We start from the raw sequence: 70,749 nt of genomic DNA on the forward strand, positions 1-70,749 counted from the left end.
TAACAAAATCTTGCTGTGTGATTTACTTTTGTTTTCCGCAATTATATTTGTTTATATACTTAAAGTAAATTACACAAACTTAACTCCACATATACTTGATAGTGATCCTATAGAGTTTGGTTAAGTCCGAACCTATTATCAAGTATCATACTTCGTTGTTGTATTTTCTCGATCTTGTATCCATAGTCAATCACACAAGTTATCTTGTTGTTGTATTGTCTCGATCTCGTATCCATAGACGATCACACAAAGTGTGAACCGTTTGTTGTATTATCTCGACCCAGTCTATAGACAATCACTTTCGGTATAGGACTTATAGGTGGATAAATAAAAGATTGTGGTGTATTTCGGTACCCCCGTCTTTTCAGACATATTTACATAGAAATGAATTAAGTTTTCAACGGATTAACAAATTACAAAGCAGACAAGAGTCAGCATGAGACACACAACAACAATTTGAAAATTTTATAAACCTAATTGTGTTATATGACTCATAAATATACATTGTTCTTACATTATTCAAGCATTTTCGATCTAGCTGCATCACAACCAACCATTTCCCACATGGTTGGAAATGATAACATTTACAAAAATATTTGACAAGTAAAAAAATTGTCCAAATTATTGATTGAATGTGGTTAATATTTCCAAATGGCTGGATGTGATGCTGCTGTATTCTGTATTCTCGAGTTTAAATTCTTTTTTTGATCGGTAAAGAGTTTGATGCCGACGAGTTTTGAACTCAGACCACTGTACTACGGTGACACCCGCAATATCCAGTTTAAGTTTCTTTGGCTTAAAAATAACAAAACTAGTCATAAAAACCCAAGGTGACCAAACTTGTGGTACAAAAACCCCACTCAAATGTTGGGATCCATTAAAACTCCATCATAAACAAAATTGATACAAAAACCCCAAATTTTTTGATGAAACCAACATTTAAATTTGGGGTTTTTGTGTTAATTTTGTTTTGATGGGATTTTTGTGTTACTTTTATTTTGATGGGTTTTTTGTGGAAGGATGGTGATACCTCTAGGATTATAACTCGCGGACGGTAAAAATAAAATACTAATAGTAATCAGAACCTCCGCTGGTGTGTGATAGGCTTATTGGTTAAAATTAAGGCATTAAAACGCCGACACAGCTTACCCCCGTTCGAGCGTTAAACTTAAATTGGGTTCTAATTAAATAAACCACCTAAGAGAAGTTTCGATTAAAATCCCACAATCTCACAGTCCCCCCTGCTCTACTTCCTTTATCTCGCTGTTCTTGTGGAGTTAGATTTTTGGATTTCAGATTAGAAATGTGAATGATTTTGATTTGATACATTGGGGCACAATATATAATCAGAATGGGGTTATCATCCGCGTTTGATTCAAAGTCAGGACAACTGATCTTAGTTGCGCTTCTTCTCATGATTGCATCCTTCTACACTGGTACCCTATTCAGTTCTAAATCATCCATTTTAGCCACTGATTACTCCATATCTTCCTCCAACTCATCTTCTACTCCTGGTAAGCTCTCTCTTCCTCCCTCCCTCTATTTTTAGTATATGTATAATCTTAAGATGGAATGTTTCTTCAAGAGATCCACTTCATCTATTTAGATCCTAAAGTTAGAGTGTTTCTCTTATATTTTTGGATTGTTGGATATTTTTTATGTGAATTTTGATGTCCTGATCTATCAATGTTAACTGCGAAAAAAGGAATTTACATTGTGGTTCAGATTTCGTTAGTTTTTCTCTTGAGTCAATAAAAGAGAATTAGAGTTATTGCTATTGATAACTATCACATTGTTGGGGGTCTTCATTTCACGGATACAGCTTTTATTTCAGAAACAAAAATTGAAACCTTTGATGCTTAATGTTCACTAGTAATGTAGAATCATAGTAAGGTCCTAAGAAGAATTGTAGTTAGTGTTGCTCAAATATAACCGTCGTAGCTGTCAGAAAAAAAACGCCAAAAAACTGATAAAGAGGTGGAACCATCCAGGGCTTTACAGTTAGGCTTGCAGTTATGTTGCTTCAATGTGAAGATGGATATAGGATATAACAGTCCAGATACTTAGAAACCATTTTTCGGAGGAGAGAAGGAATGTCTTTGAGAAATAGAACTATCACATGTGTGGAGAATGTTCAGTAAACTTTAAGCTATCGAAATATGCTCGAAGCTAGCAGAGAGGCATGGCGATGGATCAAACAAAGTAGAAATGGTTAACACTCAACAGAGTTACTGCTTAAGTTTTAGCAGTTAACATAAGCGCCATCATCAAATCTGTCATTATTAATAAGGTAAATGCATTTGCCTGATGAAATTTTCAATTGCATCAGGCTAATTTAGTGCATTGTCTTATTCAACTTTCAAGTCTTAATCTTAAACTCATCTCTGGCCTATTCACTCGGTGAACCATGAAAAGATGCTGACAGCATATCCATTATGCTAGTCCAGTGTTGGAGAGAAAGATGCCAAAGTAAATAAAGTGTTGAGGTCCTTCAAAGTTTCATCTGTGGCTTGTTTTAGAAATATTGTTCCACTTTATTCAAGTATTTTCTTATTTTTATTTGTAGAAAAGCTGCGGGAATGTTAAATTGCCGATGATTAATGACACATTCGTTGTATTGACACATCTTGCTTAGTTGATAGAAACTCATCTAGTATTAAGTTATTTATTAAAGTGTTACTAAAAAAAGAAAGAAGTCTTATTTATATGACTTTCTTGTGAGCCTACACCATGACTTTCATGCACATTCATACAAGATTATTGTGTGGGCAATGGGCATGCTGCATTCAGCTGAGTACTTTCTGGTCCTTGCAGTCGTTCATAGTAGCAGTATTATGTTACTACTTCCACTTTAACATGTTCTGTTTATGATCTAAGTAGAAACTGATAGTTCTCACTCATTCTTGCAGGTGATTCAGGTTTCTCAAACAAAGTTATTCTAAGTTATAGGGCTGCAAAACTTTCGATACCTGAAACAGGGATGAACATATGCCCATTGATCTACAATGAATATATCCCTTGCCACGACCCCTCTTATATAAAGGGCTTGCTACCCAATTTAGACACTTCGAGAAGAGAAGAATACGAAAGGCATTGTCCTCCATCTGAAAAGCGATTGTTTTGCTTGGTGCCTCCTCCTGTAGATTACAAAATACCAATAAGGTGGCCAACTAGTAGGGACTATGTATGGCGAAGCAATGTGAATCATTCCCATCTGTCTGAAGTTAAAGGAGGACAGAATTGGGTACATGAGAAAGACAAACTCTGGTGGTTCCCAGGTGGTGGCACTCATTTTAAGCACGGGGCTCCTGAATATATACAGAGGTAACTCTCATGACTCATTTGACAGTTCTGCGAAATTTTCCTCTCTAAAATCTTGCATTTTTTTTTGAAGATACCTCCTTTTTTATTGTGTCATTGAACCTTTGACTTGCGCCCATGGTCTTCTCACTTGATCGATTATGGAAGCTCTTCAAGATTTATGCGAACCAGTTCCTTTTAATGAGTTTGTGTGGAGTAGATATGTTTCATGTGTAGGCTTGACCCTTGGGCATACATTAAAATTTGATTATTATTATTTGAATTCCACATTTCAGGCTTATTATGTGAAGAATATATGTGTATGTTACTGGGTGAATATGCTTTTATTAATTCCTAACATGAGTTTGTTTTCTGTCAAATCTGACTTTTATTTTTATTCTTCTTTGGTATGTGGCGAAACAGATTAGGAAACATGACGACTAATGAGACTGGTGATCTTCGTTCGGCAGGAGTCTTTCAAGTCCTCGATGTTGGTTGTGGGGTTGCCAGCTTCTCCGCGTATTTACTTCCATTAGATATCCAAACTATGTCTTTTGCTCCAAAAGATGGGCACGAAAATCAGATCCAATTTGCTCTAGAGCGAGGAATTGGAGCAATGATTTCTTCAATGTCTTTGAATCAGCTACCTTTTCCATCGAACTCCTTTGATATGGTTCATTGTTCAAGGTGTCGCGTTGATTGGCATGAGAACGGTAAGCTTCCTACTCTATTGTTTTCTTAAGAATTACAAGTATTTTGTTTGACATTTGACTCTTAGTATACACCACCCATAAAATTTCCCAGAGATGATGATATCTATGATGGGATTTGGTGGTTATACATGGTATTTGTCTAACATAAAGAAGAAACAGTTTATTATTATTATCATAGAGTAAGCACAAAATAACATTTAATGTTAAGTTAGAACTTAGAAAACTGTTCAATGCCATTTTCTTATGCGCAAGGTTAATATCTATGCTCAAGAGCCTGGAGGAAGGCCCCAAAATGATAGATTTATATAAAAGGCTCCCAGTTGACAAGTATATAACTATAAGCATTCTTGAAGGCTTCATTCTCAGAATACCACAGTAAAGTAGAGAGTTTGATGTCAACAATATGATTCTCTAAAGACTTGCATTAGTCCGAAGTCCCTATCTTTCCTTTCTCTCTTCCAGAAGATTCCGCAGTATACACATGGCATTGCTAGTGTCAGCTTTTCTTCTTGCATCTGGATAAATTCTTGAGAGCTTCGTCCCTACCCTTTTCGATGATGTTTTGATAAGCTATATAGGGTCTTTCTTACACTAAAAGGTATCTTTGCAAACACCAAATTTTACTAGAACTTGTCTGATATTATCAAATTGTAAAATCATTTAAATTTAAAAAGAGTCTTTAGTACCAAGTATATATATGGGCTAGTACCAAACATAGTAAAAGAGTGGTTTTGAACACAACCGTGCAATGATCTTGCATTCTACTCATTTTCTTAAAGGTTTTAGTCTCTAATACTTGTAATTCCGTGCTGGTGCTCAGTAAATCTCATTTATCCTATGTCAGTAAGTCAATTTTCATATTTTAGCTTTCTGGGAATGAAGGAAATGCTAAATTTGTGAAACGTTTGAGTCCCATGAGAGTGATCTGGCGGTTGAACTGAAGACATCGAAGAGATCATAGCTTGGTAAAACTAGCATTACTTAATTAGTTAATTTTGTGTTTTGGGTACAAACCATGGTTATTACTGGCAGTGGCACAGACGCCTTTACGTAGATGTGGTTCCATCTTTTTGCTGTGGCATGCTATGTTCATTTATCTTGAATGTGATATGCTAAGGCTTTTTTCTTTTCTTTTCTTTTTTGTTTATGGTATCACTTTGAGGTAATCGAGTTCTAAATAACGCAATAACAATTTTCTTTTTTTTTTTATCTGTCTATTTTAGATGGTATCTTGATCAAGGAGGCAGATCGTCTCCTGCGATCTAATGGATACTTTGTCTATTCAGCTCCACCTGCGTACAGAAAAGATAAAGATTTTCCAATCATTTGGGATAAATTATCGAATTTGACTTCAGCAATGTGCTGGAAACTCATTGCTCGACAGGTTCAGACAGCAATCTGGGTTAAACAAGAAAGCAACTCGTGCCGACTGCAGAATGCAGAGAGTAAGATTGTAGATGTATGTGATGCAGTTGACGATTCTGGAATTTCTTGGAAAACACCAATGAAAGATTGTATATCATTAACTAGCGAGAAAGCTAATACTCGGTCACTCCCCCCTAGACCACAGCGTCTTTCAGTGTATTCAGAAAGTCTGGGTGATATAGGTTAGTCGATACCTCATGTCTCTTAAACCTGGCTATTCTTTTTACCTATTTTTCTGTTTATTTAGCTATGCTTTATTTTTGTCAAGGTTTCTTTTAGCATTTGCTTTGAGATCCACTGAGTTCCTGTTCTAACAATATCAGATACTAGATAATGAAACTATCAGCAACTTGATATATATATTTATATATATATAGTTGTTTCAGTTTGAAAAGGTATCATTTAATGCGCGTCACACGAGAGAAACTGTGCCACATTATTTTGATGATCTACGGGGAAGAGCTTATATTCTTAAAAGATCTTCGTGTGGGAACATTATATGCGTTTAAACATATTGCAGTGAGCCTGTTTTGTGTTACAGAACATTATTTGGGACCTCTAGATAAGGTTAGGTAAATAAGGGTGGTTTTTTGGTATATAATGAAATTTTGGGTATTTATCATTTTCTCATCCATAGCTCTTAGAGATCATTAGTTGAATGTCTTTGAGTCTATGACACGGTTACTTAAGCATAATCAACAAACATTTTGGAGTTATCTTTTAAATCCATGATGAATAGAATTGCTGAAGGAGACCATCATGTTTTTATTGATTTCGTTAAGTGCTTTTCAATTTTACTCTTCAAGTGCTTAAATTGGATTTCTTCTGTTTAGAGATTGATTTTTGTCTAGTGATCTTTTTCTAATAATTCATTTCAATGTTTCGAAATGTTCGCAACAGGCATTAACCAAGAGAAATTCAATTCAGATTCCGTATTTTGGCAAGAACAAACTGACCATTATTGGCGACTGATGAATGTTGACATTAAAGAGATCCGCAATGTCATGGATATGAATGCTTATTATGGTGGATTTGCTGCGTCACTGAGTAGGCTACCGGTGTGGGTGATGAATGTTGTGCCCAAAAGCTCGAACAATACCTTGGTTGCTATCTATAATCGAGGTTTACTTGGTGCTTTTCATGATTGGTAATGTTTGGGACAGTTTTATGTTACTACAAATACAAGTATAGACTCTCCTGTTTAATATCTTAACTTTCAAATTTTTGATACTTCAAGGTGTGAGTCCTTCTCCACATACCCACGAACATACGATTTACTGCATGCTGCTCATCTTTTTTCTCATTACAAAGACCATGGAGAAGGTTGCTTATTGGAAGATATCATGCTGGAGATGGACCGCATTATTCGCCCTCAGGTAATAACTTCGGACTTATACTAGATACTGAAGGTCAAATGCAGAAAGCTTTTGAAATTTTTTATCAAAATAGAACACCATTGAACAAGAAATAGCCATGAACATAGCACATAGGGATCCTCCTACCCCTTTTTTTTTTGTTTCTTGTTGTAGGTGGTATGCCTATGTATGACATTCTCGTGATCCTTGATTTGAAGATTCAAAATTATTGAGAGATGATGTGACTTAACCCCTTGGCATATTAGGTTCTTTAGACGGATAATAGTTGAATCAATATTTCCTCTGTGCTGATTATGGTGAAACAAGTTCTCACCTTGCAAAAATATCCCCAAGGCAGGATTTAGAGGTGTTTGTGCTGAATGCTAAGTAAAGCTTGATAAGGGATTTAGTTTTCGCAGACTTCTTTTGATCGAGACGTGGTTTAAGCTAGTCTCTTGTGCATGGACTTTGTAGTGGAGGAACACCGAGGGAGATTGAAGTCGCGATCATCTTTGGTTTAGGAGTTCATTTGCCTTAAAATTATGAATCAACGGATACTGAAAATTCTAGAGTGACGTTCATTATTTTTATTAGCGTGCATGTAATACCAATCTTTATTACTTTCTAGGATAACAAATGCATGTGATGAGTGTAATGTTAGTATCAAACATAACAAATGCATGTGATGAGTGTAATGTTAGTATCAAGTGTGAATTGTAACAAGAACAGACCCTTAGAATTAATCAAAAACCTTGAGTGATTGTTATGGAGATGGGGAAGGCAGTTGCCTTTAGTGCCCTAATAGTAAAGATATCATGTCCAAATTAAGAACACAAGATTAATATCATAGAATCGTTTTTATGTCGTCCTATCGTAAGTGAAAATGTCCGACAAGTTAAGAAATAACTAGAAAAAGCTATTTATGTCCATTGTATTGAGTGATTTAAATGTTCATATAATATCTAAAAACAAGCTTGTGAATGAATGTGATAGTTTCAACGGACGCTTCACATTTTGGAAATTGAATAGTTGCATAAGCTAGAAGTGTTTCTGATTCATGAGAATATTACTGCAGGGTTTCATTATCATACGAGATGAGGAATCAATTATTTCAAGGATAAAAGGCCTCGCCTCTAAATTTCTGTGGGACGCCGAATCACACATACTGGAAACTGAAGAAAAGAAGCCTGAGCATGTTCTAATTTGCAGAAACAGATTTTGGGCGATTGTCTGAGGCACTCTTCTATGACATATCAAGGAGATCACCCATTACAGTGATGATGTATCATAACAACCGAAGCTTGCCAGTAACAACAGAACAAAACTAAAATCCCATCTACTTGTAACAGGATTGAGTTGTACAACAACCATTATTCTTTTAGGTTCAGTTTCGTTAGTTTCTCAATTTTCATCAAGTTTTGCAATTAGATAAAAATTAAATTAATGAATTTTGTTGTATACTTGGTGAATTCTGGGACAAAGTTTTTGTGGGAAGAAAAACTGGCCGTAAAATAAACTTCTACGGTTGGAAATAATCTAAATCTAGACGTAAAATCACTTCTACGGTTGGAAATAATCCAAACCTAGACGTAAAATCACTTCTACGGTTGGAATTAAAAGAAAACTAGACATAAAATCAGATTTTATGGTTGGAATTAAAAGGAACCTGAACGTAAAACTACATGCAAATAAAATTCTACGGTTGGAATTAATTCAAACCTGGACGTAAAATCACTTCTACGGTTGGGAATAATCCAAACCTGGACGTAAAATCACTTATACGGTTAGAATTAAAAGAAAACTGGACGTAAAATCTGATTCTACGGTTGGAATTAACAGAAACCTGGACGTAAAATTACATGCAAATAAAATTCTACGGTTGGAATTAATTCAAACCTGGACTTAAAATCACTTCTAGTTAAAGGATAATCTAGACATTTTGTATATGTGTTAGGATATCCCACAACCACTTTTTTGGACATTAAGAATCCAAGTGAAGCCCCTCTATTGGAATGTGACCCCACAATAATAGCCTTCTTGTATTATTCATTCAGTTCAAGTACTACAATACATGTCATGTCCTTACAGAGACAAGGACATTACAAGAGATGAAAATAACAAACGGGTCAACAAAACCAGGTGGTTGCTCCATATAAACCTTTTCATTTAGAGTACCATGCAGGAAAGCATTACTAACATCTAATTGTCCAATTCTCCAGTTATGAGAAAGAGCAAGACTAAAAACACATCTGATGCCTTAACAACATGACTAAAAATTTCTTCAAAATCAATCCCATCGACCTGATGATAACCCTTAGCTACCATCCTAGCTTTATGTCTTTCAACAGTACCATCTGCTCTTAATTTAGTCTTAAACACACACTTACATCCAAGAACATTCATAGAGTGATCATTAGGAACATGTCTCCAAATATCATTTTTATGTAAAACTCCATATTCATTATGCATTGCCTTAATCCAGATATGATGTTTAATAGCTTCTTTAAAAGTTTTTGGCTCAGAAATTGGTTCAGTGACACTAAGAAGAGCAGTTGGAACTTGATGTTTGAGATGACTATTTGCTACAAAATCTTTAGAAAGAGATTTAGGAACATGAATACCTGATTTTAATCTTGTATGCATCCCAGAAGGAGGTGACACATCAGATTGAACAAAAGAAACAGTTGGTGTAGTAGCAGCGGTAGACTTAGAGACTGGTTGAGATACTGAAGTAGCAGCAACAGATTCACAAGAAGAGAAATCAGATGGGTCTGGTGATGAAGGTACTTGAAGAGAAATATCTTGGGTAGAGGTAACATTTGGAAAAGCTAGAGAATGAGCTACAGCGGGAGCAGAATGTGGCACAACAAAAGGAAAAATTTTCTCATTAAAACTACATTTGTAGTAACATATACTCTAAGAGATTTTAAGTCCATGCAACTGTAGCCTTTGTGATGAATACTATAACCCAGAAATATACAAGTTGTAGATTTTGGGCTAAGTTTATCTTTCCTATAAGGAATCAAGTTAGGATAACATAGACAACCATATACCAATAATCTGGTTTAGATTTGTACATCACTTCATAGGGAGACTTATAGTTCAAAACTTTGCTTGAAAGTCTGTTGATAAGACAAGTGACTGCTAAGAAAGAATCAAACGAAAATTTCTTAGACAAAGAAGCATTGAAGGATAATGTATCGCCCATTTCAGTAATATGTTTATGTTTTCTTTATGTTGACCCATTAATTTGCTGATGTAGGCATGGACAAGAAATTCTTAACTTAATACCAGAAGAATCAAGTAAATCTCTAAAAGGAACTTTTGTCAGTTCTAAAGCACCATCACATTGAAAGTATTTTATTCTTATATCAAACAGATTTTCAACAAGAGACTTGAATAATCTTAAACAACTGAGACTATTTGTTCTAGTCTTCATAGGATATATCCGACTGAACTCGGTACAATCATCAACAAATAAGAAGTAATTTCTGAAACCAATATGAGATTGTACTGGTGCAGGACCCTAAATTTCACAGTGAACTAATAAAAAAGAAGAGCTAGAAGTAGAACCAGTAGTCTTAAATGGTAAACATTTATTTTTTCCTAACTGACAAGAACCCAAAACTGAATTAACTATTTTACTAGATAGTTTGATGTCAGCATCATCAACAAGTTTCTGTATAATCTTCTGAGCAGGATGTCCCAACCTTGAATGCCATATACTTGAAGATGCCACAACAACAGAGAAAAAAGCATTTGTAAGAGTAGTACAGGGAATTATAGGATATAGACCATTTTGAACTTTTCCCTTAGCCAAAATAAGGTTGTTCTTCAGAGACTTTATTTCATATCCTCATGGATAAAAAATGAAGGCACAATGATTATCCAAAGTGAATTGAGTCACATAAAGTAAATTATGTTGAAGGTGAGGAACATATAAGACTTTATGTATATCAAAAGTATTTGCAGAAGTAGATAAAGTAGAATAACCTGTGAGGAAAATAGGCAGAAGCTTACAATCTCCAACCATGAATTTTTCTGAACCAGTGTAAGCAAAAGAAATAGCCAACAATAAAGAATCATTTGTCATATGGCTGGATGCACCAGAATTAGGTATCCATATAGGACCAGAAGAACTATGTTCCCAATAACCACCAACTTCAAAAGCAGGAGAAACAACTTGATAATTGTAATCAAACTCATTTGAGAACCAAGAAGTGTTGTCATTACTGCTGCATGCATTCAAATCAAGACCTAAAAAGTCTTTCTGCAAAGGAGGTCCACTATTCTTTGGAGCAGTCTATCTGAATCTGCATCTATTAGCAAGGTGACCAACTTTATGACATGGAATTCCATCTACCACTTACTTTTGAGCAGGATTGAAATCAATTTTCTTGAAACCAGCTTGTGGTAAGGGAAATTTTGGTGCTGAATTGTAAGATAACGATGAACCATAAGGATAAACATACTGAGGATTTGGTTTTCTAAAAGAGGAATTGTAAGAAGAAGTTTGTTTCTTGACATAAAATGCTGAGTTTGTTGGGTCAGTGACAAGTGAAGCATAAGACTCAGATTCGTGCTCTTTCAAAAACTGCTCATGATTAATTAAACTAGATCTCAACTCTGAGAAAGGAAGAGGAGGTTTTCTATTTTGCACATTTACCACAAAATGAATGTAATCTTGGCTTAAGCCTTTGAGTGCATACATTACCAAATCTGCATCTGGAACAGGTTCTCCAATCTCAGCTAGAGAATCTGCAATTGTCTTGAGTTGATGTAGAAACTCACTGATTGTAGAAGAACCTTTCTTGATTGAGTGAAGCTGAGATCTGATCATTGATTTTCTAGGAAAATATTGTTCACTGGGTATTTTTGCTAGGTGCAACCATTTTTCCCTTGCTGAAATCTTGCAAAGTCATTCAGAAGATAAAGATTTATCAACAGTAGCATTGATGCAGGAACCAACAAATTTATCTGTGTGTAACCATTCAAGATAGTGTGGATTTAGTAAGTGAGTGTTGTTGATCAAGATCGTTGGTAATTCTGGAGAAATGAATCCATCAAAAAAGCCAAAGAGATTCGTACAGATCAAAATAGATGACATATGATCTTTCCATATAAGAAAGTTTGAAGCATCAAGTTTCGCAGAAACAATATTGGAAATATTTTGAAAAGGAATTGTAAATATACTTTGAATACCATATGGATTATAAAAATGTGAAGGATATTATGAGGATGGAGGAAAAAGGAACGGTGGAATATTTTGAGGAAGATGTTGTTGATGGTGTTGTTGTTGTTGTGTTTGATTTCGTAACGGTGGTGCTGATGTATGATGTGGAAAAAAAAGGTGTATGTTGTAGATGATGATGAGGAGAATATGAAGGTGGTGGTTGTGGTGGTGGCGTTTGATGAGTTAATTGCGGTGGAGGTGGTTGAGAATAAGAAGATGGTTGATGTTGTTGAGAAGAAAATAATTGTGGAAATAGTTGTGAATTGTTGATCTATAGATTGTTGTTAACATCGGAAGTAGAAGAAGAAACAACTTGATTTTTAATTGTTCTTACCATTTTTTGGAGAAAGAAGTTGAAGGTTTAATAGTGTTTTGAAGTTAGGTTAAAAAATTACAGGATCGAAGGAAGTCAAGATTCCCCTTTGGTATCTGACACCATGTAAGAAATGAGTTTGTATTATTCATTCAATTCAAGTACAATACAAGTCATGTCCTTATATAGATATGACATTACAAGAAATGAAAATAACAGAACGGAAAGAGAGAAAGTTACATGAGGTGACTAAACAAGCTATAACTAAACTATTCTGTGATACAGCTGTAGTAGCTGACGCAATGAATGACGTGTAAAGAGATGTTACTGAAAAGTAACAGACTTGGGATAGCAAGAAGTAGGTCGCACGATCAAGGTTCACTGTACGAATCAAAGAAAGAGATTGGGAAGAAGAGAGCAGTCGCACGATGAATGAGTTGGTAATGCAGAGTGAGGAGTCGCACGACCAAAGAGTTGGTCATGCGGAAGTGAGGAGTCACACGACCAAGGAGTTGGACATGCGAAAAAATAATCGGTGATGATGTGTGCATGATGGAGTGAATAGTTGGTGATTATCACTATGATGATCGCATGATGGAGTGAATAGTTGGTGATGATCATTATGATAATGGCATGATGGAGTGAAAGGTTGGTGATGATCATTGTGATGTCCACATGATGGAGTGAATAGTTGGTGATAATCACGATGATCATCAAGAGCCAATATATGAAAACGAAAGGATAATGAAAAGGATAATGGAAGTGACGTCATAGTGGGAGCATGTTTGTGTATTAAGAGTGTTTGAGAAGTGGGACAAAAAGTATTGTCGCATGATTAAGCTTGAGCATGCAACATGATTACAAGGTTAAAGGACACGAAAGTGTGGTAGCATGACTAAAGGGGAGTGTGTGACATGATGAGAAGGGAGTGGATCAAGTGGGAGAAGAGCATGGTCGCATGACCGAGGTGGAGCATGCGACTAAGAGAGAGAAAGTGATTCGAAGGGAGTGAGGCAAACATGGTCACAAGATTGGGGTGAGGGGCATGCGACTAAGAGAGATATGATGATAAGAAGGGAGTAAATTGAAAGGTGAAGAGCATGCGAATAGAAGATAGAGTGAAGAGTATGGGACATCATGAAGACATAATGCGTATGATTAAGAATAATGGGAAGAGAGATTGCTTTCTATGGTCAGTGGTCAAGAAGGACATAATTATTGTCTTATGGAGAATACACGTCATCAGTGGTGGGTCCTAGATAAGGCTTCCCAGTATCCATTAAGCGAGTGCCAGAAAAGGGAGCTGTAACCAAGGACACGTATACAGGCTTGATGTACAAAAGTGATGAAAAATCCAAGATCATTGTACGGCGTCATTGAGTCTAAGAAAATTTAAGGATGCTATAAATACCCTTTTCTAGAGACCGAGAGTTTAGCAGTGTACTACTTTCTGGATCAAAGTTATTCTCTTTCTACTTTTGTATGACCTGGGGGCTGACCCTATTGAATTTACACTATTTTACAGAAAGCATGACTTGTCAAACGTCAAATTAATAGGCGATTCATAAATAAAGGTAAGGAGAGTAGTAAATATTTGTAAATTTTGGGACATATGAAAATTGATCGGGAGATATTGACCTTTTAAAGTCAAATGAAAAACTCATAATCCACATACTTTTTTGTGGGTGGGGACCGACAAATCTTATCAATTGTAGGATCCTGCATATCGGACGGTTTGTGTGTTTGTTGACATGGCACCCGATTTCTTTTTAGACGGTTCTTGGTAGTAAACAAATTAAGTTTATAATATTCCGTCTTCTCATATTAATCCCTCTATCTTCGGTTTACCATTTTTAGATGAAGTTTAAAATCTCTAGCCCTAATGATCATCTGTCAGCCATCAGATTCATCATCTTCTCCTAGATCTAACAATAGTATAAAAAATTATGTGATTTATATTTGATTTATTTTTTGATGGTAATAATTCATATGTTTCTTAGTTTGATCAGTTGTGTGGAAAAACACCTAATTAAAAATAAAATATGTTTAATCTCCATTAGAGATCTCTAAATCCTGAATGATCAAAGGGAAAATTAAACTTTGATTTGTATTTGAAGCTTTTTGGTATGGACATGATCATTCCAAGATTAAAATATCTTTTTTCTAGACGTATTCACCATCCGAGAACATATATATATATAATGATATGATATTAATCTAAGTTCTGGATTTAGCAAGAGTTAAGCCAAAACCATCATTATCGTCTCATCTCACTAATCATGTATTTGCATCTAATACCAAAATTTTCGTTGATACCTGAAATTTCTCTGTCGACAACTTCTCATACGTTCAAGCTAGCTCTTACTGTTTTCCAAACACTTCCTAAAGCTAATTTGTGTGACATGTCATCAAAGTGGTGAACCATTAGATATATCAGATCCTACGATAATTGTGTTTTGTCAAAACCTTTTGTTAGCCAATCCCGACCCTTTTTGTTTATAGTGGCTAAAACATCCTTGTATTTTAAACTTTAATTTTTAAAAATATTTTTTTAATTTTAACTTTCTTTTAATTTTAAACTTCTTTTAAAAAGAAATTAAAATTAAAATAAATGACTAGAACAAAATAAATTATATAATATTTGAAAAGGGTAATTTGGACCTTTCTATATTTTTAGACACCCCTTAGTATGATAGTTATGATGAGAAAGGTACATGGGATTAGCCAAATGAGATTTTAAATGACTTTCAGAGAGTTCTCAATCCACTGTTAATCCATAGAGATTTTTGGCGAGTCTCCTAATGTCTCTTGTTATTGGTTAGAGACTTTTTTTTTTAAATCATTTAAATTCTTTCAAACTCCTTGTTATTGAATTCAGATTTCATAAGAGTCACTCCGACATCCCTGTTATTTGAATGGGAATTGAAAGTCATTGATTTATTGTTTTTAGATATTTGGAGAGATTTTTTTTAGGGAAATAGGGATGGTAGAAATCTCTCCTCAAGAGGTGATATTTCTGAAGACTTGGAAACTTGGAGAATATTTGTTTTTGAGAGTAGGTCCATTTTTTTTTGAGCTCATGACCAAGTAAAGGGCCATTTGTGCAGTAAACCAGTGGCTAGATAGCATAGAAAATAAATGAATGTGGGATGAATGAAATAAAGAGAATGAAAACATAGGCATAAGGCAACACCTAGATTTATTTTGATAATGAACACGTATTTACCAGGTATTCATGGTACTTTTATTAAGATTTTTTTTTTTTTTTTTTTTTGATGCTAATAAAGTAACATGTAAATGTTTTGAATTTTTGACTAGATATTATACATTTTTTTTTGTTTCTACAAATCACAAAAACTCTTTACGAATATCATTTTTTTTGTCTCTACAAGTCACAGAGACTCTCTAATATACTCTCAGAGAATCACTAGAAATCTCTATATTTTTAGAAAATCTCGGGAGTCACTCAAATAAAAAATCTGTGAAAGTTTATAGAAATCTCAATTAACTACCCCTAGTAATTTGTATATCCTCCAATTAGATTGAGGTTTGATCTAGAAAACAACAGTTCAAGATACGACATCAACATATTTGCTATTGCATGTTGGTACATGAGAAATTGGGTCAAATGGACGAGTATCCAACAAACCTGGTCGTGATGGACGAGTAAAATGTTGGTATGGGTGAAATGGACGGGTGCCAGCTATTTTTGTAACAGACAATTATATCCCGGAAAACACATTTGAAAGACAGGTAGATCTTTCTCTACATACCTCACAAGACTCGTAGAAAAAAGTTTCTCTTTCTCCGCCATGGGAACTGTCTTCTTCATCCACCATCTCCATTTTCAACACCAACAAAAACATCCATGCCACCGACATCATCTTTCTCTAATATCTTTTTCCATCACCAAAAACACAAACACCAACATCATCGACACTAACATCACCATCTCCACCACCAAAATATACCACCGCAACCACCAAATCAACATCGCCACCAAAAACCTCCACTAAGAAAAGAATCGAAGAAGAAATAAAAGAAGAACACACACACAAAAAAAAAACAATTTCATGTAAGTTTAAACTGGATGCACCTTGTTGCATCTTGTGTTATTCTTGGATGAATTTGAATTTATAAAAGATTAAACTAAATGAAACTGGTTGCATCTCGTGTTACTCTTGGGTGAATCCAAATGTGGCCAACTTCAAACTGAATGAAACTAGTTGCATCATGTGTTACTCTTGGGTGAATCCAGATTTATCCAACTTCAAAACTGAATGAAACTAGGTTGCATCGTGTGTTATTCTTGGGTGAATCCTGATTTATCTAACTTCAATACTGATGAAACTTGGTTGCATCGTGTGCTACACTTGAGTGAATCCATATTTATCCAACTTCAAACTGAATGAAACTGGATTGCATCGTGTCTTGGGTGAATCCGGATGTTGATGATGGGTCTCAAAAACCCCGTTTTTCAATCAGCTGATCAGATACGATTAGAAGAGGACAAAGAAAATCTATCGATGATGATGGTTGTATACTGGCGGTAGATAACAGTGGTGGTGATTAAAACTAATCTTTATTTACCATCAACTGATTCAGATAAAATTAGAAGAGGATAAAGGAAATCCGTTGCTGATGAAGAAACTGGTTTCGATGGAAGGTCTCTGCACCTTACGAATTTTAATAAAACAAATAACGAAAACAAGGGTATATTGGTATGTTCTCGGTATTTTAGTACATGAATTTTGGGCAGAATGCCCAAATTGGATAGTTAAAAAATGACTTTTTAATTCTTGTCCATTTAAACAGTATCAAACTTTACATATCTTTTTCATCCAGGAATTGTTGTTTTAGGGCTAATTGACCAATTTTATGGTGGTACATCTGGAAGGCTAGATGTGACTTCATATTTAATCACACCTAGCTAAATCCACGGAATACTTTTGACAGAATAAAACAACATATGTGTTCTCATCACATAGTTCATTATATGAAAGATCAAATTCTCAATACCTCCCTCTTTAATTTTAAGGAGAGAATGCAACAAATAATTTTGACATTAAACTCAACTACCCTCCTGCCTCTGACCATCCGTAGTTGTACATTGCAGGACCCTGCATCCCCTTTACTATATAACACTAATTATGTTGGATTTCGTAGGAACACCATTTAGACTAAAGGATATCTAGGATATTATGGAGAGACAACAAGAGAAGCAGATCTAGTTTTCATCTGGACCAACGAGATACAATAAAAATGTTAAAGTACATGTTAAATTTATGGCAACCCAAATTAGATTTAAGATGCTATACCACAATGCAGTTCAAGGAAGGTTCAATCTCAGCTACCATAAGGGAAATAGAAGAGATTCGAGGAGGAGGAAGGAACAAATATAAATGTTATAGTATTTCTTTTGTTTTAACTGGTGTAAAATTATCCAAAGACTATCTAGCCTTGGCTGCTCTTTATCTGCTAGCTCTAGCTTGTTTATGAAGGTTGTTATTGGGGCGTCACACTTCTTTAGAGGGACGTCACCTAATAAGATAAAAACGGGTCACCCATAAGTAATATCAAACACCCCTTATGTTATATAATTTAGCGATGATCAAACAACCCTTGTTTGGCTAATTTTAATTTAGTTTAATTAATTACGCCTAGGTTGGACATATAGCAAACCTAGGCGTAAAATTGGAATTACGCTTGGAAATCAACTAAACCTAGGCGTAAAATTGGAATTACGCCTGGAAATCAACTAAACCCAGGCGTAAAATTGGAATTACGCCTGGAAATCAACTAAACCTAGGCGTAAAATTGGAATTACGCCTGGAAATCAACTAAACCTAGGCGTAAATTGGAATTACGCCTGGAAATCAACTAAACCTAGACGTGAACGACATGCAAATCAAAGTTCACGCTTGAATTGAACTAAACCTAGGCGTAAGTTCTTCAAAAACTAAATTACGATTGAAAAATCTAGTACCTTATCCAGGCGTAACACTAGCAGAAAGTAAATAAAATCCTAATTTTACTTTGATTTCATTCGATTTAAGCACAAAAACGAGTACAAAAAGATGGGTTTGTTCGATTATTACCTTACATACACCATGGGTTGTTGTTGAGGAGTTTGAAAAATTCATTCTTCAATTGATTGAATCGGTGGAATGAGTTGAGGATGAAGTTGAGGTTGATTGAGATGTGAATTACCATCACTAGGATCAGTTTGCTTCTTCCTCATCTGTTTTTATTAGTTTTAATTGAAGGGTCATTTTGGACAAATTGCTATTGAATCAAAAGTATCCCTTAACCAGATTTTTGGTCACCAGATATCCAAGTGACGCCCTTCTAAAGAAGTGTGACGCCCCAATAACAGCCTTCTCGAGAAGGAGGAAGGAACAAATATAAATGTTATAGTATTTCTTTTGTTTTAACTGGTGTAAAATTATCCAAAGACTATCTAGCCTTGGCTTCTCTTTATCTGCTAGCTCTAGCTTGTTTATCGATTCTATTTGCCCCCACTCCCTCATATTTCCACCCTGGATGAAAAGAAAATCCAACTAAATTTTAGCGAACTGCTAGGGCGCACTCTACTTTCCGTTCTCTGTCTTGAATTTTCTGTGTGTGTGTTTCCTTGAGAATCAAAATACTACTAATTAATGCGTAGTTCTATTCAGAAAAGAAGTTTTTTGGCTCAAAGAAGTGCAAATCTTTCTGGTTCTTCAGGTTATCTCTCCCAGGTAAGTTCTATCCGAATTTCAAAAAGAAATTCTTCTACAGTTTCAGATAAGTTGTTCTGTTGTTGTAAAATTGGGTTTCTTTTCAATCCCAAAGAGGTCAATTCCTTAATTCATTTTTTTTCTCCTTTCATGTCTGTTAGGATTTAGGAACCATAGCTTAGGTTATGCTTTTAGATGAATGCATGTTTCTTTGATTTTTTCAAATGAGAAATCGATATATAGGATATCTGGATAAAGTTCAGAGCTAACAAGATAACTTCTTGGGGATTAGCCACGGAAACCATTGATCTCTTCTTGCTGCATTGCTACTTCACTAGGGAGCTTTGGCAATAATTCCTAACAATGCTAACTGGTTTGTTAAGTTGGATTTTGTGCATGCCACAACAAGTTCAGGAGGATATAGAGATTATTTATTTTCCCCGAATTTTCTGTCACTCTAGTTATGAATTAGTGAGATTGAATTCAATTCGTCTACAATTTAAGGTTCTATGCTTTACCAACATAGTTTCTCAGATATTTCGCTTCCTGTCCTTTTAAGTATACAAGATTTATTTCCAAGCAACAATCAGACCTCAAATAGCAAAGAGCCAAAGAGCATTATCAAATCTAAAAAGTTAGCATAGAGATTGAAATTTTACACTTAAGTCTATTCTTAGTATTAAGCTAGATTACGTCCAATAGAGTTTTTTTTCAGCTAAACTATACTTAGTGTAATATTTTCTGGTCAAACATATTAACTCTCTAAAGTCTAAACTGCTTCTTGGTTCAATTCCCTCTATCTTTCTAGCTGTGCACAATTCTTTTCAGTGTAAAGATGTGCTGTCTTCATTATATAGAAAACAAAACCAAAATGAGCTCTGTCATATGAATTTTTGGTTACTTGGGAACAAGTGAAGCTCGGCTAAATAACAGGAAAGTGAAAAACTAGTCTAAATTTTTGAAGATTTTTTAATGCATATGATATCCCAGAATGTTTAAAGTTTTATCTTGTCTCTAAGTTGTAGAAAATTTAACCTGAGCGTAGTCAGTAGCAGCAATTTACACATTTACTCGTGTTGCATGGTTCTAATTACTTAATTATTGTAGCAATTTATCCTTCATTTTAATCTCTGGTTTGAACTTTGAAGTCATTGAGTTTTGCTGGAAAGTGACACCACATGACTGAGATGCTGATTTTAAAAATTATAAAGCAGCTGTATCAGTTATAATCTTGTTGTAAATATTAGTTGGTACAAGTATGTTAGATTTTCATCCTCTTGAAAATCAAGTTGCATCAAGTTTCTCCTTAAATAATGGGTGAATCATCATATAGCAGAACTTAAATATCTCCGAAACTAACTGTAAAAGTAGGGTGCAAATGGCGGCGATCTTTGTTGCTTCTGTGATTTTAATCTTTTAATGAATTTCAGATATATTAGGGATTGAAGCTCCTAATTTTTTGTTTGTTCTCTACAAATGCAGTGTTCAAATTTGCAGATATAGGCTGACTAGAGTGTAAGTTCGTAATGGCTTCTCTATGTTTCAGAGGACTTCGTACTCATTCATCTCTCCTTTGTCCATCTTCTCTCTTCTCCACAAGCAATGGTGTATTCTTTTGCACAGTGCAAACCACAAAAACTGAAAAAACCAACACAAGAACTGATAACGCTAAAAGAACACAGATTAAAGCATCTACGAGTACTAGTAGTAAGCTGGTCAAAGAAAACGAGCAAAGGTTAAATGATTATGAAGCCGTTATAGGTATAGAGACACATGTCCAACTTTCAACTCTAACTAAAGCCTTTTGTAGCTGCCCTTACAACTACGGGTCTCAGCCAAACACTACTGTTTGTCCAATTTGTATGGGTCTACCTGGTGCATTGCCGATATTCAATTCGAAGGTTATTGAGTGTGCAGTAAAACTAGGACTTGCGCTTAACTGCAAACTGGCAATGACTTCAAAGTTCGATAGGAAACAATATTTTTATCCTGATCTTCCTAAAGGTTATCAGATTTCACAATTTGATGTTCCGATTGCAAGTGGTGGTTACGTCGATTTGGATCTTCCTCTTGAGTTTGGTGGTGGGCATAGAAAGTTTGGAATAACCAGGGTTCACATGGAAGAAGATGCTGGGAAGTTGATGCACTCTGAAACTGGGATGTACTCGCAGGTAATCCGCTTTGCTTTGCTTTGTCATGTATATATATATATTTCTTGACTCCTAGTTTATAAAGTAGTTTCATGTAGTTTTTTATGCTTGTTAATATCATTTTGGTTCTTTATTCAGGTGGACTTGAATAGAGCAGGGGTACCGTTGCTTGAGATTGTTTCAGAGCCTGATATGAGAACTGGGATCGAGGCTGCTGAGTATGCGGCTGAGATACAAAGGTTGGTTCGCTATTTGGGAGTGGGTAATGGCAATATGCAGGAAGGTTCGCTGCGGTGTGATGTGAATGTATCGGTCCGGCCTATAGGGCAGGCAGAGTTTGGAACAAAGGTAACTAAACTTTATCTGCTTAACATACATGGTTACTGAAGCAAAATTCTTGATTCGAATATGGATGTAACAACCAATTCCAGTTTCTGAATATCTTCTTTACTCTTTTTGTATTGCTAGGTCGAAATAAAGAACATGAACTCATTTTCAGCCATGCACAGGGCAATCGATTTCGAGATTTCCAGGCAGGTTCTTCTCCACAATCAAGGCCTGGCTGATCAAATTGTGCAGGAAACTCGACTTTGGGAAGAGGGTGCTCAGGTTCTGACCCTCAACTATCATCATTTAACTGAATTGTATAAATGCTTACAACTTTCTCTGAATGACCTTGTATCAACTGTTCAGAAAACGGCAACAATGAGGAAAAAAGAGGGACTTGCAGACTATCGATATTTCCCTGAACCAGACCTTCCAGAAGTGGTTCTCACGGAGGACTATGTCGAAAGTATTCGTGCATCTTTGCCTGAACTTCCAGAAATGAAGCGCCGGAGATTTGAGAATATGGGCCTCAGCATGCAGGATGTTTTGTTCCTTGCTAACGACACGAATGTTAGTCCTAATATCCAACTCTTTTTGGATTTTTTTCGTCATTAGTCTTTGACAAAAACCACTTCCATATAATGACAAGTTTCAAAATTTCACTTAATGAATGTCGCAGGTCTGCAAGTTTTTCGAGTCTGCTGTTGACAAAGGTGCTGATGTGAAAATGGCGGCCAATTGGATTATGGGTGATATTGCTGCTTATTTGAAGAATGAAAAACTCTCTATAACAGAGATTAAACTTACACCACAGGAGCTGGCTGAACTAATATCCTTCATCAAAGGTGGAATTATCAGCGGAAAAATTGGGAAAGATGTGATTCTTCTTCTCTCTCTCTCTCTCTCTATATATATATATATATATATATATATATATGAATTAACTTTAATCATCTAATATGAATCTGCAGATATTATTTGAGATTATAGCAAAAGGTGGAACTGTCAAAGCTGTCATTGAAGAAAAGGATTTGGTTCAGGCAAGTTAACCACCAACTCTATTGTAATAAATTTGCCACAATATTGATGCAGAACTACTATGGTTTTATTAGTTTATGCTGTAGGTTGGTTTCATTTGTTGGTCCCTCATTTTTTTTTATGCAACTCTAGAGGTTTCTTTGGTCTTATCTATTTATATTCTGTGCTTTCCTCTATTATGTTTCTGATCATGTTATGCTAAACTAGTTTCTATAAGTTAAAGAAAGGAAACAAATAATGTGCCTGTCAAGACTGATAAACTTTCACTAATGAGTAAAGTTTGTTTTGCTGCCACTTGATAACAGATAACAGATCCTAGTGAGATTGAAAAAATGATTGTGAAGGTGACTGAAGAAAACCCACAGCAGGTGGAGAAATATCGTAGTGGCAAAACCAAGTTGCAAGGCTTTTTTGCTGGGCAGGTACTTTCTTACATCAGAAACAAGTCTATTTAAATTCTTGAAACTCTCGACGTTTAAACTCCACACTCATATACAGCTTTTGCCTTGTCTTGGAAATGGAGCTTTATCAGAATGCTTTGCCTACTGTTCACTGTTAACATTGGCTACAAATTACTTTTCAGGTAATGAAGGCATCAAAAGGTAAGGCCAATCCAGTGCTGTTGAACAAAATCCTATTAGAGAAATTACACGCAAAAAGCTGATGAGGTGAGTCTAATGTCAAAGACCAATAGCATTACCTTGAAACATCTTGATTCTAATTCATGTGTTTTCTCCTCGACTTCTCTTTTGGGGTGTTAATTCATTCATACCCTTGCCTTAGAAGATATAAATATTTTCTGAATGCGTCAGCTGGCAGGGATAACTGTCTTTGATTTACTTTGTCTTAACGAGGAAGTTACAGAATCAAAAAGGAAGCCGGGAAGTTAAAGAGCAAAGGACCCAGATTCAGTTTCTTAACTGACAGACCCGATGACTAAATGTTAATAGCAGAGTAAGTTCATGAAGATTCTAAACTTCTTCGATCATATCAATTTACCCTTTTCTAAGGTGGGGGAAGAACATTAATTTCTATTAGAGTAGAAACCATAGATTGATGGAAGCATTTTCCATTCAGTCCTAAAATGTAGATGACAAATGTTACTAAGAATCTATAAGGAATCTGTGGTTAAAAAGAACGGTTTCAAAAAGGTAAGGTTCTAGTCAGCCTTTGCAAGATTTCAAAAGAATTCCTGTGAATAGTTTTCTTGATAATCTGCATGAGGGGACAAGGAAAAGCATCTACAATTTATGTTTGTTCATTCAATTCTTCTCCTAGCAATTCTTTGGTGTAGCTATTTATGATTTTTGGGCTCCATGTTGTCTGGGTGAACAGATGTAGGCTGAGCATGCATTCTACAAAGGCAACAAAAGGACTGGATTTGAGAACAGCAAATGCACCTGTGTTGGAGTTCAAAGGAAAGGCCAAAATGGTGGCCATCTTCTAAACACCAAGACCCACAAGAACTTTTGCCTTCTTACAGAAACAGCTTTTTCCTGCTTTTTTTCTTCGGGCTTTTTTATAAAGTACCCCTAGTTTTCACATTACACTGAAAAAGTGCCCCGTTTTTTAGAAATTTGTTAAAGTACCCCTTTTATTCAAAAGGCAAATTCCATCCAGTTAAGTGCTAGGTGGCAGTTATCTTTCTAATTAAAAGTCCTATATACCCCTAAACTACATCTCCTTGGTGGGGAGGGTAAATGATCCGACGATCCTGAAAACGGTGTAACGATCCTGAACCGGTCTCGACGAACCTGAAAATGTTGTCATGATCCTGAACCAGTCTCGACGAACCTAAAAAATGTTGTAGAAGGTCGATTTTCCTTCTGGGAAATGATGTAACGAACCTGAAAACGGTGTGATGATCCTGAAAACGGTGTGACGATCCTGAAAACGGTGTGACGAACCTGAAAAATGATGTAGAAAATCAATGTGGCAATATGAAAAGGGCAAATATGTAAAGTAAATTAGTCTTAACTAACACTAGATGGAAAAAGGAAAAACTAACGTGAGGGTACTTTAACAAATTTCAAAATAACGGGGTATATATTTTTTGGGTTCTTGAGAGAGGTGTACTTTATCAAAATTCTCTTTTTCTTTTCCCTCTAAATCAGTTGTTGGCCTTCACTACCGTAAAAACAAAGTCAACGGTTACTTTTGTCTGAAAGCCACAATTTCATCAAATTTCAGTTGTGGTTCCAGATTCTTTGTTGCACTAAATTGCTGAAACCAGCGGAAGCGATTTGCACAACTACACAATAATACTCTAAATATAGCAGAGAACAAAAATTCACATAAATGAGAACAAGAATTTAACGAGGTTGAATCCTCGAGAGGAAATAAGAAATTTCATGTGTGTTATCGAAAGGGGGGAAACATATAAACATATATAGGCAGGGCATATTACTTGACCTACGAGAATAGTTTTCCTAACTTAATTCTTAAGAAATCAAACTCTACGAACAAGTATCACAAATTTGTGTTAATCCTAAATATCTGACCGCCTAAGCTTGGGTTATCCCAACCCAAACTAACTTTATCGATAATTCTCCTTGAGCGATTACGTAAGAGACGATCAATGATAAAACCATCACCGTCTTTCAACGTTAGATTGCTCCAAAGGCTGCCTAAGTATCCTCCGCAAGGAATTAAATCGACTATAATTCACTTAATCTTGCTAACAGGCCTACAACTAGTTTCTAAAAACCTCTACCTAAAGGGTCTCACCAAACCGGTAGAATGTGGATCAATTTCGAGTAATGACGAAATTTGACCCCTGATACTACTTTTGTTCAGTATCGATCTTCACAAGCAGAATATATTGTTCTTCCAGAATTTTTCTGATAAAGTGAAGTCGAACATCTATATATTTGCTTATAGCACGATGCACTTGATCTTATCAAAGTAAATAGAACTAAGACTATAACAAAGCAAGAAAAGTTGTTCTTGCACAACACCCAAGTCACCTAGCATACCATGCAACAATATAGCCTCTTTAAATGCCTCTGGCACCGCCACATACTCTTCTTCAGTAGTTGATATAGCCACAATAGACTGCAAAACTGATCTCCAATTTACAGGTACTCAAACCAAGGTAAATACATACCCTACGCTTCTTGTCCAAATCACTAGCATAGTCAGAATCCACATAACCAACACAGAACTGATTGTTCCTTTTTTTTCTTCACAAACTCCAAGCCAACATCAAATGTACCGTAAAAGAACCTCAACATCCACTTCACAGCTTGTCAATGTCCCTTAATATGATTATGCATATAACGACTGATCATACTTACTGCATGTGAAATGTCTGGCCCAAACATCAAGCTACCAACAATATATCATTATACCAATAACAGTTCCAATCCTTTCTGTGATGATCCTTACAATTATTTTAAAATTGAAATTTTCTAAACCAATGGGTCTAAATTGTGCTGCTTTCTTAACCCCCTGAGTCTTGGGAAGAAGAAATAGAAAATTAGAATTGAACTCTTTTGGAATGAACCTTTTTTCCCAACAAAATTGAATTGCCTCCACTAACTCATTTCCAATCACATTCCAAGAAAATCTATAAAAAGTCCTGGAAACCCATCTGGACCAGGTGTATTGTTTGCATTCATCCCAAAGACAACTTTTTTGATCTCTTCTTGTGAAGGAACTGCATCCAAAAAAATATTATCATCCTCAGTAAGTATCTTTGGAATTGCTTCAAAAAGATCTTCCTCAAACACTACATTTCTCCTCTCAAACTTCTTTTTGTAATGTGTAACTAATACATCTGAAATTTGATCTTGAGAAGTAACTATATTTCCGGCTTCATCCTCTATTTCAAAAATGTTATTATAAGATTTTCTAATTTTCATAGTTGTGTGGAAGAAAGCTGTATTAGCACCACCTTCTTTAACACATTTGACCCTGGCTTTTCCTCTCATTAACTCATTGTACTGCTGGGATGCTAAATCATGTTTCCCCCTTGCAATGATCAAGTTATTTAACAACACTATATTTTCAGGATCTGCATCTGATTCTAAAGAAGCAGCAATTACATTATCTTCAGTAGTTTTAACTTTTGCTTTTATATCCCCAAACACCTCCCAATTCCAGATCATAAGCCAATTTTTGAGTCTTTTCAATTTACTAGTAAAACAGAAAGCAGGATTCCCAAAAATCTCTTCATTCCATGAATCTTGTATTACTTTGATAAAAGTTGGATGAGTTGTCCACACAGCTTGATACCTAAAAGGTATATTTGAAGGTCTTGTAAAAGTAGTTACACCTCCCATTAATGCTCCATAATCTGAAGTCCCCCTTACACCTACTTTGTAGCTCCATCCATCATATTTCTCCAGCCATTTAACATTGTAGAAAGCCTTATCTAAATCACAAAGAATCCTCTTTCTTCCCACCATGTTATTGCACCATGAATATTTGATTACAGACCTGGAAGCTTGTATTAAGTTACATGATTCAATACCAGTCTCTAAATTCTTGCATTGCTAGTCTAAGTGGACTCCTGCCACCCTTCTTTTCCTCACAAGTCAGAACCACATTAAAATCTCCTAATAATAACCATGGTAACTTCAACTCATTTATGACTAATAATTCTTCCCATAATTCTCTTATGTCAATAGTTAAGCATGTTGCATGAACACCAGTTACAACTACATCTCCTACTTTAATTGATAAAGCTTGTCTTGTAGAAGAAATTACAGAAGGAGTAGATAATGAAGAATTCTAGAACACCCAGATATTGCCCTTTAATGATCCATAAGAATTATGAATAACCATTTTACTCATTCCAGGTAACCTTAAGTGTTTCAAAATACTATTAGTAACTCTCACTTTTTTGGCTCTGCAACCCAAAGTAAGGAAGGATTGAATTGATTTACTAAATTTCCACATGTATTTGAATTAAGATACCATGTTTCTTCAGAGTTTGAGCCCATATCTAAGGATCTTCTGATGAACGATTCTGTAATCTAGAAAATTGCCTTATTTATTTGATTTACCTCGATAACTCTAGTCTAAGTGCATCCAACATAATTCAAATTTATATGTTTTTCCTTTGGGTTTTCCTTCCTACCTAGTTTGAGGCTTACCCATTTTGTCGGAGGCATACCAGATTTTGCTCCCATCTAGATGAAGGGCCAAGGAGTGTTTATACAGGATGAAACTACTAAATTAATTACCATCTACCAAAACTTACTCGAAACTCTAATACTTCCAGTCTATTTTCATTTCTCTCAAAACAAATTAAAAATTGGAAATTCTTCTTCTGTTGCAAACCAATTTTCTTTTCAAACCAAACTTTATAGAATGTTTCTTGAGATTTTTTGGTGTCAAGAACAATCGACCAATGTAGACATGAACGATGGTTGATTGTTCTTGAAGTCCTTCGTGGATTTAGAAAAATTTTAAAATTTTCTGTATTCAAGAATAATTTGCCAATGTAGAAATAAACAACGATCAATTTTTCTTGAAGTGCTTCGTGGTTGAAAAACATCAACACAGAATCGGCCAATGTGAAGATTCATGTCGAATGATTGTAGTTTTGAGAAAATATTTACTTTTATATTGATTTTTTATGGTACTATCGGCGGATATGAATATAAATTAACTCCACGGATATAAATATAAACATTCTCCGATTATTGACGTACTTATGACATACTCGATCAGAGAGTGAGTATGATTTCAAACTCATTCAAATAAAGCATAGTTTGATGTATACCCGAACTTTTACATATGGACCTGTGGGGTCCTTCTTATGTTATGTCTAATAGTGGTTATTTATACCATGTCAACATAGTTGATGGTTTCTCTAAATTCTGTTGGCTTTTTTCTCTTCATGCTAAATATGATTTCAAAACAGTTTTCTACAACTTCAGAACTCAAATTGAAAATCAGTTATGTTTCCAAATTATCACTATTAGAACTGATGGTGGTGGTGAATTTATTAACACAAAATTAACTACTTTTATCTCATGGCATCAAACAGGAATATATTTGTCCATATACCTCTAAACAAAATGGTCTTGCAGAAGCAAAGCATATGTACATTTGGGATATTGTCAGACTTTCCTAATCAAAGCTAGTATTCCTAACACTTTTCGGGTTAACTCATTTATGGATGATAACTATACAATCGATAGATTACCTGTAAGGAGTCTCAATTTTATCTCACCATTTGAAAACTTATTCAACAAATCTCCAGACTATACTTTCTCAGAATCTTTGGTTTCTCATATTATCCTTACCTTAGACCTTAATGTGACAGATCAGATATTTACACCTAGCACGTCAGGGCGCAGGTCATAAATCCTCAATGCGCCACTCTGATGCTACTAACCTGGTCTTAAAACATTTGTACGTTCCAGGAAAATGCACGTTCATTTTCCCTTGTAAGCATGCTTTGCAAGAATGTTGCTTTGAACTTAGCTTCCATACCGTTCCAATTTACCCTTGTTCTGCGAAGGGTACTAAGACATAGAGGCTATTGCCAATGCATATTTTCATGCACCACTGGCTTCCGAGGCTTTCCTAGGCATAATACATGCCTTGGACTTACGCATATGCCGTTCTAATCCTATTTCCAGTTTCTTTACTTAGCTTAGGCATTGTTGAAAGCATGCACTGATCTTTCTCATGCTAAGGGTGCATCAATCAGACTCAAGTCGTACTTTTCTTAGGCTATGCAATTATTGTTAACTTGCATACCGATATTGCTTACTTTCCTGGACATGCTCAATAAGCTTTATTGGTGCATGCCTACATCGAATGCCTTGATAGGAAGTATGAGCATCCAAGGAATTTAACATAACTTGCCTCATCAAGTATGGCCACAATCATCTCTTGCATCGCACTGCCGAGCCAGATGATATGAGCGGACAATATGCCGCAATCATCTCACAAATAGACGATATGAGCGAAAATGTGCTAGACCGGCAATGATGCAACTCATTGTGCCTGCCTACTTACCCTTCCCTATTTCAAAGGGATCAAGCATTGATCATAGTTCATCCTCAAAAGTACTAGCAACTAAACGAACTCGTGTTGCAAGACCTTAGCCAAGCAATAAGCCTAGTCCGTATAGGTTATTTTGTCGAAATGCATTAAGGTGATACATATAACTTCCGTTAAAGTGCAGCAAGGTTATGCATACGCCCCATTGGAAAAGATACGCAATTATAAATGAGGCCTAAGCATCATTTATGTTCTTCCGTCTAAGTTATGAAGCTTACTTTGTGTATCATCAGAATATGCATCTTCAACCAACTACCTCTCCCTATATATGTCCTATTGATATTTATACAACTTAAACTTGTGGCCAGTTTGACACTCACCAAGTACAATTTTCACCTGCTTGCTTCACTATTCACGGTCGTTTCCAAAAGCCAAGTGTCGTGAAGCGCCATGTTGGTTGTATTTCCAACTTTGGCACATATGCCGACTCCAATTCCCAGCATGATGGTTGTACATTGTCTAGGCTTATTTCTATATATCTTTGGATAGCCGACTATGATGGATATGTTTCCGTTCTGTCCCTTAGGCCAATTTCAATATTTACAGCCATGATGGATGTACATTATCTCGGCCAGACTGCTCTGGCCTGATGCACCATGATACTGTGATATTGGCCATTGGATAATGACCCGCGTTATGTGATTTGGTAGCACTACTTTTCTCAAGGCCATCCTCCCAACTGGCTTGGTGCGCCATTTGGTGCGATATTGGCCCTTGGCAAATATTCCCAACAAAATGCGCCATACTTAGCGCAATATTGGCCTTTGGCCAATATGTCTTCGAAATGTGCCATACTTGTCGATATATTGGCTCTGGCCCAATGTTTATCTTAACATGCAACAGATGCTTGAGATAAAGCTTCATCTCAAGCCACGACGCATCTTTGAGCATGCGCTATGCTAAAAATACGGGTTGTTATATTACACTTCATATAAACTTACTCCTAAAAGTTCTTAGTGTGTGTTTCTTGGTTATGGTGCACATCAAAACATATATATATATATATATATATATATATATATATATATATATATATATGTTTGAAACCTCACATTGATAGATTTCATGTCCCAAGGCATGTTACTTTCAATGAAGACGTTTTTCCTTATGCAACTCTAATGTCCACTGTTTATTTTAGTTCATCTCCTTGCTATAAATTTAAAAGGAGAGGATACCAAGTACACCACCAAATGTTTTGCTCGGGAACCTATATGGACATAACCTAATTCAATCACAAGCAGGTCAAGCAAAGATTCTTGAATCATATTGTATATAAAGTGAAAAAGCGGGGGTCTAACAACCACACCTAATATTTCGATTAGCAATCTGTATGGACTAACTCCAATATACTTTTAAGAGAATCAATTAGAAAGTCAAACTCAATCTTAATAAAAGTATATCAAAGAGTTATATCTATCTTTCTCGATTCAATAGTTACTCAAGCAAATAGAAATCTGCGAGTCTAATTGAATAAAAGAGAAATCACTTGAACGGTACCAAAGACCAATCTTCAAGTATCAATCAATTTCAATCAACAACCAAAGGTTGGATTTCCCAATTGGTTTATTTAACGCACAACCTGTGATATTTCAATTATATAACAAAATATAATGCAGAAAAGAAATAACACAAACACCAGAAGTTTTGTTAACGAGGAAACTGCAAATGCAGAAAAACCCCAGGACCTAGTCCAGATTGAACACACACTGTATTAAGCCGCTACATACACTAGCCTACTACAAACTAACTTCGGTATGGACTATAGTTGAACCCCAACCAATCTCACACTGATCCAAAGTACAGTTGCGCTCCTTACGTCGCTGATCCCAGCAGGATACTACGCACTTGATTCCCTTAGCTGATCTCACCCACAACTAAGAGTTGCTACAACCCAAAGTCGAAGACTTTAATAAAAAATTTGTATCACACAGAAAAGTCTACGGTAATAGATAAATCCGTCTCCCACAGAAATACCTACCAGTTTTTGTTCCGTCTTTTGATAAATCAAGGTGAAAAGGAACCAATTGATAACCCAGACTTATATTCCCGAAGAACAACCTAGTATTATAAATCACCTCACAATAATCTTAATCGACTAGCAAAAAAAGATATTGCGGAATCACAAACGATGAGACGAAGATGTTTGTGACTTCTTTTATATCTTGCCTATCGGAGAAATCAATCTCAAGCCAACCCTTACGATTGTACTTAGTACGATAGAAACAACAAGATCAGATCACACAACTACGAGAAAGTAGTATCGGTCTGGCTTCACAATCCCGATGAAGTCTTCAAGTCGTTAACCTACATAGTCTCGATAGAAACCTAAGGTTAAAGGAGAATCGACTCTAGCCAATACAACTAGTATCATACATGAGGTGTGGGGATTAGGTTTCCCAGTTGATAGAGTTCTCCTTTATATAGTCTTTCAAATCAGGATTTGCAATCTAAGTTACCTAGGTGACAAAGCATTCAATATTCACCGTTAGATGAAAACCTGATTAACTAATATATTTTAACCGTTAGATCGAAACTTAGCTTGTTACACACAAATGAAATGCACGTTTATCTAGGTTTGTGTAGCCGTACCCAAACATGTACATCTAGTTGGTTCAACAGTAGTTGACCAAATGGTTAGCCATATGAGCACTTTCATATCAACCATATTCTTCTTTACCACAACTAGATCAAATGAATCAAATGAACCAGTTAGAGAGTGTTCAATTTCTTAGTTTTTATAATAGACACAATTGAAACAAAAACGACTTGATTCACTCGAATCCATTCATGAACTTTATAGCCACGGATTGCAAACTTGCATTCCTTAGTTTATATAAGTTTAAGTTCACGAATAATCATTTTTAGAAAATAACCAACTTAAGTACGCGGACTGGTACGTGGACTTAAGTACCCGGAATAAGTCTGTTTTCAATTCACAAACTCCAGCAGAAATTCTCAGGATGAGAACCTCCGACTGTACGCGGACTGGGTATGCGGACTCTAGTTCCGGTTTTCCTGAGCAGCAAAGTACGCATACTTTGGTTCAAGGAATAAGGACTTATACATGTATGAGTTACCACACAATGCTTATATCCAACCATGGTTATATAATCTAAACTCTCATTTCAATCATTGAAATATTCTTAGAGGACGTTATATAGTTGTTGTTCACAAACCATTTTTCGTCAAAGTCATTTTCAAGTGATTGAAACTTAACATGACTTTCGTCACTAGTAAAGATGAACTTGGCCAAAGCGAAATCTTACCAACACATATTTCGAGAAATAGATAAGCGAGATTAATTCGGCTCGAAATAACAAATGTGTATAATCAAAGTATATATAGCAAAACGACTTTTGTCTCAAGATAGGAGATAGAGTAGATAGACTTTTGAGTGATAGATAAGTTCAAGTCTCCACATACCTTTTAGTCGATGAAGTTCCACCAGTTCCATGAGTATTTCTTCATTTTTGTATGATGATCGCCATGGAGTCTTGAGCACAACTACATTTTCTATCCAAGTCCGATACTTAGCTAATAGTATAGTAGAAATCAAGACTTATAGTTTTGATCACTAACATTGACAAACATGCTTGAGATAGCAACGCATGCGAGTTCGACCAAGCAGTGCTCTAACATAGTGTTTTTCTCTTTCTCTTCCACAATCAATATGTACAGACTAAAGGTCCATGTACCTGATTATGTAGAAGAGTTCTTGGACGATCTCAAAAATCAATATATATAATTAATCTAGTTATACCTGAATTACCAAGATCTGAATTCTACCAAGTATGAAACTTGTAATCTATATATCTTTTAAGATATAAATTCAACAAACACAACTCTTGTTTTTGACCTCATACAATAAGGATTGAAACTACCTAGATTGATTACGTACTACTTGTGGTATTCTTATTGAAGATAAATAATATATAATGCGAAAAAGAAAAAAAACCAAGAAACCAGAAATTTTGTTAACGAGAAAATCGTACATGCGGAAAAACCCCGGGACCTCATCCAGCTTTGAACGCCACGTTGTATTAAATCGCTACAGACACTTTCCTACTAGCATACTTTAGAATGGAATGTGGTTGAGAATGAGTTAACCCTCTAAGCAATTCATTTGCGGCCATGCTCCTTACATCTCTTGGATCTTGCAAGACCATATGCACTTGATTCCCTTAGATGACGTCCTTTACACCCTAAGTGTTTCTTCAACCTTAGTGAAGACTTTTGATACATATCGTCCTCTAACTTTTTATTTCCTTTCAGATATGCAATCAAGGTTTAGAAAACTGTTTGTAGTAGATAAATCTAGCAAACCACATGGATCCAGAAAACTTACGCTCTTATCGAAGAGAAACCTATATCACTAACTATATCTCAATAAAAATTTAAAACAAATCATAGAATATATTAGATATCTCTCTTGAGGAATCAAAAAGTATGAGATTGAGAGAACTTTTGTGATTTCTATCAATCTTGTTCCTGATCTAAAATTCATGAACTTCAATAACCAGTAGAACAACATCCGGATACAAGAACTATCTGGTAAAAAGATAGTATGTCTGGGCTTCACGAATCCCTAAGTAAAGTCGTTAAATTCGTAACCTAAAAAGAACCATAGGCTATAAATGATGACTCTATCTACTCAACTAGGACAAAAGAGTGCCAGGGATTAAGAAATCCAACTGCAATAGTCCGCCTTGATACTATAAATCATGATAGATTGTTCTTCAAGGGCTCAAGTAAACTTTAAAAAGATTTAGTGATGCAGATTGGGTAGGGTCAAGCACTGGAGCAGAGTATTATGCACTTGCTCAAACAACTGCTGAAGTGGTTTGGCTCAGTCAACTTCTTTAAATTTTGTACATTTTTCTACCAGCTCCTTCTTCTATACACTATGACAACATTATCAGTTTGACTCTTGCTTCCAACCTTGTCTTTCATAGAAAAAATGTAGCATATGGCTTTGATTCACTTTATCAGAAAACTTGTTCAGGTCAAGACACTCAATGTTTCTTACATCTCCAACATTACTCAGTTGGCTGATACTTTTGCTAAAGAACTTCATGCTCCAAGGTTCGCATGCTCAAAGACAAACTGAAAGTTTACTGTCTTTTAGACCTTCAACATGTTCAACTTAAGGGTGGATAATGACTTACATTCCCGTTTCACCTATTCATTTTTTAATATAACTGAACTGTCAGTCTGCGTCAGTATAGACACGTGTCTGTATTTTGGTGGTCAGTCTTTATGTGGTTGTGAGCATCTGTCTGGAGTGTATATACGCTCCTTATCAGTTGTCATGTATTTTTGTTAGAGATCAATTTCATCTTAACGAGAAGAACATTTTTGTTATCAGTTCCTACCCATGCCTGGAAGGACCTTCCCCCCTCGTATAAGTTGCTAAGATTGCTTGGAGAGCCAAAACACCAACTAGGGAGAAGAATCCCATGCCTTTTCATGCTGATAAGCTGGTGCACAATTTTATTGCCTGATCATATTCATTCTGTGATACTTGCTCATTCCAAGAAAAAAAATGGGTTTTAAATCTTATGGACTTGCTGAAGAACTGAAAATTGTGCTCATACATTGTCCGCAGTTTTCAAACCTCACACCTATAGACCCACCAGAATTAACGCGCAGTCGGGTGCTCCAAAACACTAGGTGAGTCCATTATACTAGGATAGTAAAGTCGATAGACTGACGGTGATATCAAGTCGGAAAAAGAACACGGTGTCGCCCCATGCTCCAAAAACACACTAGTCATGTATAAACAAAGCAAGTGTGTGGTTATTGGCTCGCAACTACAAGGAGAGGCTGTGGTTGCAAACCCGTTATCCCTTTATCTCTCTCGCTTTCTCTCTTTGTCCTTGTCCTTTGCTCATCCTCATCTCCATCTCAAACGTATTTTTAAATAGAAATTATATGAATGCACTACGTTATAGTACGTATTTTAATATTTTCCACAATAATCCAAATGATTTTATGCCGCATGATCTAGAGTTCAGTACATCGTAATCTTCCACGTGGAAGCTCTGTGATCCATCAGCAGCATCTTGATCCTCTCATCTTCCACTTATTTTGGGTCTGTCTATATATAAACATATGTTTTTTTTCTTCTAATGCAGCTTATTACACACATATTTCCTTCCTCCCATTGTTTATCCCTTAAAGTTGGACTGGGAGAGAGAGAGAGAGAGAGAGAGAGAGAGAGAGTGTGTGAGAGTGTGAAGTAGTTCTCCAGAAACCATTCTTGCAACGAAAAGCTTCAAAGAGGTAAAATCAATATCTTTGTTTCATTTCCATGGCTTGTTTGATATCATTTATCTTTTCTGTGGGTTACTAACATAAAAATATGAAGAAAATTAATCGAGAAAACTTAATACTCGGCTAATTTTGCATGCAGTCTTGTAGCTTTGAAGCGCACTTAGTTTTGGAAATTTTAAAATACTTTTGTTCTACTAATGATTCACTAAATTCATTTGATTATCATCGTGTTTGTCTGATTGTTTTAAAGGATTTTGGACTCATTAAGTAAACTCTCTGAGATACTGAGTGTAGTTAGTGGCTGAAAAAACACCCTGAAAAGATTAAAGGCTCACTGTTTCAAAACTAATCTCGTCTTTAAATTCATTTTTGGGTAAGTATCTGGTGTTTATTGTTACTGCTGGAGTCTGAACTCTCTGAATCATATGTGCACTTGCGTATATGCATCTATGATACATCCTTATCTGTTTGATAGGAACAGTGGTACTCTGAGTCACATGTGACATAATAAGTAGACAGGGTTATCAAAGTTTTTTTTTGATGGAAATGAAAGTTAAATATGGAGTGTGTACTGCTGAAGTAGAGAGAGTCACCCAAGCAACTCATCTCTTGGCATTCGGTGGGGACCACAGTCAGGTTCCTTAGAGATAAGATAGTTGTGTAGTTTTGGTTGAGGCCAATGAAAGTAGCAAGCTCTAGGCAGTGTTTCCAAAACTAGCACCAGATGTTGACCCGGAGAAGAACCCACTAAACAATTTATTTTCTAATATCGATTTGGTGATCAGGAAACATCTTTACCAGTCACTCACTGCCTACTTAATCTCATCTTATTAGGTAGAATGGAAGATTCCATACGGCAAGTGTGCTAGAAAAGGACAAAAATAGTATTTCTTTTTTGTTAGTCTCGCAATGCTAATAGTATATGGTCATGGGTTTATATGGATTTTAACTATTAGATGTTACTCGATTTAGTACTCAATGAGTCACCCCATTGTGGTGACTATTTGTTGTCTCACGATTAGTGAGAGGAGTGAATATCATTCAGAGTTTCTGAGTACCACACCCAACCAAAATGTCTTATAGATATCCCTCTGACAATCCCATTTATCTTCTGTTTGAGTAATCATTGTGCGTAGCTAAATGACAAGTATCTCACAATGAATGATGTTTTATTGGTTTGGTGCTGTCTATTTTGTGCAGGTACACTATGGATTACGTTAATGCACCTGGGAGGAACCATCTCTTTGTTCCTGGACCTGTCAATATTCCAGAATCAGTCCTTCGTGCCATGAGCAGAAACAATGAAGATTATCGTTCCCCTGCAATTCCTGCTATGACTAAAACTCTTCTTGAAGATGTTAAGAAGATTTTCAAGTCAACTTCTGGAACCCCATTTTTGATCCCCACAACAGGTATCCTTTCGATTACCAGTCAACGGATTCTTCTAGTATTTGTGTGCTTTATCTATGAAAATAGTGTTTAGATAGTATATGTTTTATATGAAATTTGATACCACACTAAGTAATTTTGGTATAATGAACATTCGTCGGTATTAAAAACAGAACAAAAGTTGATTTTGCATAGTTACAGAGATGAAATGCCTGCCAATCTTCAAAATAATCCCTGTTTCTTGTTAACAGTTGTATGGTATTTCCACATTGCTGCAAACAAAATTCTGTCATGTACTCACTCATTCATAATAAAATTTGCAGATTATACAATCTAGTACTAAGATTATGTGCTCAGTTTAGCTCTCTATATGAACCAAACTATGCAGAGTATTCGAGTTAATATTACTAGGATTATGTACTTGTTTTAAGTTACTCTCATTATATCTTTCATTCTTCAAGTTTTTTTTAACTCTTCTGTGACATTTCTTATCATATTGTCAATAAATCAATTCTTAAGATACACAAGTTCCGTCATATTATTAATAAATCAATTTTAAGATACACAAGTCCCGTTCCACTTCAGGTACGGGTGCATGGGAAAGTGCACTTACAAATACTTTGTCTCCTGGTGATCGGACAATTTCTTTCCTCATCGGGCAATTTAGTCTTCTCTGGATTGATCAGCAGCAGCGCCTCGGGTTCAACGTTGATGTTGTAGAGAGTGAGTGGGGCTGTGGTGCTGATCTTGAAGTCCTAGCAGCCAAGTTAGCTGAAGACACTGCTCATACCATCAAAGCTGTTTGCATGGTTCATAACGAAACTGCAACTGGAGTTACTAATAATTTGGCTGCTGTACGGAAATTACTTGGTAAGACTTAAAACTTCTATCGTCCAGTTTTTTAAATTTACTTCCAGTCAGTATAATACCAAAATTTTAAGAGTCCGATAAAACAAAAAGGAGTTTAAGAGCACTACTTTTCTTAGGATTATACCCGATTTTCTCATGTTGAATATGTGGTATACTGGTATCTCAGATCACTACAACCATCCTGCATTGTTTCTCGTGGATGGAGTGTCTTCGATATGTGCTCTTGATTTCCGTATGGATGAATGGGGAATCGATGTAGCTTTAACTGGTTCACAAAAAGCTCTTTCTCTACCTACTGGGATGGGTATTGTGTGTGCAAGCCCTAAAGCACTGGAAGCATCCAAGACTGCCAAATCAGTGAGAGTGTTCTTTGACTGGAAAGACTACTTGAAGTTCTACAAAATGGGAACTTATTGGCCATACACTCCTTCAATCCAGCTTTTATACGGCCTCAGAGCTGCTCTTGATCTCCTATTTGAGGAAGGACTTGACAATGTCATTGCTAGGCACAGCCGCTTGGCCAAAGCAACTAGGTAGACAACTTGCTTCTCTGTTTTTCCATTCATCTTGTCTTCTAAGCTTAGCCTCATCCATATTGTTTCCTCGGAATGTGTTTGCTGGTACATTTTTAGTCTTCATAACCATTTAAACGAGTCAATATAAATTTGAAATGCAGACTTGCTGTTGAAGCCTGGGGTTTGAAAAACTGCACACAGAAAGAGGAGTGGTTGAGCGACACTGTGACTGCAGTTGTTGTTCCACCTTACATTGACAGTGCTGAAATAGTTAGAAGGGGATGGCAGAGATACAATCTAAGCTTAGGTCTGGGTTTGAATAAAGTGGCTGGAAAAGTTTTCAGGATAGGTCATCTTGGGAACCTGAATGAGGTATGAATTGTTTTTCTTGCTTTTCATTACCAACACTTGAAATATTCTTCTAGAGCATGATATTGAACATTCTAGCATATATTGCTCGAACATATTTACTTACATGATTGAATTACTTAATTTTTTCTCAGAGAGATAATAACCATCATCACGGGGGTTAAGGAAAGCATGTTTTGCGCACCTCTCTATTGATAACCGAATATGATTCCTCCCTTACGTTTACTCTTGACAAATGTTGCATACTTCCTTTTTATTGATAAATCTAATCAGAGTTTCCTCGACAACCCGAGTTAAGCTCGTTTCTGTGTAGCGGATATCTAGTAATGCAATTCTTTAACATTTTCTCATTAAGTTTTTGGGTGCTTGATTATTTGCAGCTCCAACTGCTGGGTTGTTTAGCTGGAGTGGAGATGATTCTGAAAGATGTCGGGTACCCAGTTAAGCTAGGAAGTGGAGTGGCTGCGGCTTGTGCGTTTTTCCAGAACACCATTCCTATGATTGAATCTAGGATTTAATGAATCATTCATTATCCATGTGTAACTACTGTTCTCCCTCTTCTGATTTGCTTGGAGTACTTGTATAAAAGAAGACATGATAATCTCCTGTATTTGCACTCTTTTGAGGCTTACTTAGTAGTACAAGAACTCATTACTCTTTCATCCATTAATCCTGTATTTAAAATCTCTTTAAATTTGATCTCACCACTCTTGCATATATCCAACTATGTCTGGTGTCCCCAGTACTTGCATTCATCAGATGTACTGCAGTTATCCAATTACTGTATATCTTAATCTCCAGAAAATGAAGCTCATCAAAACCTGTGCAGCGCACCGGCATGCTGGGACCGTGGGTTTCGCAAATAAACAGGCCAAGTGCTCAGCCCGCGGTCAATTCTCCATTGACTTTGACCAGTAAAAACGTTTAGTGAAGTTTAAAATAAAACTTACTAACTTTCTTACCAACCCTAAATATGTACTATCCGTCTATCCCATCTTTCTCCAGTCAAACGGAGCAGCAGCCAAAGACGCCCGAAAGATCTTTCTAGGTGGCTTTGAAAGTCATAAATATTCAAGAGTCGCTTAAGAAGAAGACATAGAGAGAGATTTTCATCAAAAAAAATTTTTAGCAGCTCTGAAATATTAAGAATGGCGGCTTCTTCAAACTTCATGAAGAGATGGGTGAGACCTGAGGTAAAATATGTTTAAACCCTAAAAAAATCTTTTAATCTATAAAGATGAATCGTAATTTTTTTAGGGGTGATTTTTATTATTGTGTGATTTTATTTTTAGGTGTACCCACTTTTGGTACCAATGGTTACTGTTGTTGGACTTGTATCGATGCAGCTATTCAGAAACATCACCACTAATCCCGAAGTTAGGTATGTGTTAATGAATATTTTTGTTTATCCGTTTTCGTTGATTGTTTGATTTCTGTTTGAATGAGATTTGAAATCCTTTGTTATTTTGTTTTTGCCACCAGTATATATGAAACGACATGTTGATGCAATCTAGGGTATTTTGTTTATTGTTTTTTTACTGATGTTTATTTGGTGACCGTGGATCTATTTTAGATTTGGAATTGAGTCAGACTGTTGTTTCTGAATCCATTTGTGTTGATTCGTCATATTCATTTGTGCTAAGAATTGTTTATTGTTTATTTGCTGATGCTTATTCGGTGATTGTGGATCTATTTTAGATTCTGAATTGAGTCAGACTGTTCCTCGTTAGGGTTGATATATGTTATCTATTTTAGATTCTGAATTGAGTCAGACTGTTCCTCGTTACGGATGAGATTAACATATCACATGTGCTCAAAATTTGGTTCTTTTGTGTCTTAGCTTTGGCAGAAAATACTGAAATCATGCATCTAGAAAAGTAAGGTGTTATTAGTTCTTGTGAAAATTTTATCTTAACCCCAAGGTTTTGCGTATTAGCTGAATTTTGCATTCCCCTAGCAGCTCCTCTATGCCTCGGTGGTTTTTGTTGGTTTTACCAATACGAATCTAATATGTAATTTTGCATTTTTCCGAAAACTTTACTGGTTTCTAAATTGAGGGTCACTTAGAGGACTTCCGCAGATGATAGAGGAAGAGTAGAGATAAAAATATGGAGAGAAAAAAATAGCACTGTTTTAAATCCAGGATACTTGTTTATTTGGTGACTGGAGATATGTAATTGATTCCGGAGTTAGATGTGAAACTGTTGATTTTCTAGTTTCTGCTAGATTTAATATGGATTTGTGTGCTTGGTTACTGCGAATTTACATTTGAGCCTTGTGTTTGAGCCTCTGAGATGACCAACTCTGGAGTCATCCAGTCACAGTGCATCTGACGTCCCACATCTGTCTTATATCAGTAGCCAATCAATGAGTTTAAAGAACATGCAGTTGTATGTGAGTTGGATTTCAACAGTTGAACCATAAGAAAAAACAACATTCGAAAGTTTTGTTTCTATGTTATGTGCATTCCATCGAATTTGATTTTTGATTCTTGTTTTGTTTTTATATACAGAGTTACCAAAGAGAATAGAGCTGCAGGAATTCTTGAAAATTTTGAAGAGGGAGAGAAATATGCAGAACATGGATTCAGAAAGTTCATCCGAGGTCGTCGTCCTGAGATCATGCCTGCCCTCAACAACTTCTTTACTGATCCTAAATTTTAAGATGATGTTTTAGTACCATTCTTTTCAGTTTCCTGGTGTTCTTGAAATTTCATTTTAGATACTTCAAAAATTGTCGCGAATTGTAGTAGGAATAAAGTACTTGTTCTCGTCAGAGCGAGCAACATTATTTGGATAAACATTATTTAGGTGAACATCATTGCAGAATTGTTGCTGTTACACAAATTCATTGAATAAAAGTAGTCTTATAGGACCTGTAAGATTTTTCGTGTTGTTTTTTATTCGTCATTACCTGAGAGCCCATTTTGTACAGTTTTGAGAAGTTGCAAGGCACACACTCGGCAGGACTAGCTGCATAATGTTTCAAGAATAAAATGATCTGTAGTCTGGCCATTGGATGCTCAAACGCATGCTAGAGCAAATTGGCCACTGGGAGTCTGTAGATTGGTAACTTAGACTAGAGCAAAACTGGCCATTGAATGAAATTGCTTAGAGGAAAATATATTCAGGTACTTCAGCAATGTTAACAGTGGTGGGTGGGACAAGAGGCCTTTAACAAGGCATGTCAATTGTCAGATGAAGTGAGTTCTTTTTTTGAAAAACAATGGCCAGATTTCCCACCCTTTCTAGACTAATCAAAACTTCTTCTGCTAAATCATATATTAATTTGAGCACTACTTTCGCCAAGAGATTATTCAATCCTACAAGGGGCAATGCAACGATAGGTACAGTGTCTCGTAATTTCACCATCTTTTATTACCTGAAAAATAAAAGACTAGACGAAGCTCGTCGTGTTTTCAGTGAAATTAGGACTCCAGATGTTTCTTTATACACAATGATGATTGCGGGATACTGCCAAACCAACAGAATTGACGAGGCTCTTCAAATGTTCTACAAAATGCCAGTTCGTGACGATGTTTCCTGGAATTCAATGATGAAAGGATGCATAGATTGTGGATATCTGGAAATTGCTCGAAAACTTTTTGACGAAATGCCGCATAGAACTGTTGTATCTTGGACCACCATGATAAGTGGTTTCTCAAAGTTCGGACAAATCGAAATGGCTGAGGAATTTTTTAGTAAGATGCCATCGAAAGATACAGCTGCGTGGAATTCGATGATCTTTTGTTATTGTAGTTATGGTAGAGTTGAAGATGCGTATAACTTATTCCGTAAAATGCCTAGTAGAAATGTGATTTCTTGGACCACGATGATTAGTGGACTCGATCAGACTGGCCAGACTGCTAAAGCTTTAGCTCTCTTTCAGGAGATGCGGAATTCTGGGATAGAACCCACAACAAGCACCTTCTCCATTGTCCTAACTGCCTGTGCAAATATATTGGCTTTAGATAGAGGAATTCAGCTTCATACCCATATACTGAAGCTGGGGTATGTATTGGATCCTTTTATCTCTTCTACTCTTATAACATTTTATGCTAGGTGCAAGCAAATTAATAACTCTGTCAAGGTTTTCCAGGAAAATTCGAATACTAACGTGGTAATTTGGACGGCTCTAGTATCAGGCTATGGGTTGAGTTTTGATCATGAACAGGCACTTGCAGTGTTCCGTGATATGATAAATGTTGGCGTTGTGCCCAATCAGTGTACTTTCACTTGTGCTCTGAATTCATGTTCTGTTTTAGAGGCTCTCGATGAAGGAAAAGTGATTCACTCGAAAGCTATGAAAATTGGTTTGGGTCTTGATGTGTTTGTGGCTAATTCTCTTATTGCCATGTACTCTAAATGCGGAAACATAGATGACGGTGTGATCATATTCAACAAAATGAGAGAGAGAAACCTTGTTTCCTGGAATTCTATTATTGTTGGATGTGCACAACATGGACGTGCAGAAATGGCCTTCCAGATATTCAACCAGATGGAACAAGCGAACATCCAACCTGATGAAATCACATTTGTCGGCTTACTTACAGCTTGCAGTCATTCTACATTGTTAGAAAAAGGAAGGTTGTTCTTTGAATTATTGAAGAATCATCCTCGCATTCAGTTGAAGCTTGAGCACTACGCCTGCATGGTTGATATCTTAGGTCGATCTGGAAAGTTGGAAGAGGCGGAGAAATTCATTAAAAAGATGCCGATTGAACCAAATTCTTTGATCTGGTTGACACTACTTAGTGCTTGCAAAGTACATTCGAATGCAGAAATCGCCACAGGAGCTGCAGAGTGTGCTCTAAATTTGGAACCGAATTGCAGTGCACCATATATCTTATTGTCTAACTTATATTCTTCACTTAATAAGTGGAAAGACGCTTCCCGAATACGGAGAGTGATGAAAGAAAAGGGAATCATCAAGCAACCAGGACGCAGTTGGGTTACACTGAGGGGATCAAGGCATGAGTTTCTTTCTGGAGATAATTCTCATCCATTGATCAAGAAGATACACCAAAAGCTTGAATGGTTGAATGGAAAATTGAAGGAGTTGGGTTATGTGCCTGATCAAAGTTATGCATTGCATGATGTAGAGGATGAACAGAAGGAAGTGATGTTATCTTATCATAGCGAAAGACTGGCTATAGGATTTTGCTTAATTAGTACTGCAGAAGGAAGCACATTAAGGGTAATGAAGAATCTTCGTGTGTGCGGGGATTGCCATTCTGTAATCAAGCTCATATCGAAGATAGTTAGTCGTGAGATCATCGTAAGAGACTCCTGCCGGTTCCATCATTTCAGAGATGGAAAATGTTCTTGTGGTGATCACTGGTAGTAGTAGCTATATGACAACATCTCCTAACTGCTGATGCTGTTGCTGAAGAATGATACCATTGGGTTCTTTTAGTGACTCTCTTACTGGGTCTATCTGGACATACTGCTTGGCATGTCTGTGTGACACGTAGCATGAGAGGTGGCACTGAAACGTAACCGCCTTTAGAACTCCCCTATCAGAAAACTACCTTGTCTGTTTTCTTTCTCCTTCTTTTCCCATCTCTGTGTGTATTTTCATTTCTTCCAATCCAATGAATGCACAGAGTTTATTTGCTTCGGCAGCCATTAACATAGGTCTGTCATTGTTTCTCCTCTCACTCTTTTCCATCTTGAAGAAATATTCTTCAAATTCAGTCATTTACTACGCTCGTCGTCTTTCAAAACATGAAAACATTCATTTCTCTCCTACTTTCTCCTTTTCAAGTCTACTTCCTTCAGTTTCATGGATTCCTCGTGCATTTAGGGTTTCTGAAGATGAGATTCTTCAAAATAGTGGCCTTGATGCTCTTGTTGTTATTCGACTCTTCAAACTCGGGTAAACTTAAATCTCTTTCTCTTGTTGCTCGTTAGTTCTTTCATCAGCGTGGCTTAATTTATTGCTGTTGTTGTTTGATAATCATGAGGTTGTTGTTTTTGGTGAAATTTTTATAAATCGATTGTTAATAAAAGAAGAGGGAATTCTGTAAAATCCGTAATCACTTGTAAGTTTGTTGTATTTTCACAGAATAAAGTTCTTCGTATCGTGCTCAGTTGTTGGACTGTTCATTCTTCTTCCGGTCAATTATACAAGCCAGAAAGGTCCATCTAGAAGCAGTCTATCCCATTCGATGGACTCATTTACAATCTCAAATATTGAAAGGGGTTCTAACAGGTTAGTCTTACTACTTTTTTTTTTTTTGCATTGAACAAGCGGAGTAAAACAAGTAATTTCGGTGAATATAGTACATTATTGATGTGCATATTACAGTATACGGGTCCATCCACATTTAGTATTCATCCGCATTTAGTATTGTGAAAAAAGGATCAGCATGAAATGGTTTGGAGACGTCTTATATGTTTTATGCTGAAAATAACATGATCTGATGTCACTAGTTAAGGCACTACAATGATTTATCACTTATGCATCTGTGGTCTTTGGAAACTACCTCTCTGCTTCCTGCATGGTTAGGTAATATGCTGGTCAAACATGACGCTATTTTGTTCGATCAATGCCTATTAGCAAGCATGTGCCTATTACATTTGCTTATTATTAATTATGCGAGTGTTTATTCCACTGTGAACTTCTAAACACACTGTTATCAATCTTCACTTCATAAAGTGGTCAATGAATTTGAGAGCAGAGACTTTTGGCGTTTATCCCATTATGTCTATAGGTTCTTGAGCATGGTAAACTTATCAATCCTACAGTTAAATTTCGTCTGAACAAAGTTAAAGAACTAAGCACTTACCTTAAGGTTTCTTATTTAATTTCAGGCTTTGGGTTCATTTTGCGTGCTTGTGTATCATATCATTTAACGGAATGTATCTACTGCATAAGGTGATTTTCCTCTTAGTTATTTTCAGGAACTTAGTTACATGGAAATATGAATCACCCTTAATTGTGTATCTGGGGTAAAATACTGATCGAAGAACTTGTTTTTTCAAGTGATAATTTAGCTATCCTACACTAACTCTTTAATTGTGCAATGTAATGTATCTACTGTCCCTTTCAAACTTTGACACTTATCAAATTCTCTCCTACGCTCTTTTAAATTTAAACATTCTGTTTCTCTTTTTTCATTTTATCTGTAGGAATACAATGAGATATTGGTGAGAAGAAGTCAACATCTTCGCACTATTAAGCACCGACCTGATCAATTTACAATTCTAGTTCGAGAAATACCATTTTGCAGTGAGCACAAGGCTCGTGGGTGCTGTGTGGATCACTTTTTCTCCAAACTCCATCCATATACTTATCAGTCCCATCAAATGGTATATAATGGGAAGATTATCGAGGATTTGTTGGTGAGTTATCCTGATAGATTTCGTTCCTCCTATTAAATTTTCCATCTATTAGTCCCGTGTTACATTCTGAGTTTTGCGGAAGAATTCAACATGTGTTTACACAATTTTCCTTCATACTTTCTATGTCGCGATTCCTAAATTACTGTATGCAGCGTCAGGAAAAGTCTCTTTCAAGAAAAGTTGAGGACCTGAGGCTAAGGTCTATGACTGAGAAACATAGTAAGAAGTCCAAATTGTTCAGTTTATTTCAAGGAAGTTCTGAAGAAGTTGGGGAACAGGAGAAAAGGCTTCAAGAACTCCGTCATAAGATACGCAATTTGCGACGTGGAAGCGTGCTGAAACAGAGGGTAACTTGATCTGGAAAACTTTATGCTGTAAAATTAATCGGTAGATCTATCGTAGGTGTAAGTTTTAATGACCTTGCTTTTGAAATCTTTAAGTGGATCTTTGTTTTTGTTGTTCATAATCACATGTTTTACGACTAGACGAGCCTGTATTAAATTGTAAATCATCTTGTTATGTTCAAAGAAACATTCTGGGATTTTCCATATTAGCAAGTGATTCGCTGAGTCTGTAGCCGTTTTTACTCTCAGCTCAAAGTGTCATTAAATTTATCTTATTTGATATATTTACATGGTCTTATATATCATATGTATCCTGAACATGTGTTTTTAGGTTATGGTTTGCGAGCTATTTTGGTAAACCCTTCTTTCTGAACAAATGTAGCCATCAAGAAAGTCTATTACGTTCTTTTGGTTTTAAGTTCATACTTTGCTCTCTTATCTGACGGTATTAGCAATAGAAGTTGTTGTCAAATCTTGAACTCGGACTTTAGACGACTGTTGTATGTGGTCTTTATGAATGAAAAGATAATCGAGGGCTATCTTTAGTTTGAGAGTTTCAATTGAATCCAATTTGACCATTGATAAATTTAATGCTTGCTTTTGGTTTGATTAGATGAAATGTTGATTGAACTCTAATATGCATTTTAAAATTTAAAATTTAAAATTTAAATGCTCATGCTTTTATGCAGCAACTATGACATACTTCATGGTTTTATATAATATAAATTGTATCCTGAAGGTGTGAGATATGATATCCATGTTTCTGTTTTCCTCTTATGTTCTCATACTTCGATAGTTTTAAGTTCATTCTTGCTTTGACATCTTCTTAAAACTTTGTGTTATTGTTTGTTTTATACTATCTCTTGGTTTACACTGGCATTCTGATTATCCATTTCTAGGAATTGCCTGTTGCGTTCGTATCATTCAAATCCCGCTGGGGGACTGCATTGGCTGCTCAATCTCAGCACCATGAAAATCCACTTTTATGGACTACTGAACCGGCACCGGAACCAAGGGATGTTTTGTGGAAAAATCTATCCATTCCATATCGTCAGTTTCCCCTGTACAAACTTGGGGGTTTTCTTGCAGCTTCACTGCTTACCATATTTTTTGCTTTACCAGTCACAGCCGTTCAAGGAATAGCAAAGTTTGAATCACTAAAGAAGTGGTTTCCTCCAGCCATGGCTGTACAATTGATGTGAGGATCCCCTTGTCTTTTATACGATTTTTTATGTTTAGAGGATATCTTTAGCATAAGTCTATGTTACATGACCAAGCTTCTTCTTTTAGAACATTCCATCTGAATATCCTAGGTAGGCATTACAGTGTTCAATGATCATGCTGAGATATTGAGAGATTTATTGCTTCCTCAAACAATTCTTATGGTCCCTGGTTCTATTTCATGCAACTAAGTCTCACCATCACGTATCATCTTGATCTATTCGTGTAGGGTTAAGTTGGATCAAGATATATGTATGACAAATTCTGGCTCTTTCATTTTATTTATTTTAAAGCTTAGTCAATTCTGCCTTGTGAAGCAGATTTACCATGGCCACTCATAAGTTATACTTGTCTTTATGTATTCATATCGACAGTTTATTTTCTACTACCTCCGTCCCACTATTAGATGACCTATTTAGTTTAAAATGTTGTCCCACTATTAGTTGACCTATTTCATTAAACAAGGGAATATTTCTAAAATTGTCCTTTTGATTGATTATCGGTAGTATAAGAAATATGTATAATTTGATATCCATGTTTATACTCGTTATGTAGGTGTTTTAAAATGCTTTTCAATGATACAAAGTTTACGAAAATCCATGGTATAGTTTGAGAGATAAATCATTTCTAAATTTTACAAGTTATTATCCATAAGGGTATAATTGTAAAAGATGCTTAAAAATACTCCCTTCCACTCCTTGCCTTAAAAATTGTGCAAACTTCAACTAGGTCATCTAATAGTGGGACGGAGGGAGTATTTGTTATTCTAAACTCTACCTTCACTTTGAATATATCTCTTTTTCTCCTTTAGACTTTTTCTTTGACTATGATTTCTTGTATCTAATTGTCTTTTTAACTTACAGACCAGGTTTGAGCTCTATTGTGACTGGATATCTTCCAAGCTTCATTCTGAACATGTTCATATACGTTGTTCCTTTTGCAATGCTATCCCTTGCCACACAAGGAGGTTTTGTCTCAAGAAGCAGGAAAGAGATTAAAGCTTGCAGCATGGTTTTCTACTTTCTTGTCGGCAATGTTTTCTTTTTGAGTCTGCTTTCAGGCTCCTTACTAGAGCAGATTGGAGAATCATTTATTCACCCTAAAGATTTCCCTAGTCATCTTGCAAGTGCTGTCTCTGCTCAAGTGAGTTTGCTCCATCTTCTCATAATACAGCATTTATAACTTGAACCCACTATGTATTTTCATGTTATGATACAAGAGTTTCGTTACATGTAGCTCACAGAATGAAACCACAAAAGATAATATATGTTCTGTAGGTTTGATTTACCTTTTGGAGATCTATGCAGTGATTGGTTGAGGTATAGGCTGTGAGCATAAAATTTAGATATGCGAACGAACTTGTGTCCCCTAAACTGTCATTGGACTGTATACTGAAATAGGCTAGTTCAATGTTGTCTTGCAATCTTGACTAAGTTCTTAAATGTATATATGTTTATATATCTGCAAAAATGCCTGCTCTTTAACATTGTATTTCTGTTTTAGGCAGATTTCTTTATGACGTACATTCTCACGGATGGCTTGTCTGGATTTTCGCTCGAAGTTCTTCAATTTGGATTAATGATTTTGGATTTTTTGAGAAGCCATACATTAGGTCGTGGGGAAGAAGAAAATCCATATCTTTTTTCTATGCCTTATTATAGAGTTATTCCTTCTGTCTCGGTTTCGATGCTAATTGGAATGGTATATGCCATTATCGCTCCCCTGCTGCTTCCTTTTCTTATCGGATATTTCTATCTTGGCTATGTGGTGTGGGTTAATCAGGTTAAAATCTTCCTTCTGCATATTAGATCATGCACTCATGTAGTTCTGATGTTTTCCTTTTGCTCAGTTCCCTTGTATTAGTTGATTACTTCTCGTCATTTTCCTTGAATAATTTGGATTTATCATTATTATTCATCCGGAACACTTTACCGTACATAAAATGTTTCTCACAACTTCAGATAGCAATCTCGTCCTCATTTTAGAGTGATGAACTTTTTATGGTGGATCAATGTGTTTTTGCAGATTCAAGACGTGTACGACATAGTTTACGAAACTTGTGGAGAGTATTGGCCACACATTCATCATTACATATTTACAGCAATGATTCTAATGCAAATCACTATGATTGGCATGTTCGGTTTGAAGTCAAAGCCTGCAGCGTCCATTGCAACGATACCACTCTTCTTGATCACGCTGTTGTTTAACGAGTATTGCAAGATCCGGTTCCTTCCAACATTTTCCAACTTCCCTGTACAGGTAAAACATCTACCTTGAACATTTGTTTTTATGTGACCAAATGAAGAAACGTATATGTTGCCTTACGCCGTTTCTTGTCTTGCTCTCTTTTTACCCAGTAAATATTGTTCTAACTTACAAAATTGATCAGACAATACTAAAAATGTTGCCTGCTTTTTTCCAAGATTTTCTTTTAAATAATGAATTTAGTTAACAACATTGTGTTTTTTGTGCAGGACGCACTAGAAAATGATAAATGCGATGAGAGGAATGGACTGACAGAAGTCGAACATGAGAATAGGATTGATGCTTATTTGCAACCTTGCATGAGGCCCATAAATTTCTCCCCGCGGGAATCCAGCTCCACACAGCCATTAGTTTCTGTATCAACATAATTCCCGCTCATTTAATTTTCACATCTCTTAATTAATCCTGATCTTCTAACCACTTTTTGGTAGATGATATTTATGGTGAATAAGAGTCAAGTTTTTACCACTGGCTACTGTTAGTCGATCCTTATTCTGGCCTGCACTTGTATGCTGACAAGAAAACTACTCTCGAGCCATCCGTGTACACAGATGAATGAAGCCCTGGTGTCCATCCCAACTTGTTCACTTGATGGAAAAAGCAAGGCAAAAGAAAAAAGAATGATTTCCCGTAGTTCCTCTCCGTAGTTTGTTATGCATTTACAAGTCTTTATGTTGCGTTTCAATGTGACTACTACAGAACGGATACGTTTGCAGGCTGAAATTTTACAAGATCTGACAGTGCTGCTTAGCAGTTGGATTTGTCAAAACAGATGACGGCATTTAATCAATGCATCTGACTGATATCGGGTTATCCATAACCCAAGTGGTACAACAGTAGTTGTTACAAGTAATTAACAACCACTGAATGAATGAGTCCTCATTTTCTGTTATAGGAATTACGACATTTTCTTCTAGAGTCGGATGATTCTCGCCGACAAGCTCTCGTCAAATTTAGCTTTAGGAACACTCCGTCGTGCTTAGTTTGATATCATGGCTAATTTCGATCAAAATTTAAATAAATAAATCATGGCTAGCGCACTAGTGTGTTACTTAGGGTTATACAAGATCATGTGTCTCTCTGTACTTGTCGATTTATCATTACACAAAATCACCAACCCAAAACATTTAAAATTCGCAATTGTTGGTGGTATCACGGATCACTCGAGCTTGTTTATGAAAAAAGTTATTCAGACAAATGGTGAAAATCCCGTGTTTCAAATGCTCACTGAATGTTTGAGTCCGTAATTTTCAATGGCAATTCAATATTTGTGTCCAGTCAAAATGAATTTATTATTTTGGTGATGACTGAAAGCAAATGTATGTAATGATTCGATAAGGGATCGGAGGATATGGGCATAGGAAACAAATCTCGGAAAGAAATCCCCATGAAATCGCCACTTCTGTCTTCCGCACCCACTACCCCACTGACTCCACCCGCAGCTTAAAAGAGAAGATATGGTAAGCGCACATGATTTCACACCAATCAATACAACCCTCCTATGTTAGTGCTTACATCACAGTATCTCTTGGGACGATCTTTTTTTGAGGTCCTACACCTACTTTTCACAGGTAAAAGTTCTTGGTTTCTAACTTTCAACTCACCCGTAGTCTATTAGCACGTTTGGATATCAAAAGCAGAAATGATTCTATTTTCATAAAATTGGTCAATTAATCCAACAATAATAATTTCTGCGTGAAAAAAATTATGTGAAATTTGATATTGTTTAAATGGATGGGAATGTAAAAATAGTCAACATATAAACAGTTTCATCCTACCCATTTTCAAATACTTTTTCTTATTTTTAATTTACATCAAGATCCAATTTCACCCTTGATATTTCTTAAGTTTAAGCCAATTGACCCAATTTCTCTTCTATTTTTCCCGAAATAGAAGTCACGAATATAACTCGCAAAAGTATTTTACCCCGCATCAGATTAACCTTTTCGTTTCTAAAAATCATTCTGAAATTGTGTAATCAACGAAATTCTGATTTTTTTTTTTTTTTGCTTTCAGAAGTCAGAAGGAAACTTCTTGGTGTATATCCAAACCGCCTGTAAATAACAGGAAACATACTAGTATTTCTTTTCTTTTCTTATATTTTCATCATTTTCATACTATCACTCATTGTCAAACTCAGCAGCATCTTGGAATTATATAAAAAATACGAAAAGAAGAATCAAATCTTATTAATTTTTCTTTCTTCTATATCTTCTTCTTCTTCTTCTGTTTCTGTTTGTTTAGATAGGACTTTAAAAACACCAAAAGTGAAGTGGTAATATTGTTGTTTCTGGGTTGGTACCCATTTTGAAAAAAATTAAAGGAAAAAATCATTTTGAAAGATTTGGTCAGATCTTGCTTGCTTTCGTATTCAATTATGAGATTGATTTTGGTGGATAGTATTTCAACACACAATTGGAGAGATTTCTTCTCTTTTTCTTCTAAAACCTTATTTGTTTCTTAACCTACATATTAATAATCTCTTATGCTTACCACCCTTTTCCTCTCAACAAACAAAACCACATCAATTCCCTTCTTCTCCCATTCTCTGATAGACCCTTCTAGATGAACATGGCAACAGAAACTCAATTTCATGTTTTAGCTGTTGATGATAGCATCATAGACAGAAAGTTGATTGAAAAGCTCTTGAAAACATCTTCTTATCAAGGTAATTCTTACAATCATACTCAGCTTCTTTGTTTTACATTTTGGGATAATATTGGGTTTTGAGTTTTATAGTGTTGTTCTTTTATTTCTGTATATAGTTACTACAGTTGACTCTGGAAGTAAGGCTCTGGAGTTTTTAGGATTGCAGCAGGAGGTTGACCAAACAAATTCTAGCTCACTCTCTGCTCCATCTACACCAGGTTTGGTTTTGTTTCCTAGTTCTCTTTTGGAAAACAAGCACTCTTTCTATTTTGGGTTTTCATTTCTGTTTTCGGATTTTGTCACAGGAAGTTCAGGTCAATCTCATTATAACAGACTACTGTATGCCAGGGATGACAGGATATGATCTTCTCAAAAAAATCAAGGTAGGTTTTCATTTCATTTCAAAAAAATAGAAAAAATCTTAAAAATAAAAAACCAGAAACTCTAATAGATTGTTTTTTGTGATTGTAATTTTGCAGGAATCTTCATGTTTGAAAGACATACCAGTTGTAATCATGTCATCTGAAAATGAACCTTCAAGAATCAATAGGTACTATTCATGTTTAAACTGGATTTACATTTGATGATTTTCAAGATGAGATGATACTAGAATAAATAATCCATTGGCTTTTTGTTTCTAACTGGAAATTACTTGATTGGATGTAATTCAGGTGTTTAGAAGAAGGGGCAGAGGAGTTCTTAATAAAACCAGTTAAGTTGTTGGATGTGAAAAGGCTTCAACCATATTTACTGAGGGGTAAATCAAGAGAGCAACAACAATTACAGCCAATAAGCAGCAAAAAGAGGAAAGCTATTGAAGAAGCTATTTCACCTGAATTGTTAACAAGACCTAGATATTGCACTGGATTAACAACAGTTGTCTAATTTCGAGTCATTTTATTAATGTAGAAACAAACTTTAGCAGGAGTAATAAATATTTTATTTTTTTTCTTTCAAATGCTCAGGCCAAAGAGAAGGAGATGTTCCTGTTAAAGAAATGCCCCCTTCTAACAGTCCACATTTTTGAGTAAAATATAGAGAGATTTATCCCGAGTTAACTTTCCAAAGTAGACTAAAAAAGATATGTCTTTAAATTCAGAAAAAATAAAATAATGCTACCATTTTCAAACAACCTGCATGTATTATACCTGCTGGCTAGTCTGGGTTCTATACGAATTATTTGGGGCCTATCAATTTTCTCACCCAACCTAGAGAAAGGAATAAGGAGTGTCCTAACTAGATAAAAGGAATAAGGTATCCTTACTATTAATTCAATTCTAAGCTTTATCTTTCTAAATTTAAAACCATTTTAAAATCAAAACCTATTCAAATCATTTCTCTCACAAATTAGAATTAAAAACTCAAATTCATCAATCGATTCTAACAATATCGATTTAAAGGAAATTTCATCATCCATTTTAAAAAAAAAATCACACTAAACATCGTCGATTGCAACCCGTATCTCTTTATTATACCTGTGATTGATGTATACATTCAAGACTAAAAACTACAAAAAAAATCTTGGGTTGCTATGTTTAACCATGATCGGTCGACGTTCATGTCCATATTTACCAATTCCTATGACAACTGGTCGATGTCCATGAACACGTCAACCGACTGTTCTGAATGTTTTTTTTCTGGTCGAAAAGAATTTAACCAGAATCGGTGAAGTTAATGCTAACATATACCGATTCTGGTATGAATGAGAACCGTTTTTTTGTATGTTTTTTTTTTTGCTAGAATTGGATTACATAAGCACTTCTATGGACCGATTTTTTTACTGCAGTGTTAGGGATCGGTCTATACGTGTGTATCATGCTTACTGATTCTTATAATCGTACTATGTAGTAAATAATATGCACTGATTCCCAAAAAAACAAAACATTTTATACCTTTGGAATGCTACACTCCCAAGCAAACTGGTACCCCTGTTAGCAGTCATGGGAACCGAAGTGCATGAACACCATAGTTAATGAAAAATGTTAACTTTTAACATGCCTGATATACGAGATGAAGTGAATGGTGTTGTTGTTGTGATTGAAGTTACATGGGAGATAAACCAGATTCTAGGATTGTTAGTAATTGATTGAGAATGAATTTGGGAATGTCTTTCAAGTAAATTTAAGTATTGTGAGATGTTATTGTTGAGGCGGCGATAGAGATAGTGGTGCTGATTTAGTGAAGTTGATGGTGTTGTATGCAAAGTATCTGAGGTTGATTAAGAGGAAGCTACATATCATATAACTGGTGAATTGATATTGAACTGATTATGAAAAGGATGAAGGTTGTTTTGTTGTTGTGAAGATGAGAAGTTAAAGTGGTAAGTTGAATTACCAGAAATGCAGAGGATTTAGACTCTGTTGAAGACTGTAGAAGATGAGTTGAGAATTATATCTCAAGGGGGTGAAGTTCAAGTCACAGGTGAAGAACATGAAGAAATGATAATGTTCACTTTGCAGAGAATGCATGAATCTATTGAGAAGAACTGAAGATATTGATGTCACGATTGGAGGCTGGTTAGAAATGAAGATGGAAGTTAGAGATGTAGTTATAGATTAATGAATAGCTAGAAATGCATTCTTAGGTTTAAGTGTTATTGTGAAGAAGATCAGTGAATTATAGTTGTAGCATGATTGAGTATGGATTGAAAATAGAATGAAGGTTTCTTGGTGCTGGAGTTGCAGTTAAAAATGCATCTTTTAGTCTTGGCATGTTTTGTGTTTCATCATAATTGTGCATTAGAAGTTTGGCTTAGGCATTTGACCTATTAGTCATCCTAGTCAGTCTAGCTGATTTATCTGATTCAGATCATCTGACAGAGTTAAATCGGACTAACCCTGAGTTGACTCAGTAAACCCAGACCAGACCTAACCTTGACCGAGTTGACCTGGACTAGACTTTGACTTTTACATTATAATCAACGACTACCCTCCTTCATGAGATGTGATCTCAGCCATCGAAGTTCACCACCGAACTGACAAACCTACGGCAAGTTTTAGGCGACCAGCCAAAACGAGCCTAATAGCATTGCATGCTATTTTCCTGCGGTAAGTCCCTTGACTTTGACTTGCCACACGTAGCAAAGTGCTACATGTTTTCCACGAAAACACTCGAGACATCAAACGTATCACAAACTTGGGGATGCTCATCAGGGTATTGGTCTGGCGGTTTACAGCGTGCGTCGTGCAATGCGCCCGTTACAAGAAAGTGTCATGAAGCAGGACAATTAGTGGTGGTAAAAAGTAACGGTGTAAACGGATTCACTTCCTTCATCATGGAAGCATAATGACTGACGGTTACACGTTACTCTATTCTTCCACAACTCAATCGTTTTTACTTCCTACGAGACTAGGGCACGTTTCAATATGACTTGTATAAATAGGCTTCACCTATTTTCACCAAACAACAAGTTTTTGGGTCGGCAACAACACAATATCTAGAAATCACCTGGTAGCTTTCCATTCTGCTAGCCAGTTCTACTTTCAGATACGAGTCATAAACAACCACACCTTCAGAATCAAGTATTCTGGTCTCAACACTCTCTTCGCTTCCCTCCCTAAGGCCAACCCTTATCCTTCACTTTGTGACCGAAGCAAGCCTTGAAAGATCATTTCTTGGTTTAGGCCAGGATTGTACATATTGATCTCTCGAATCAAAAGTACTCCCGTGCAGTGCATTGTTTAGGGTTTAGATTCGTTTCTCATCCACACACCCAAATTTACCAAAATCAGCAGAAACGGTTTTCTCCACAAACACATGGCAAAAATGATAAGGACATATCATGCTCACAAATAGAAAGAAGTCTTAATGATTACAAGAAAGTTACATGAGTTCCCACCTGTATTGATGACAAGCCTCGCCTACCTTGAGATCCCCAATCCACTGATTCATTATTTAGATCGATCGTTGTTAATAACAATTAATTGTTAAACACACAAGCACTCTAAAGATTAGCCAAAAGGATCATAACATAATCTTGTACAATTCTCTAGCTATAAGCTAAGTGAATTATCTATTGGTTCTAAGCCCATTTATGGTTCTACACCTTTTCATTATCAATCTTTAACATAACAAAGGTTTATTAATTCCATTGGGTAGAATCTATAGTCCATTAGATAAGTCTTACGAAGATCTACAAATTTGTAGAAGAAACCAAAGGTTAACTCAGACCCTAAGGGTCCAATTCACCAAGATAGGAACACTATTCCTAAGCCCAAGTCCACTACACAAGCCCATTAATCCAAGGCATGTTCAAACTGGTCATTGATAGTCACTAACGGTCGCTAACAGTCAATGGGTCAACTGAAGGTTCCTTGTGTTGGCACCTGATAATGGCGTGGTGGTGTTTTGGTGTACGCCAGTGGAAATGTGGCATGACTGGCATGGCTCGTGCATGCCAGTGGCACGGTGATGTAAGTGGCGCCTGGCGTAGCCATGGCCACTAGATTTAGGCTACTGGTCACCTGAAACTTGCCACAAGTCTGTCAGTTCGGTGGCGAACTTGGATGGCTGAGATTGCATCTCATGGGGAAGGATGGCCATTGATTATGGCCGTATCTTGTTGTATAGTAAAGTGGCGCCATTGGCATAGTGGCACCTGGCGGAGCCATGACATAGCGGCATGCCAGTGGTGTAGCCGTGGCAGCTGTTTTGGCATATTGGTGTTAGACCCAAATATGGCTTCTGGCAACATTGGCCCTGTTGCTAAGTTAATCTTGAGGTCTCAGGAGAGTCACTGGACCCAGTTGGCATGGAAACTTTTAGCTAAATTGTGGTTTGGCGTATCGCAACTCTATTTAGCACGTGCGGCATAACTGTGGCATGGTGGCGTGGCTGGCATAGTTAGCACATGCCAGTGGCACGAAGTAGCGCCTGGTGTAGCCATGGCCTCTAGACTTTGGCACATCGGTGTTATACCCAAATGTGGCGTGGCAACATCGGCTGTGTTGCCACATCAATCCCAACGCTATGGGAAACGTTACTTGGCTTGGTTGGCGTAGCAACTTTGCCTAAATTAGGGCTTGGCATGTCGAAACCCTAATTGGTACGTGTGGCATGCGACCGCGGCATGACGACACTTTTTTGTGAAAACGGTGCCAGCTATGCCAAAGGAACTATGGCAAGGCCGTAGTGTGGAAACGGCCACATGAGTAAGGATTGTCGTGGGTGGCTATGATATGGCGCGATTCCTAGGGCTTCCTGGGCCCCACAAGGCTCGTGGCATGTTGTGGGGTCGAAGTGGCATAATTTGTATTGCGAAAATTAGGGTTTTGGTTAATGCAGAGTCGTGCTTTTTGACTAAAAAACCCTAATTTGAGCTTATCATGGCGTTGGCCCCCGAACATGAGGTAGGTTAGCACGTAGGGTGCTATTTATGGCGCGTTTTGGCAGGTTTGGCATGTCGTTAGCATGTTGACGCGGTAAGTGGCATGTTTGGCACGTGCACTTGGCATGCCCGTTTGGCATGTGCGATTGGCATGCTTTTTGGCGTGTTTGGCATGTCGTTAGTATGTTGACGCGGTTTTGGGAAGCCAACATGGTATGGCGACATCTTGACACCTCTTTTAAAGTTGTGGCAGGTTTTGAGCAACCTGATTGGTCGAAAAAGGGAAGGCCAGACAAACATGGTGTGGCCACACTTCCAGCATGAGTGTGGCGGCTTTAGAGCGACCTAATTGGTCGATGGGAACTGGGGACGGCAGGTATGGGCCCAACCACAACTGGTGTGAGCGTGGCGGTTTTAAGGTGACCTGATTGGTCGAGGGAAGTAGGGTCGGTTTAGGATGGGGAGTGGCCATGGAAAGTGGCTCCAGGTGGCCTAAGGCATTGCCACGCGTCCCTTTGTTGCTGCGGCTCCCTGTTTTTCTGATTCCGGGCAAGGTTTTGCACCTACTAATCCATGGCGGATTAATTACCTAGTTTGCCTCGGCTTACTTTCGACAAGCAAGGTCTGGTATACTGCGCAAGGCGCAAAAGTAATTGATTGAATTCTATGTATTGACACAGAGTTCTTTAAAGTTCATTGCCAGAGAGCAGCATGCTTTCTGATTTGAATACCTTATGCAAAGACCTCATCTTTGATACTTGGAAATTCGTGCTACTCTGCTGCGAGTGAACACAAATTGTGATGCCATATCAACATTAAGGGTTCAGCCGGGGAACATAGCACAGGAAGCATTCAAAGAAACTTATATTAATCGAATGTATGCAAGGTTCCAAAATTTACAGAATACTTGGGATTGTTTCCACATGCACCATTCTGGGTAAATTTCATATAAAATATTGAGTTGCTCAATAAATTTTCCAGTGAAGAGGTGGACACTCATGGCTCTGTTTTCTTACAGAGTGACGTCACATCAGATGTAAGGTTTTACAATTTTAACCCTAAGCTAAAAACCACCATCAACATTAAGTCCCCTGCTTAGCTCGGAACAGTGGCATTTTTGCGGGGTAAGCATGAGATGGTGACAGACAAGGATAGAATCGAAACGGAAAGTCATGAAGAGATTGTCAGGAAGATTTGGCTAACCTTTTTCAGGAGGCATGAAGAATCTGTGATCCTTGCATTGGAGGCATGAAGAATCTGTGATCCTTGCATTGGAGGCTTTGCATAAATTCGGCTTGGCCATGGGGTGTTGGAATCAGTGTTGTAGCTTTGTCTATTGATCGGCAGAGGTAGCGTTGCAACTTGGTCCGCGGAACGTGCGTTGACTGGGTACGAAAGGTAGATGGCGCTGTTTTGGCTGGCTAGGGCATGATCAATGGCGCTGCTGGTTAAGGCGTGGACTATTGGCGTTGGTTTGGCCGCGAACTGATGGTGCAGGTTTGGGTGTGGCTCTGTCTTGGACGCAGAATGTTGGCGCTAGCTTGGTCACGGCCTGTTGGCGCCATGAAGCTTTGCCAGCACGGGCCCGGTTGCCTCTTTCCGTATATAGCCCAAAATAAGAAACCTTCCTCCATTCGAACTCCAAAAAGGTTTTATGCCTATAAAAGGCGTCACTTATCCTCTTTACCTCGTATCATTGGCTTTGTTTCCACGTCTTGGTGCTAGCGGCAGAGTGGTAGCAATAAAGCAGGCGAGCATATTCCAGGTACATATCTATGTGCTTCTTCTTTTTGTTTGCTCTTCTGTTGTTGGTGTAAACCCTAGCCATAGGCATATCTTCCATAAACTCGTAGAAATATTTCCATATGAATGATTCTTCTCTGCTAGCGGTATTGTAGTAACATTAGCCATCACATTGATAATAAGGAAACCAATTATTATGCAAAGTAGGCGTGCACGGACGGTGGATGCCATTAATTCTTTTCCCATGAAAATCTAACTCTAGGGTTTTCTTTTCGTTTTGTGGACGTGCACAAAACTTCTGCGGTGGGACCCACTCTTCCTTTGGCCGAGAGTATATTTCCTGATGCGAGACACGGTTTTGGCTAGGGGCGCGTTTTCCCGCGACAAAACATGGCTTGTTGAAGCGAGTATCATTCCCCACTCCTTTGGCTATGCGTGCTCCTTTTGGCTATGCGTGTTATGACTTGTGGCCAAACAAAGTTTCCCGTAGAAAACTTGCCATGTATTTTTGATCATCGTACTTGATTCTGACAAAATCCTCATGAACGGTTTTCTCCAAAGTAGTAACTTTTATGTTTTAGCTTCGTTGTAGTTACTTTAAAAGCATAAGGAATTTTGTTGAGATGTCACCTGAAAGCAGTTCTGCTTCCGCATCGAGAAGTAATAACAACTCCAAGACGAACACAGATGATGAGTTTTTTTACGAAGTCTGCTACGGTTACAAGGACCCATCCCAAATTCGTGCAAATTCTTCTGACTGATTCATAAAATGATGGAGAAGTCCAATCAGTCTGTCCAGGGCGTATAATGAGGTTTTTCCTTCAGAAGAAAGAATATTTGGCTTCTCCCATAGACTTCAAAATCTGTCATAGTCCATTGCGCTCTTTTGACAAATGGATGAAGTTCATGATGAGTCGAGACCATGTAAGAGCTAATCTGACTGGAGCGCAAATCGTGAATGCTGTCATGGCTTCTGCAACACTTCAAATCAGAAAAGACGCTACAGGCTTGATTACTTTCATCTCCAGATAATATCCGGAAATTCACACCGCTATATGTAGATGGGGTGAGATGACTATTTCTTTGGAAAGCATAGTCGTTCTGTTGAGTCTTTCAATAATTGAAAAACTTGACGTTGTCTTGTTTGAGGAAGAAAAAGAAATACATGCCGCTTTGGTCACGAAAGCGACAAGATATGTTCGAAAGAATTATGAGGAAAAGTGCTTCTATAACTGGTGGGTGTCTGAGTGGTTCCCTGATGAGCCGGAGTTGGATCAAGTGTTGGATGATACACTTCATGTTGCTGCATTTTTAGTTCTGTGGTTATCCAGAAACATTTTTAACGATGGTTCTGGAAAAAAAGAGATAAGACGGAAGCTCATCAAATTTGCTATCAAACTAGCAAAAGGCGTTGCTCTTCCCATCGACAGCTTGTTTCTTGGCTCTTTGTACACCCATCTGGATTGTTTAGTAGCGGACATGTACGTCTCTAATGGGTACATGAAAGTAGACTCGTATATCCATGTCGCCTTTCTCCAAGCATGGTTGTGGGAGCATTTCAAAAATTACGCTCCTAACCCGAAAACCTCATTTTCGGATATATATGGCGGCTCTAGGATACTCCGTTGGTTGGATAGGCGTCCAAGGCCTGGCTCAAATCTCATTGATTTTCTTGACAACGCGCATGCAGTTAACTTTCATCCTTGGGCTCTGGTTCACACCTCCATAGTTCAACCAAACACTTTTGCTTCCGCACCGAACATGATATTGCATTCTGCTGACGAGAATATGAGCACTGGAGAAACTGTGTTCTTGCAAAGATGCATACCTGGGTATGTGCCATCTTTTTTCAGAGGATCTTGCGGAGTAGTCTCTTACAACATTGACAGGGATGCTCGACATATGGGCTTTGATCAGGGAGTCCCATTCCGTCGCCCACTGACATCTCCAGATGAATTGCTACCCGCCATTCTTGATTACAACGTCTTTGCACCGGGTAAAAGTCTTCCCTTCTTGATTTCAGAACGAAAACCTGTGGCGACTCCCAAATATAATGTCTTCTGTAAAGATGAGTTTCTCGCCATTCATCAGTTCGTGTAAGATGTTGTGACAAATCCACGTGGAAGACCTTCCTCTGCGGTTATAGCCAAGCATAAATTGTTGAAACCGCTTCCTTCGGGCAAGCGAAAATCTTCTAGCTCAGATGCAGACAGTCCCCAGAAAAAAGAGCAAAGGTCGAAAAATCGTGTAGGTGGCTTCCAATCGGACTCGACGGCTCTTGTGACTTTCAGTTCTTTCAACACGCAGGTGTGTATGATTCCCTCACTGACTTGGCTGAATTACACAAATTTTCATTTCGTCACTAACTCCTTTTTTTTTTCCTCAGGGTCTTGACAACTCGAATATCTTTGCTAGACTTGCCCACGACCAAAAGGCGGCGCCTCTTGAGGAAGGAGGCGACAAGACTGAATCTCTTGAAGAAGAATCCGAGGAGGAAGAAATTTCGATATTCGGTGATGAGAGGAGCACTTCTGAATGAAATAGCGAGTCTTCTTCCAGTGGTCCCACAAATGAGTCGGTGAGTTTGCCCTACTTTTTTTTAGGCCATTTATTTATTCGAAATAAATACTCAATCGGTGTTATCACGGGAAAAGGCCATCGAAGATAACCCTAAGATGGAGATTCGTCGTGATGAAGGCGTGGTTTTGTCTCCAATCGTGGAAGTCGTACCTGCCAGCAACCCGGAGATGGAGATTGATCGTCGTGAAGATGCTGCTACGTTTCAAATGACGGAAAATGCTCCCATGGCTGCAGGTGCGATTGTTGCCAAGGAATCCCTGCTGGTCGCGGAATCAGTTGCAGGCGCCACTTTCGACCCTCCATTTTTGACTCCTCATGAAGATCATGTGCTGGTCGGAGGCTTCAGTGTACCAGCTAAGTATGCGGAGTTGTATACCAGAATAAGGGAAAGGTATGGTCATATCGCAACAACCAAAAAGATCACCAGCCGGTTTGGTTGGTTAAGCGGGTGGAAGAAACATTATCTTCAATTCATGATATGTTCAACGTGATTGGCCATACCGTTTCCAGAGATATAATCTCGAGATGGAAGTTTCACCGGGATATGTGTGTGGGCTTTGAGTTCAACATCTCCTGGTTCTGTGAAGGTATTTCTGAGATCCAAAGGTTGCAGGCTGAAGCGGTTGACGGTCCTTCCATGGATTTGATTAATCAAGAGGAGGCAGAAGTCGAGAAGTTCTCCCAGGAGTTGAAGCTGATACAGGCGGCTCTCCAAAGCATGAAGGACATTTTCTCCAAGAAGAACGAGTCGTTGTTAGGCAATTTTCCTTGAATGTTTTTATTTTCTGAACTTCCTTTTCTTAGGGTTTTTTTTTTTTTTTTGAAAGGCAAAAGAAACGCCTAGTTTATGGTTTGGTTTTCTGGCTTTTGGACTGATAGATGATTGTTTCTTATAAGAGTTTTTGGATTATTATGGAATAATGGCCCTTTGATCCATCAATATGTCAAAATCTGAATTGAGAATGTAGGTAGCAAGGTCATTCGGGAAAATTGTGAAACCGTGAATGTTGCACGAAAAAAGGAAATGTATGAAATCTTGGGATGATTGGGTTACCGGCTTCCATCGCAAATGTGAAAACCCCAACAATAGATCGTGTAAACATTGTCTGACAAAACTTACTCACTTTAGGGTCTTTCACCAAAATTGAATCTTCAGGGAATAAATCCGAGTCTTTATGTGACGCCCTACTATCCGCGAGAAGTCCCCAAACATCCTTTATTGTATGTGGAACATCTTTATGTCGATCCACGGTAAGGCGGAGAATCTCTAGTCCCCAGACGTAATTCTTCTTAATCCATCTTTTCTTGCACGACGCGCTTCGAAGCATTGCATTTTACAGGTAGGATGACGGAATTGAGAGTTGAATTTGCAACCGAGAGATTAATCTCCCACTGTGGTTGCCAGTTGTTTGTGGGTGAAAACCGTTTCTGCTGATTTTGGTAAATTTGGGTGTGTGGATGAGAAATGAATCTATACCCTAACAATGCACTGCACGGGGGTACTTTTGATTCGAGAGATGAATCTGTACAATCCTGGCCTAAACCAAGAAATGGTCGTTTCAGGCTTGCTTCGGTCACAAAGTGAAGGAGAAGGGTTGGTCTTAAGGAGGGAAGCGAAGAGAGTGTTGATACCAGAATAGTTGATTCTGAAGGTGTGGTTGTTTATGACTCGTATCTGAAAGTAGAACTGGCAAGCAGAATGGAAAGCTACCAGGTGATTTCTAGATATTGTGTTGTTGCCGACCCAAAAACTTGTTGTTTGGTGAAAATAGGTGAAGCCTATTTATACAAGTCATATTGAAACGTACCCTGGTCTCGTAGGAAGTGGAAACGATTGAGTGGTGGAAGAATGGAGTAACGTGTAACCGTCAGTCATTATGCTTCGATGATGAAGGAAGTGAATCCGTTTACACCGTTACTTTTTAACACCACTAATTGTCCTGCTTCATGATACTTTCTTATAACAGGCGCATTGCACGCCGCATGCTGTAAACCGCCAGACCAATACCCTGATGAGCATCCCCCAGTTTGTGACACGTTTGATGTCTCGAGTGTTTTCGTGGAAAACATGTATCACTTTGCTACGTCTGGCAAGTCAAAGTCAAGGGACTTACCGCAGGAAAATAGCATGCAATGCTATTAGGCTCGTTTTGGAGGGTCGCCTAAAACTTGCCGCAGGTTTGTCAGTTCGGTGGTGAACTTCGATGGATGAGATCGCATCTCATGAAGGAGGGTAGCCGTTGATTATGGATTCCTTGTGTTGGCGCCTGATAATGGCGCGGTGGTGTTTTGGTGTACGCCAGTGGCAATGTGGCATGGCTGGCATGGCTCGTGCATGCCAGTTTCACGGTGATGTAGGTGGCACCTGGCGTAGCCATGGCCACTAGATTTAGGCAGTTGGTCGCCTGAAACTTGCCACAAGTCTGTCAGTCCGGTGGCGAACTTGGATGGCTGAGATTGCATCTCATGAGGAAGGACGGCCATTGATTATGGCAGCATCTTGTTGTATAGCGAAGTGGCGTCATTGACATAGTGCCGCCTGGCGGAGCCATGGCATAGCGGCATGCCGGTGGCGTAGTCGTGGCAGCTGTTTTGGCATATTGGTATTAGACCCAGATATGGCTTCTGGCAACATTGGCTTTGTTGCTAAGTAAATCTTGAGGCCTCAGGAGAGTCACTGGACCCAGTTGGCATGGCAACTTTTAGCTAAATTAGGGTTTGGCATATCGCAACTCTATTTAGCACGTGCGGCATGACTGTGGCATGGTGGCGTGGCTGGCATAGTTAGCACATGCCAGTGGCACGAAGTAGCGCCTGGTGTAGCCATGGCCGCTAGACTTTGGCACATCAGTGTTAGACCCAAATATGGCGTGGCAACATTGGCCATGTTGCCACATCAATCCCAACGCTCTGGGAAACGTTACTTGGCTTGGTTGGCGTAACAACTTTGCCTAAATTAGGGCTTGGCATGTCGAAACCCTAATTGGTGCGTGTGGCATGCGGTCGCGGCATGACGAAACTTTTTTGTGCAAACGGTGCCATAGCTATGCCAAAGGAACTATGGCAAGGCCATAGTATGGAAACGACCAAAGGAGTAAGGATTGTCGTGGGTGGCTATGATATGGCGCGATTTCTAGGGCTTTCTGGGCCCCACACGGCTCGTGGCATGTTGTGGGTCCGAAGTGGCATAATTTGTATTGCGAAAATTAGGGTTTTGGTTAATGCAGAGTCGTGCTTTTTGACTACAAAACCCTAATTTGAGCTTATCATGGCGTTGGCCCCGAACAGGAGGTAGGTTAGCACGTAGGGTGCTATTTATGGCGCGTTTTGGCAGGTTTGGCATGTCGTTAGCATGTTGACGCGGTAAGTGGCATGTTTGGCACGTGCACTTGGCATGACCGTTTGGCATGTGCGATTGGCATGCTTTTTGGCGTGTTTGGCATGTCGTTAGTATGTTGACGCAGTTTTGGGAAGCCAACATGGTATGACGACATCTTGACACCTCTTTTAAAGTTGTGGCAGGTTTAGAGCAACCTGATTGGTCGAAAAAGGGAAGGCCAGCCAAACATGGTGTGGCCACACTTCCAGCGTGAGTGTGGCGGCTTTAGAGCGACCTGATTGGTCGATGGAAACTGGGACTTGTAGGCATGGGCCCAGCCACAACTGGTGTGAGCGTGGCGGTTTTAAGGCGACCTGATTGGTCGAGGGAAGTAGGACCGGTTTAGGATGGGGAGTGGCCAATGGAAAGTGGCGCCAGCTGGCCTAAGGCATGGCCACGCCTCCCTTTGCTGTTGCGGCTCCCTGTTTTTCTGATTCCGGGCAAGGTTTTGCACCTACTAATCCATGCGGATTAATTACCTAGTTTGCCTAGGTTTACTTTCGACAAGCAAGGTATGGTATACTGCGCAAGGCGCAAAAGTAATTGATTGAATTCTATGTGTTGACACATAGTTCTTTAAAGTTCATTTCCAGAGAGCAGCATGCTTTCTGATTTGAATACCTTATGCAAAGACCTCATCTTTGATACTTGGAAATTCGTGCTACTCTGCTGCGAGTGAACACAAATTGTCATGTCATATCAATATTAAGGGTTCAGCCGGGGAACATAGCACAAGAAGCATTCAAAGAAACTTATATTAATCGAATGTAGGTAAGGTGCCAAAATTTACAGAATACTTGGGATTGTTGCCACATGCACCATTCTGGGTAAATTTCATAAGAAAATATTGAGTTGCTCAATAAATGTGCCAGTGAAGAGGTGGACACTCATGGCTCCATTTCCTTTCAGAGTGACGTCACATCAGATGTAAGGTTTTACAATTTTAACCCTAAGCTAAAAACCACAATCAACACCATGTTGTGTGTACTTTGATGTATGTGTGTGTTATGCGTTGTGTGGTTTCCCCGCGAGGAGTGTCTGTGGTTCCCCACAGTTCCTCGCTAAGCATTACTACGCGAGATGTTTTGGCGAATATTATTACTTTTAATTTATATAATAAATTTCTGTCTCTACCAGGCGAGATTTCATGACGAATATTATCTACTAGGCGAGATGTCGTGGCGAATATTATTACTTTTATTTTATATAATAAATTTCTGTCTCTACTAGGCAAGATGTTGTGACAAATATTATCTACTAGGCGAGCTGTCGTGGAAAATATTACCTACTAGGCGAGATGTCGTGGCGAATATTATATTATATATTATCTGAGGAAATCATTTGTATGCATACCATACTTGATTGTCTTATGTTGATTGTGCTATGACATGTTATCTTTCTACCTTCCTTCTTGAATGTCGTATTTCGATGTTACGTATCGAGTTGAGTGTGAAAGTGAAAGTGTTAACTGATTTCCTTCACTGTTGTACTTTAACTATTCTGTCTTTTAATAGCATGTTAGTGATTTCCTGAGAGTTATATATTTTTATTGGGCACCCCTTTGGGATGATGTGCTCACTCGTTCCCACTTCAGTTTCAGTAATCAGAAGAAATGGTGCGCGCGAAGATATCCGTTTTCGTAGCTTAACGTTTTAGCGAACTGAAGATGATTGTTTACCTTTTTATGCATGTATTCTTTCTTTATCTGTTAAACAACACATTATTATATTCATATCACTTGAGAGATCTTCATTTGTGTTATATCAGAGCGTATGGGTTTGTTTTTGGGATTAGTTTATGTAACTGAGATTCTTAAGATCATTAATCTAGATTTGATGCTTCAATTAGTTGTAATATTATTAGCTAAGCAGGTGATTAGGTTGGGCGTCACATATATGATTCCATTTTTTGATCAAAAATCAAGGTAATGGAAATCAATAGCAAGTCTAACCTCAAAATCCGAACTTATGCAACATGAAGTGCATCCTAGATTATTATTCACCTCACAAGTATAAAATTTGTGGCATCAACAAAGTTTGAGACGAAGATAACTTTGATGATTACTATATGTCTTGATCAAGTGAGCAGCTCAACAATCGATCAAGATCAGGATACTCGAGTTATCAGGAGAAGATAACCGGACCTGGCTTTACGAAGTCTTTGTAGTCGCTAAACCCTAAAAGGGTTTCTGGAGAGGACGACTCGAGTACCAACTAGGACACACCAAAAAGTAGTGTCAGGATTCAAAGATCCCAGTTTTTTGAGGTTCAAATCATAGGTTGCTTTAGGTTTAAGCTAAGATAGCTTTGGAACCAAGCAAACAATCTCCACCGTTAGATGTATCTTTGAATCTGATTTACATAATCAAGACATACACTCTAGTTAGGATGAACCATAACTGAACCATCCATAAGACACGCTCATGAATGGTTAGCCGAAGCTAGCCAACTGAAATATAAGCTTGAGCATTTACATACACACTTAACTCGAAACACAATCATGTAATCAAATATGTATATTGTGTTTTATAAATATAAATAAACATTATTCAAATGTTAATTATCTCGGAGAAATAATTTTACGTGCAAATGAATTTAATCGACATGGTAAGTATGCGTACAAAGTAAAAGTACTTAACCTGTTCGTGAAAAATTATGTCACGGTACGTGTACCGGTATGTAAACCTTAAGACATAACCGAGTTCCATAGTTCACGGAACTATTTCGGTATGCGTACTGGTTTGGATACCATTTGAACATAACGAGTTCTGGAGTCCACAGAACTTTTGTGGTATGCGTACTGGTATGGATACCATTTAATAATAGCCATATTCCGGAGTCCCGATGAGAACTTTTGTGGTACGTGTACCGGTATGAATACCAAAACGGTTCTGTAACCAACAATTCCTTTCTAGTATGCGTACTGGTTTGTGTACCGATTCGGGTTCACGATTCACAGACTTATAAAGGTGCACATACTAATATGTGTACCGAACATATGTTTGTTGACATATATCTACATTGCCAGTGTACTGAGTACATGTAATACGGCTTCAGACTTATAACAGTGTTCCTAGTTTGTAAGACTGATATGTACACTGTCTTATATCCGAATTTATAGTAGTTTTATATTTCTCTCTAAACTGATTCGAAACATTCCTGAATAACATCAGTGACACATATTACTGTTCCAGGCTATTTTCGAATGATAATCTTGAATCATGATTTTGATTGCGAACAATAAGTTGTTCTTAACCGAAAATTCATCAATTATGAAATGTTCATTAAGCTTAGTCACATATATTTCGAGGACTAATTACAAGAAGAATCTTGACTCGAAATTCTTGATATGCTTACGATAGTCTAATTAGTTACGCGACAACGTCTCAAAGATAAAAAGATGAATATAACTTGAGATATATGTGGTTCATTCTTCACTTACCTTTTATTGAGAAATTTCTCCAAAAGCTTCGGTAAATCTTCGCCTTCAAATGGTAAAACGCAATAATGACTACGGCGATGTCCGTTTATCAACTACATCTTCTATCCTAATCGGAGATTTAACTAATTGTAGACTAGAAATCAAGATATAGTTTCGACAACTAAATTTGACAACAAGCTTGAGATAGAAACACTTGTGAGTTCGACCGAGCAATGCTCTAACACTATCCTAAAAGCCAAACAAATTTTATCCGGAGAGGAAAGTACCATAATTAGGTGAAATCTCTTACAACCTCTCGTTTAAAGACTTATGTGGGATTAACAAGCACTACAAGTACCGTTGGTGGGAAACTAGATAATTGCATTGTTATTTTAGTATTCGGTTATTGATTTAATTGACTAACGGTTGTTGAAACTTTGATTGCACCTAGTTCGATTATTCTTGAGAGCCTTCTCTTCTGACATAAGGGTCACTCAAACTAGATCAAACTATTGACGGGATCTTTATAACTGTTTTTAGATTTAAAGACAACTTGTGATCATCTATTGTTAACAGACTTCATTTTGTGTGTGGTCGATTATAAGTGGATTCTAGTTTGTGTTGCGCAGGTAAATAAGAAGGCAATTGAAGATTTGTAGAACAAGAAGATTTTTCTGATTGGTTTTCGTATCTCGTGATTTGTGCACATATTTTGATCGACTGGGATCCGACTTAGAATAAAGTTATATGATCATGAAGTTTTTTAGATCGGCAACCTATCATTTGGTGGTATTCTTCAATATCCGAATCTGACAGTTGTGAATCTGAATCTAATTTATTGATTTGGATTGATCTTACCCGACAAAGGAGTTTACTTGTTTAAACGGAAGAGCCTTTGTCATAACTCAACAAATCTTTTTCTAAAATATTATCGGAGTAGTTACCAAACAGTTTTGTTCCTTTACTGTTGGGAAGACGATCAAAAGGAGTTGAGTGCTTAAGACTTTACATCGGTAAAGCAACTCAAGATTGATTTTCTGTCTTAGGATTCACGTGCGTGACCAATAGGTCGTAGGTGCATGGATACTGAAGGACCTAAGTAACTAGGGATAGTTTACTTGGTCTCAACTATACGAAGTTGGCATTGTACTTTGTGTAGTGGCTTAATTCTGAGAGTATTCAAAACTGGACTAGGTCCCAAGGTTTTTATGCATTTGCGGTTTCCTCGTTAACAAAATATTGCTGTCTTATTTACTTTTATTTTCCGCAATTATAATTGGTTATTATAACTAAAGGTAAATACGCTTGTACGTTAATCATAATCACTTGACTTTGATCATATAGTCAATCGGTCTTGTACGGTAACTATTGTCAAGTGAATATCAAGTTGTTGTATTGTCTCGACTTTGTTCATAGAAGATCACACTTGGTATCGGACTTATAGGTTGAAACAAAAATGATTGT

At 37.3% G+C, this 70,749-nt stretch overlaps 7 protein-coding genes and 1 pseudogene across 12 annotated transcripts; 7 read left to right on the forward strand and 1 right to left on the reverse strand.

The window, feature by feature from the left end:
- Positions 1-1,172: 1,172 nt before the first annotated feature.
- LOC113310835 (probable methyltransferase PMT7) lies at positions 1,173-8,309 on the forward strand. The gene is made up of 7 exons (XM_026559633.1): positions 1,173-1,514; positions 2,910-3,324; positions 3,724-4,013; positions 5,237-5,620; positions 6,339-6,585; positions 6,676-6,814; positions 7,869-8,309. Exons 1-7 carry the CDS (start codon positions 1,352-1,354, stop codon positions 8,025-8,027), a joined length of 1,797 nt encoding a protein of 598 aa, XP_026415418.1. The 5' UTR covers positions 1,173-1,351; the 3' UTR covers positions 8,028-8,309.
- A 10,564-nt stretch (positions 8,310-18,873) lies between these two features.
- LOC113311055 (glutamyl-tRNA(Gln) amidotransferase subunit B, chloroplastic/mitochondrial-like) lies at positions 18,874-24,229 on the forward strand. Of its 6 annotated transcripts, none has more exons than XR_003341540.1 (11): positions 18,874-19,079; positions 20,541-21,229; positions 21,347-21,556; positions 21,677-21,817; positions 21,902-22,105; positions 22,215-22,412; positions 22,507-22,575; positions 22,879-22,995; positions 23,157-23,241; positions 23,386-23,527; positions 23,909-24,229. XR_003341540.1 is itself a non-coding variant. In XM_026559901.1 (10 exons), the coding sequence occupies exons 2-9, from the start codon at positions 20,585-20,587 to the stop codon at positions 23,235-23,237; spliced, it is 1,665 nt and encodes a 554-aa protein (XP_026415686.1). In that variant the 5' UTR covers positions 18,874-19,079; positions 20,541-20,584; the 3' UTR covers positions 23,238-23,241; positions 23,909-24,190. The 6 variants fall into 6 exon arrangements, 1 of the variants encoding a protein (XP_026415686.1); XR_003341541.1 differs by having other exon boundaries at positions 23,393-23,527; XR_003341543.1 differs by having other exon boundaries at positions 23,432-23,527.
- Positions 24,230-26,124: 1,895 nt separating this feature from the next.
- Positions 26,125-26,982, reverse strand: LOC113312252. Its single transcript, XM_026561010.1, has one exon. The coding sequence runs from the start codon at positions 26,980-26,982 to the stop codon at positions 26,125-26,127; it is 858 nt and encodes a 285-aa protein (XP_026416795.1).
- Positions 26,983-35,720: 8,738 nt separating this feature from the next.
- On the forward strand, positions 35,721-39,729 carry LOC113313525 (serine--glyoxylate aminotransferase-like). The gene is made up of 6 exons (XM_026562313.1): positions 35,721-35,878; positions 37,070-37,281; positions 37,844-38,128; positions 38,295-38,661; positions 38,805-39,015; positions 39,393-39,729. Exons 2-6 carry the CDS (start codon positions 37,077-37,079, stop codon positions 39,528-39,530), a joined length of 1,206 nt encoding a protein of 401 aa, XP_026418098.1. The 5' UTR covers positions 35,721-35,878; positions 37,070-37,076; the 3' UTR covers positions 39,531-39,729.
- Positions 39,730-39,999: 270 nt separating this feature from the next.
- LOC113313526 lies at positions 40,000-41,907 on the forward strand. Its single transcript, XM_026562314.1, has 3 exons — positions 40,000-40,205; positions 40,305-40,393; positions 41,525-41,907. Exons 1-3 carry the CDS (start codon positions 40,161-40,163, stop codon positions 41,673-41,675), a joined length of 285 nt encoding a protein of 94 aa, XP_026418099.1. The 5' UTR covers positions 40,000-40,160; the 3' UTR covers positions 41,676-41,907.
- A 238-nt stretch (positions 41,908-42,145) lies between these two features.
- Positions 42,146-44,380, forward strand: LOC113314203 (pentatricopeptide repeat-containing protein At5g46460, mitochondrial-like). Its single transcript, XM_026562983.1, has one exon. The coding sequence runs from the start codon at positions 42,238-42,240 to the stop codon at positions 44,353-44,355; it is 2,118 nt and encodes a 705-aa protein (XP_026418768.1). The 5' UTR covers positions 42,146-42,237; the 3' UTR covers positions 44,356-44,380.
- Positions 44,381-44,452: 72 nt separating this feature from the next.
- LOC113314202 (CSC1-like protein At3g54510) lies at positions 44,453-50,873 on the forward strand. The gene is made up of 10 exons (XM_026562981.1): positions 44,453-44,889; positions 45,079-45,225; positions 45,828-45,891; positions 46,146-46,358; positions 46,511-46,705; positions 47,602-47,900; positions 48,787-49,066; positions 49,427-49,705; positions 49,949-50,182; positions 50,398-50,873. The coding sequence occupies exons 1-10, from the start codon at positions 44,606-44,608 to the stop codon at positions 50,554-50,556; spliced, it is 2,154 nt and encodes a 717-aa protein (XP_026418766.1). The 5' UTR covers positions 44,453-44,605; the 3' UTR covers positions 50,557-50,873.
- Positions 50,874-52,355: 1,482 nt separating this feature from the next.
- Positions 52,356-53,795, forward strand: LOC113308610 (annotated as a pseudogene).
- Positions 53,796-70,749: the final 16,954 nt, after the last annotated feature.

This window comes from Papaver somniferum, chromosome 9 (genome assembly GCF_003573695.1).
Source record: "Papaver somniferum cultivar HN1 chromosome 9, ASM357369v1, whole genome shotgun sequence".
Taxonomy (NCBI): domain Eukaryota; kingdom Viridiplantae; phylum Streptophyta; class Magnoliopsida; order Ranunculales; family Papaveraceae; genus Papaver; species Papaver somniferum.

Bases quoted from the DNA above. Each gene is read 5' to 3' on its own strand.
- LOC113310835 (XM_026559633.1), top strand. From the start codon at position 1,352: ATGGGGTTATCATCCGCGTTTGATTCAAAGTCAGGACAACTGATCTTA. The intron at 5,621-6,338 runs GTTAGTCGATAC...TGTTCGCAACAG, and splicing joins AGAAAGTCTGGGTGATATAG to GCATTAACCAAGAGAAATTC. The intron at 6,586-6,675 runs GTAATGTTTGGG...TGATACTTCAAG, and splicing joins CTTGGTGCTTTTCATGATTG to GTGTGAGTCCTTCTCCACAT.
- LOC113311055 (XM_026559901.1), top strand. From the start codon at position 20,585: ATGGCTTCTCTATGTTTCAGAGGACTTCGTACTCATTCATCTCTCCTT. The intron at 22,576-22,878 runs GCAAGTTAACCA...ACTTGATAACAG, and splicing joins AAGAAAAGGATTTGGTTCAG to ATAACAGATCCTAGTGAGAT. The intron at 22,996-23,156 runs GTACTTTCTTAC...ATTACTTTTCAG, and splicing joins AAGGCTTTTTTGCTGGGCAG to GTAATGAAGGCATCAAAAGG.
- LOC113312252 (XM_026561010.1), bottom strand. From the start codon at position 26,982: ATGGTGGGAAGAAAGAGGATTCTTTGTGATTTAGATAAGGCTTTCTAC.
- LOC113313525 (XM_026562313.1), top strand. From the start codon at position 37,077: ATGGATTACGTTAATGCACCTGGGAGGAACCATCTCTTTGTTCCTGGA. The intron at 37,282-37,843 runs GTATCCTTTCGA...GTTCCACTTCAG, and splicing joins ATTTTTGATCCCCACAACAG to GTACGGGTGCATGGGAAAGT. The intron at 39,016-39,392 runs GTATGAATTGTT...GATTATTTGCAG, and splicing joins ATCTTGGGAACCTGAATGAG to CTCCAACTGCTGGGTTGTTT.
- LOC113313526 (XM_026562314.1), top strand. From the start codon at position 40,161: ATGGCGGCTTCTTCAAACTTCATGAAGAGATGGGTGAGACCTGAG. The intron at 40,206-40,304 runs GTAAAATATGTT...TTTTATTTTTAG, and splicing joins AGAGATGGGTGAGACCTGAG to GTGTACCCACTTTTGGTACC. The intron at 40,394-41,524 runs GTATGTGTTAAT...TTTTATATACAG, and splicing joins ACCACTAATCCCGAAGTTAG to AGTTACCAAAGAGAATAGAG.
- LOC113314203 (XM_026562983.1), top strand. From the start codon at position 42,238: ATGGCCAGATTTCCCACCCTTTCTAGACTAATCAAAACTTCTTCTGCT.
- LOC113314202 (XM_026562981.1), top strand. From the start codon at position 44,606: ATGAATGCACAGAGTTTATTTGCTTCGGCAGCCATTAACATAGGTCTG. The intron at 45,892-46,145 runs GTGATTTTCCTC...TTTTATCTGTAG, and splicing joins GAATGTATCTACTGCATAAG to GAATACAATGAGATATTGGT. The intron at 49,067-49,426 runs GTGAGTTTGCTC...TTTCTGTTTTAG, and splicing joins CAAGTGCTGTCTCTGCTCAA to GCAGATTTCTTTATGACGTA.